This window comes from Prionailurus viverrinus, unplaced genomic scaffold (genome assembly GCF_022837055.1).
Source record: "Prionailurus viverrinus isolate Anna unplaced genomic scaffold, UM_Priviv_1.0 scaffold_35, whole genome shotgun sequence".
Classification (NCBI taxonomy): Eukaryota; Metazoa; Chordata; class Mammalia; order Carnivora; family Felidae; genus Prionailurus; species Prionailurus viverrinus.
In genome coordinates this window covers 5224544-5285491 of record NW_025927605.1, presented here as the reverse complement: position 1 = coordinate 5285491, position 60948 = coordinate 5224544, and the positions used below count along the sequence as shown (strand labels likewise).

The 60948-nt window shown below is 47.4% G+C and overlaps 3 protein-coding genes across 9 annotated transcripts in view; 1 reads left to right on the top strand and 2 right to left on the bottom strand.

Annotated features, from left to right (window-relative positions):
• Nucleotides 1-1170: 1170 nt before the first annotated feature.
• Nucleotides 1171-13886, bottom strand: STAC2 (SH3 and cysteine rich domain 2). 3 transcript variants are annotated; one of them, XM_047846094.1, is made up of 11 exons: nt 13423-13886; nt 6645-6951; nt 6204-6301; nt 5932-6022; nt 5203-5315; nt 5041-5113; nt 4887-4948; nt 4302-4399; nt 3865-3916; nt 3379-3516; nt 1171-2772 (listed from the first exon to the last, which is right to left on the bottom strand). In XM_047846094.1, exons 1-11 carry the CDS (start codon nt 13510-13512, stop codon nt 2668-2670), a joined length of 1227 nt encoding a protein of 408 aa, XP_047702050.1. In that variant the 5' UTR covers nt 13513-13886; the 3' UTR covers nt 1171-2667. The 3 variants fall into 3 exon arrangements, with proteins under 3 accessions (XP_047702050.1, XP_047702052.1, XP_047702051.1); XM_047846096.1 differs by having other exon boundaries at nt 1171-2071; XM_047846095.1 differs by having other exon boundaries at nt 6207-6301.
• Nucleotides 13887-24783: 10897 nt separating this feature from the next.
• On the top strand, nt 24784-33766 carry LOC125158552 (transcription factor CP2-like protein 1). Its single transcript, XM_047845798.1, has 14 exons — nt 24784-25069; nt 25205-25278; nt 26039-26144; nt 26253-26359; nt 28890-29042; nt 29267-29377; nt 29861-29958; nt 30175-30229; nt 30506-30599; nt 30995-31085; nt 31544-31626; nt 32273-32418; nt 32558-32609; nt 33204-33766. Exons 1-14 carry the CDS (start codon nt 24784-24786, stop codon nt 33239-33241), a joined length of 1494 nt encoding a protein of 497 aa, XP_047701754.1. The 3' UTR covers nt 33242-33766.
• Nucleotides 33767-38683: 4917 nt separating this feature from the next.
• The window catches only part of FBXL20 (F-box and leucine rich repeat protein 20), a 101397-nt gene continuing 79132 nt past the window's right edge, over nt 38684-60948 (bottom strand). For 4 of the 5 annotated variants that reach the window (XM_047845403.1, XM_047845406.1, XM_047845404.1 and 1 more), the window contains 10 exons: nt 56958-57053; nt 54863-54989; nt 53529-53603; nt 50723-50853; nt 49050-49069; nt 48668-48720; nt 47688-47732; nt 46051-46107; nt 44886-45098; nt 38684-42903 (listed from right to left, as the gene is read on the bottom strand). In XM_047845403.1, coding sequence (XP_047701359.1) covers nt 42796-42903; nt 44886-45098; nt 46051-46107; nt 47688-47732; nt 48668-48720; nt 49050-49069; nt 50723-50853; nt 53529-53603; nt 54863-54989; nt 56958-57053 — 925 coding nt within the window. In that variant the 3' untranslated portion in view covers nt 38684-42795. Of the gene's footprint in view, nt 42904-44885; nt 45099-46050; nt 46108-47687; nt 47733-48667; nt 48729-49049; nt 49070-50722; nt 50854-53528; nt 53604-54862; nt 54990-56957; nt 57054-60948 lie in introns of all 5 variants that reach the window. The other variant, XM_047845405.1, reaches the window with a different exon arrangement.

The following is a 60948-nucleotide window of genomic DNA, read 5'->3' as shown; positions in this document are numbered from 1 at the left end:
TATGACCTTGAGTATGCCACCTAATATCCCTGGGCCTCAGTTTCTTCATCTGTGAAAAGGGGAGACCACCACTTTCCTCACTGGGTCACTGAAAGGATTAAATAAAATTCCTGGCATGGTTCTCCAAGCACGGCAGGTGCCACTTTACGTGAGGTCCCCTCTCTTTAAGCCACTGGCCTGGGTTTGTGACGCTTGTTTTCATTCCCCCCCATCAGAGGTCTTAGAAAGAGGAGGTCATCCTCCTCTGGCTCACCCGCGGAGCTCTAGGACCTTCCCTGGGTGAAAGGGCCCAAAGAAAGCTCAACGTCTGGTCCCACCTGGCCTACCTTGCTTTGGGGGGGGGGGCGGGGAAGGGGGGCTGGGAGGCAGAACCGGTGGGTGCCTGTCAGAAGGGGCAGCCCCCACCCCCTGCATTCTGGCGGCACTGGCGGCATTGCCCTGGCACCCCCGCAGCCCGCCTCTCCCTCCCTCTGCGCTCCCCTCTGCCTATAAATAGCACAGGACGTGCCTGCCTTGGCGATGACGCGGCCAGGCGGGCGGAGGGGAAAGAGGCAGCTCTGCCGAGAGCAGGTGGGCGGCGGGCACCGCTGCGGGAGGGGCGCCTCTGCCGGCCCCCTTCGTGCCAGGCTCTCGATGACGGGCATGATTGAGTCATCTCAAGGCCCCACTGTCGGCGACTGTTCCCGCCGCCAGCCTTTCTGCCTGGGGCTTGGGGGGCGCGAGGCTGACCTCGGGTGGTCTCGGAGGGCACCGCTGGGTCGCTGGGGCGGCAGAAACGGTCCTAATGCACACGGTTGAGTGCCCGCTCCGCCCCCCTGGGGACACGGGTGCGCATCCAGCCTGAAAGTGACCGCAGCCCCACCCTCTCCCCTTCCAGCTTCCCGCAACACCCCCCACCCCACCCACCCCCACCCCCACCCTGCCGCCCTGTTTTCTTCTCAAGCTCCCCCCCAGATCCCCCATCTCAGGCTGGGGAGGTGGGAGGGAGTGGGGAGGTATGGGGACCCCTGCAACATCTGGGCCAGCTCCAGCGCCCCACCTGTCAGAGAGCCACAAATTCCTCCACCTCCAGGCTTGTCTTCTTTTGGAATCTCCAGCCCCCGCCCCACTCCTTGGACCTTTGCTTCCTCTCTCCCCAGCAGATACACAGAGCAGACAGGTTGGGACAAGAAACATTTATTTAGGGGCCTGGGGGCTCAGCAGTGCCCCAGCCGACCCATCATGCAGCCTTATGTACAGTGGGCATTGGGCCCGCCCCTGGGATATTGCTGAGGGGGGCCCCATGGCAGCAAACAGGGCAGTGTGGCTTGAACCCCCCTCCAAGGGGGAGAAGTGGAGCAGGGGCCAGTGGGTAGGAGAATGTGTCCCTTCCACTGTATGGGAGGGTGTGACTGTGCCCAGGACGGGGACTGGCATTGGCTGGCACGATCAAGGGCACAAGAGGAGGCTCTGAGCTTGGGGGGAGAGGGAGGTTGGCACCAGAGAAAAGCAACCTGAAAGGGAGGGGTCCTCTTCATGAGTGCCAACCCACCAACAGGGTGCCTACCCCCTTCCTTTCCTGGTGGCCAAACACAATGATTTGCTGCCCTGACTATGTCCCACTCCCTCTTCCTCCCAGAACTCTGTGTCCAGGACAAGGGCACAGATACAGCCAGAAGAGGGACCCCTGCACTGAAGGTGGGGTCGCAGTGTTTCCTACAAAGCCCAGAGAAAGGGAGTGAGGAAGGGCCATCTGCAAGTCAGTCCTGAGGGCTGGGCTCCTGGGGGGGTGGCCTTGTGAGGCCTGGGACAGGAACTAGGAAATACTGACTCCCTGGGGCTGGTTGGCCATGGGGGACCAGGGAACTTGCAGAGTCCTGACAGTGAAATGGGGACTTGTTTTTTGTTCTCAGTCGGTTTCTGTTCATGTCCTTCTTGAGTGTCCTTTTCCAGTGGACAAGGGTACGATGAGGCTGTTCTATTCTACTTGAGGAGACAGTCTCTGGTTTGCAGCGCTATCCCCGGAACTCGGCCCTCCCCTCCTCTGTCCGCCCAGGTTTCAAGTAATAGGAGAGATTTCCGCAGAACTTTCCTGAGGAGTGATGGAGTGACAGAGGTGGGGACACCAGGAGGTGGACTCAGGATCCTCCTGCAGCCCCGGATCCCCTCCCAACCCAGGGCAGAGAGCTGAGGGATTTGGGAAGTCACCTTCCCAAGGTCCCACTTCCAAAGCGGCAGCCGCAGGGTCACACACACATAGACCCAAGCAGAGGCTCTGTGGGGAGGGGGGAATGGTGCCGGGCATGCAAAGGTGGTGTGGACATGAGAAGGCTCTCTGGACAAAGCAGCGAGAAAATTCCTCAGGAATGCCCCCCTCCCCAGGGCCGCACTCAGCATGGCAACTGGGGGTGTCTGGGCACTGGCTGGACCCACCTGGAACTTCCTCATTCCCTCCCACTTTCTCCTCCTTCCTCACCCCCGAGTCCCAGAGCAGCAACTCCCTCAGGGCACCCTGGGACCCAAGAAACAAAACCTTCCTCTGTGCAGAGGGCTCCCAAGCCATGGGGGGGTGGCTCCTAGGAGAGAGGCAGAGGGAGGAAGAGTGTGGGCAGATGCCCGTTCCTCTCCAGGGCCAGAAGCAAGGGCCAGGCTCGGGCAGGGGTGGCATCTGGGTTCTCTTGGCTCCTCTCAGATCTCGGTCAGGGCGTCGGCTGGCACCAGGCCCCGCTTCTTGCCGCTGCTGACGCGGATGAAGCCGTCAGCATCCTTGCTCCTGCCCACACCCACACAGATCTGAGTGGGAGAGACACGGAGCTGAGTCCTGGCACCTGCCTACAGCCCTGGCCCCGAGTCCGGCTGATGGCTCCCAGGGGGCCACCCCAGGGAATGATGGGACCAGGATCAGATGTGGTTGGAGACATCAGCTGGGGTGATGGGAGCAGATCCCATGAGGGCACTGGACACGGCAGCAAGACCAGAACATCAGCAGACACTGAGCAGCACTTTGGGGCTGGCCTGAGCTCCATCTCCCGCCCCCCCCCCCCCGCCCTGGCAGAACTCCCATTTCACAGAGGGGGGAAGGGGAGGAAAAGGGCTTGCTGGGGGTTATGCAACAAGACTGAGGTATAGCCAGCATTCAAACCCAAGCCTCTAGACTCCTAATCCAGTGCTCTTTCCCTCCCCCAAGCTGTCTCTAACCACATTCAGCCCCCTGCCTGTGTCGGTCACCAGCCCGGATTCCCAGCAGGGTCTGACAGGAGGCCCCGCGGTCACACCTTTCTAACCTGCCTTCCCTCCTGCTGCCAGGCTGCAGTGTCCTCCTCCAGGGCAGTCGCCTGTGCCCCCACCGCCTCTCTCCCATGTCCACCTCTCCAGCCACTGCAGAGCCCAGGCACTCACCTGGTTCTCCTTGAGGCTCATGTACCCCTGTTCCTTGTTCCCGGAGAAGGGTTGGCAGCTGCGCCAGACGTTCTCTCCTGGCCTTACACGCTGCACAAAATTGGCTGGGAAGAAGCCAACCCGGTCGCCAATCTTCCCCTGGGGATGAGGCTGGCAATGAGCACCAGAGCCCCCCGCCCCACATTGATGCAACTCAGAGCCAAAGCCATCAAACTCCAGATCCTGCGCCCTCTGTATCCAGAGCCCCCAGTAGGGTGGCTTCTGGACTGCGATGGGCATGAGGTGGGTAGGGGGACAAGGCTGAGGCGGGGAGGGTCAAGGTGAGAGCAAGTCCCAAGTGTTGGTCCTATGGGCTTGGCTAGGGCACGTGGTGGGAGGAGGGGTGGTCTTTGGGCCCGGAGAGAAGGTGGGGCAGTGCCAGTTGAAGTGGTGGAAAAGGGTCAGGTGCCTACCGGGGTGTCTCTCCTCCCCACCCTGCCAAGTCACCTTCCACCAGTCCTCGTTAGAGTCATCCACCAGCAGGATCCGGTCCCCAGGCCTGGGAGGACAGAGCTGGGGTCGCAAATGGACAGGAGGGACCTGCCTTTTCTGCATCTTAACCATCTTGGGTCCCCCAGGTCCCCAGCATGCCCCCCCTCCACAGCGGGGGGAGGATTCTTGACGCCCTCGGAGGACACTGTGACCACAGGTACAGCAGACTCTCTCTAAGACAGAGCCCGGGCGGGGCAGAAGATATGACATCAGCACCAGTCCCTTTTGGACTCTGGGCAGTCTAGCTCTTCTTTGGGCTCAGCTGCCTCAAGCATGCCAGGAGAAGGTTCCCGAAGGTCCCCCTCACACTCATGTTCCAAGGTCTGGGAGCAGAGCCCTGAGGTTGGAGCCAGGTGGCTGTCCAGGGGGGCCGGACCACAATGAGGACTTACTGCAAAGCCAGGTCATTGTTCTCTTGGGGCAGAAACTTGTAGAGAGCGACATAGGAGTACATGGGCCCCACATCCTTCCGCAGAGGGGGTTTTGCGGGCTGTGGAAAAGTCTGGATCAGTGACGGGAGGGGGACACAATCCTCGCTCCACCCACCGTTCACTTGCCCTGACCTTACCCTCTCTGGGGGGGTGGGGAGAGGTTGGCTAGGAGGTGGGACACAGTGCACCTGGGTCAATGACAGGGAGAGGTCAGACTCTCCTACCTTCTGTGTTCACCCTTGGGGGACTGGACCAAGGATGGAGAAGGGGAACACTCCTCTGCCTGCTGCACCCTGGAACTGCCCACTTGTGGGGAGTGGGCCCAGGAGTGGGCACGATAGCCATTGGCTCCGCGGTGGGAGGGCAAATACCCCCTGCCTTCCTTGCCTCCTCACCCTGGCACTGTCCATCCCCATAGGCTGAGGACAAATGATGGAGCGGTGATACTCCCACTCACCATGCTCTTGCCCACCTATGCATCAATGACACGAAGGGACATCCCCTTCCAATCTGGCCTACGAGGGCTCAGCACCAGCATCACCTCACCTGCTGTCCAGGGCTCTTCTCCTCTGGTCCTGACCCTTCGCTCTCGGCCGGGGCTGTGAACACTAGAGATGCCAGGGCAGGGCCAGGGCGTCAGGCAGCAGGGAGTGGCCTGCACTGTGTTCCATTCCCGCCTCTGGCTCCCACCTCTACTCACCACTGTCGCCAGGGCCCTCCTCTGAGCTGCGGATGCTGCCTTCCCCATCCTCGGTCAGCTCATCCCGCTCACTCTGGGGCCAAATGGGGGGAGGGCTCAGTCCCCGGACCCTCAGCCTCAGAGACTCCTGCCCCCCAGGCGCTCCTCTGGTGCCTGACATACCAGGCTCTGCGTGGGGGACTCAGAGGTACTGCTGAAGCTGGAGCGGTTCATCAGTGCCAAGGAGGTGCCATAGCGCAGCGTCTCGTAGACAGGGTCTACCTTCCCGCTGGCCCCTGCCAAGGAGCCACCCTAAGGCTGGGCACCCAGCTGCCAGCCTTGCTCTGCCCTGAAGCCCCGGATCACTTTCACTCTCTCGGCCCCAGCCAAGATGTCCTTCCTTTAACCACCTGCCCCATCCCTCCCCCAGGCCCCTCTCTGCCCACACCAGTCTTCCCCAGATCCTCTTGGACTAACTCCCCAGCCTTCATATCTCTGGACACCTTCCCTATCCTTGCAGATGAGGACAGCGCCTACCTTATCCTCTATTCCCTATCCTTCTCGGTTCAGGCCTTTGTGCAAATGGTGATTAATGGATGATTTGTGTGATTATTTCATGCCTAGCTCCCTTACTAGACCATGAACTCCACCTTCTTCAGTGCTGTGTCCCCATGTCTAGCACAGTGCCTGGCACTTAGTAAGTGTTGATAAAATGCCTGTTGAAGGATGAATGAATGAATGGATGGATGAATGAATGAATGCATGAATGAACCCTACATTCGGGACAAGGGCATTCAGAGAAGGGAAGTGCCAAGAACCAGAAGAGCCATGCAACTCAGGTGCCCATCTGAGGAACGTGTGGGTTTCTCACCACACTACGGTGGGATCAGGGGCAATGGGGGGGACACTCACCAGTGGGTGGGGACTCTCTGCTTGTGACACAGGCTGGGGGTGGTTCATGCACCAGGAGGGGGGAGCTGAAGTTTCGACGGAAGGAGGAGGACTAAGGCAAGAGGGGGCAGAGAGAGGGCATGGGGATGTCACAGCCCACCGAGAGCTTGGCCTTCCCCAAGCCCAAGGACTACTCCACAGGAGGAACCCGCCTGGAGGGGGGCGCTCATTCCCCCACATGCCAGTCCTGGGGAGCACTCACAGCCAGCCAGCCCTGCATGGTCCCCACTCACCACCTTGCCTGGGCATTGCTGGTGGGAGATCTCCTCGGAGCACCAGAGGTGGACGCTGACTTTGCACGTCTTACACCGCAAACCCTGCTTGGAGTTTCCTGGGAAGAATTTGGCGTCAACAAGAGGGATTCGGCAAAGGAGGAGGCATCCGAGGGCAAGGAGCAAAGAGGGCAGGTTAGGCCATGGGACAGAGGAGGGGGGGTTGGGCATCCTCATGTCCGCCTCGGGGTCTAGTGCTTACCCCTCATACAGTCAAGGCACCGAAGCCTGAGTTGTTAGTACCCACGGCGACACTGGACACCCACCCACCCCCCAAAATTGCTCATTTGTCCACCCAGCGTGAGGGGCACAGTTAGGACTGTGGGCCCAACATCAGACGGTTCCCTAGGAACACTCCCCACACCCACCCTGGCCCCTCTCCTTGACAGGCCAGGCACCTACCCACAATGATCTGGTGGCATAGCTCACAAGGGCTGGCTCTCTTGAAGACGTGTTCCTGGAAGCTGTGCAGCCTTACTGGTTTGAGTGGTGCCAGGGGCCGTGGGATTGGGCAAGGGGAGGGGGCCGGGGTAGGGAAGCTCCCGTCTGTAGATGCCAGTGGTGGGGAGGGAGGGGGCAGCGGGGTCGGGGGCGTCAACAGCACCTCAGTGGGGCACTTGAGCTCAGAGCCTGAGCGAAGGAAGAAGTTCTCCACACTCTTACTTCGGAGGATGGTCTTGAGGGAAAGTGAGCGCTTGAACCGCTGGAGCTGAAAGGGGAAGCAGGGGTGGGGGTGGGGGGTTATAAGTGGAAGCCAGAGGGGGCCAGGTCTGGGCCAGGATGTCTCCTTGGTCAGTGGCAGCCTGAGGCTGAGGGCCAGAGGTGAGATGAAGTACTGAGAGGCTGCCACGTTCCAGAAGGTGGTCACACTCCCGGATGCCCACGGGAGCCCGGTGGGTAACCTCCGTGAGCCAAGGGGTTCTGGCTGGGCCCGCAAGATTGGAGTGGTGAGGGTGGAAGGGGGACTGGCCGGTCAGAGAGCAGCTGCTGGTGCGCTCCAGACAACGTAGGCCTGTCCTCGGGGCCAGCCCAGCAGTGCCAGGTTTTCCACTTTTTCAAAAGAAATCTAGACTCTTATGTGAATTTGGATGGAAACAAATTCAAGAGGTTTTATTTCCTTTTTTTTTTTTTCATTGCAGAAATGGTAGTGTGCTATGTTTCCTAGCCTTGCTTTTCTCACTTAACAGTAAATCTTGGAAATCATTCCATACCAATACATAAAGACTTTCATCATTCATGTTTATGGCTACGCAGGATTTCATTGCATGGGTGTACCATTTACTCGAGTTAAAAAGAATAATACTTTGGGGGTGCCTGGGTGGCTCAGTTGATTGGGTGTGGGACTTTTGATTTTGGCTCGGGTTATGATCCCAGGGTCATGGGATTGAGCCTGCTTAAGATTCTCTCACTCCCCAGGTGCCTGGGTGGCTCAGTCGGTTAAGCGTCTGACTTTGGCTCAGGTCATGATCTCGTGAGTTTGAGCCCCACACCAGGAGCTCACTTCAGATTCTTTTTCCTCTTCTCTCTCTGCCCCTCCCCACTCTCTCTCTCAAAATAAATAAAAACAAAAACTTAAAAACAATAGTAACACTTTGGGGGCTGAACAAAACATGACAGGTCCCCAGTTTTCCATGTGTTCTTGAGAGTGGCGGAGTGGTCATCCTGGACCCTCATCCTCAAGGCTGATTCTTCCTCCAAAATATCTCTCCGGCGCATATAATCCCCTCATCACCTCCACAACCCTGCCCTAGTTCAGGTCCGGAACCCCTTGCCTCCACCCTGCCCATCTCCCCCTGCTCTCCATACACCTGCCAGGGAGGTGATCCCTGACCTTGCTAAAAACTTTTCATGGCTCTTCAGGACACAGTCAAGGCCCTTGCCCCAATCATGAGACTCTGCAAGTTGGACAAGCTTTCCCTTCCAACCCATGCCTTCCACCTGCAGCCCAGACATGGGGATTCTTGAACTCAACCATGTTTTATTCCTCCAAGCTTTTGCTGTGTTTGCCCTCTTCTCTGCCTTATCCAGTGAGTACCCTCTTTATCCTTCGGGGTTTCCAGTGACTGTTCCTCCTTTGGGAAGATGTCTCTTCTCCAGGAATTCCATTTAGTATAACCACTCCCACTCCGGGGCCCATTGCACCTAGTACTGACTTCCATTATAAATCCAATCTGGTTTACGTGGTGGTCATTTACTTCTTATCCCCCCACCCCCTCCAGGAGACTGGAGCCCCTGGAGGGCAGGAACAGTTGCTTTAACATCCTCCCGGCCCCCCACAACACACACACAGCCTCAGGACATAGTAGGTGCTCAGTGAATATTTGTTGACTGAATGATGACCCAGTGGCTGGAATCCTACGTGCAGCCCATGTTCTGGAGCACGGAGTCAATTCTGCAGTGAGGCCAGGGTTACTTCCACTGCTCACCCCAGCATACCCTTCTTGAGTCTGCCCAGAGTAAAGTCTGGAAACATCTCTAGCCAGATCCTGGAACCTCTTCCTTCCTATCGATAGCCCCCTTACCCCTGCCCACATATTCCCATCAGTGATAGATAAAAGGGGCCAGTGGCCTGGCTTCAGGCAGGGAGACTTGGCCAGGGTTCCCAACTGGCACATCAAGCGGCCTGTGTGGCCCTAGGGAGGCCAGCAGGCAGCAAGACATAGGGAGAAGCAGAGAGGGACACATTTAAGGGTGTCTGTCTGGCTCAGTCAGTAGAACATGTGACTCAGGGTTGTGAGTTCAAGCCCCACAGCGGGCATGGGGTCTACTTAAAAGAGAGAGAGATTTGGGCATGAGGCAGGCCCCAGTGTGCCAGCTGGGAGGCCAGAGCCTTCAGGTGTCTGGCAGGCTGAGTTCCCCAGCTCTTTCCAAATTCAGCTTCCTGGATAGCACTGTGGGCTTCTTTGTGTGTCTAAGAGAAGCAGGGCCCCAGGCCTCAGATACCTGGGTGTTAGGGCAGAAGTGGAGGGCCAGAGGGACAATTAATTAGAACACAAATGTATTCTGTGAGCCAGTGTGGCGTCGGAGGCTCTCACAGGCCCTCACGATTCTGCCCAGGGGCCAGAGCATAGAGCACAAGAGGTCTCTGGGAGGATGTGCTGGAGGTGAGTGCAAAGCTAAACCGACCACCTGAAGGCAGGTCACTTCACTTCCACTCTTGGGCCTCAGTTTCCCCACATCCAAGAGAAAGGAGTCAGGACTAGATGCTCTCTAAGCAACACAAGGCTCTGGGTCCAAAAAGCAAAAACCTAAACTTAATGATATGATGAGGGGCTATCATGTCAGAATACTGGAATTGAGGTAGCACTTCATAAGCAGCACCTCATTAATCCTGGCATTACCACCCCCGAGACACTGATAATCGCTGTCCCACTTTGCAGACGAACTCATAGGCACATAGGAGTTAAATCATCCACCCATAGCGAGTCCTCAGCTGGTAAGTGGCAGAAACAGAACTTGAACCAGTGGCTTTGGCTGTTAAGTCCAAATGACCAGAAGGGCCCCGCTGCTCTGGGCTCTGCCGTGGCCCTCACCCCTGCCTCTCAGCTATGCCATAGGCATGGCCACCAGGTCAATCATGAAATTTAGGGTTGGAAGGAACCTGAAAGACTGGCCATCTAGAGTGGTCCCCAGCCCACACTATCATCTCACAATGCCTTGGCCATGTCACTTCTGAGTGGTTGTCTGACTCTGTTGGTCACCTCCTGTGGCAGGAAGCACACCCTCTCTTGCGCCAGTCATGCCATCTTTGGGCAGCTGCAATCCATGGAAAGTGCTTCCCTATATAGAGCTGAAACCTGCCTCCCTGAGATCTTTGCCTATCAGCTCTGCTCCTCCCTTGGCTCCCGAAAGGGCTACTCCCCTCTTCTACATATCAGTCCTTCAAATATTTGAAGACATCAGTCATGTTCCCCCCTCCCAAAGCTGTTGTTTCCATAGTAATCGCCACAGGATGAGATTTTAAGCCGCCTTACTCTCCAGCCTGTGCCCTTTCCTGGTCTTCCCTTGGCCCCAGTGCCAAGAGCTACCTCTCTGCAGGGTACCAGAGGTCTCTGGAACAGAATGTTCCCCAGCACTGGGGCAGCCCCAGTTCTGCTCACTGACTCCCTGGATCAGCTGTGGGTTCCAGATCCCAGGAGGGCAGAGAAGCAGGAAGGAACAACATACTACCTGGAGTGGCTGGCAGATGTCAAGGGTTGTGGCCGAAGAGCAGGATGGGGGCACCTCTTCCAAATAGCTTGATGCCTGTCCACTCAGAGACATCTAGTTTGAGTGCCCAAACCTCATTTTGGCTCAGTCTGGCCAGGCACTCCTGGTTCCCAGAGAGGACTTTTTCCTATCTCCCATCAGCTATCTTTTTGGTGCCCCCAGTGTCCCAGGAACCATTCCCTGGCATGGGGAGAAGTTGCCATGTACCCTGGCAAGCTGGCCCCCCTGAATGCTATTCCCTCCTGATGATGCACCAGGAGCCTGTCTGGCTTAGAGCCTGGACCACCAGGCCTGTTCTTCTGAATCCCCTCCCAGAGGCTGGGTTTGGCCAGCCTGCCTCCTCCCCACCTCCCCACATACTGGATGGTCCCTTCTATTCCTCAACTCCCCACAGCATCTCCTTACTTCCCTCCAGCTCCTGAAAGGGCACTAGGCAGCTGGCAGTGGGTGGTGGCGGATGTGGCACAAGCTGACTCAGATGGCAATGTTGGCATGGCAGGGTCTTCCCAGGGATGGCACTAAAGGGGGTGATGGAACCACCCAGCGGTAGGATGGCATGGGGACCCAGAGATGGCAATGGTGACACTAGGAGGGTCACGGAGTAGCTTGAATACAGGGATACGAGCCAACCTTAGGGTGGGAAGGAGACTGGGCTTGGGCTGGCAAGATATGCCCAGGAGACCCCAAGCACTGACGAATAAGCCTGGAATGCTGGCTTCACTGCCTAATGGGCAGTGTTGTACCTGCTTCAAGCTGAGTTGGGTGGGCCACAACCCTCTTCCTTCCCCCTCCCCAAGCCCTATAGTCTGGAGACCAAAGCTTCTTAGGGACAGGTTGAGGTGGGGGGAGCTAAAAGGGCTGGAGGGGCCCTGAATTCTCTCCCTGCCCACTTCTACCCTCCTGAATACCCCCACCCAGATGGGCAGCCCGGCCTGTATTGTTATATCAGTCCTTCGCAGGGGTGAGATTTAGGGGAGGGGGGGAAAGGGACAGGGCAAGGTGTGCAATTCCCGTCCCCTCTTGCTCTTGGGATCTCCATGGTTCAGATTCAGAGGTGATAGCACTGGATGGTCCTTGGGCCGGGAGGAGGGAGGTACAGACCTGCCGGGCCCTGACCTCCCCCTGCCCACAGGGCTGAGCTTGCAGCCTGTGGGTTTGCTGAGGCAGCAAGGCCCAGGCTCCTGCCTGCCTTCAGAGAGCTCTTAAGGAGGGGGGCGGGCAGCCAGGCCTCCTGTGGGAAGCAAGGCAGGGCCTGGGAGGCCCATACCCTTAGGAAGCAAGCAAGGGAATTGTGTATGTCCGTCTTGAGTGACTAGAAGGCAACTGAGAAGGCCAGGGATATTGGAACTCAGGATGGGGCTCAGCTCCCTGGACCCTCTGGGTTTTGTTTTTTTGTTTTTTTAAAGCTGTCACAAATGTTACAAACAATATCCTCCCACTCCCAACACCTCATTCCTTTCCTAGTACAGACCTGGGTCTCTGAGAGGCAGTTAACTCTGTGGTCTGAGAGACCACAGTCTCATTCTCAGGAGGGGGCAGAAGAAGGTCAAGGTGGGATCTGAAGACTTTGACATGGAGACCCAGTGGGTCCCTCTGGTTTAAAGGTGGAATGCTACCTGGGGTATCTCAGCCAGGCCCTACCCTGCCCCTACTCATCTACCCCTGGTCATTTTCTTAATGACCTTGACCTTGAATTAACCTCGTACCCTGAAGGGTGGCCTAGACAGAATTAGGAGCAAGATAGACATTGGAAAGAGCTCTTGACACCGAAGGAGCCAAAGACCCCACCCATTTTTGGTCTTTAGTGGCCCCCCTCCTCATCTGGACAACAGGAGCAGGTGGGAACAAAACACCAGGGTGCAGAGGAGAGGGAAGGAGGCTTTGGCCTGAAGGCTGGGGAGGGGGCAGAGAGCACCCTTGACACAGCCTCTTTTTCTCTCCCCATCCCCAGTCCGCTCAACTCATGTTGCTCCCCCGCAGAACTTCTTGCGGGTCAGTGTGAGCACCTAGAACTTGGAGAGGAAGCAGACAGATTAGAGGTGGGGGTTAAATCTAAGTGGTGGCCTCCCCCAATCCCTTCAGCGCCAGGAGTCTGGGCTCCGCCTGCCTTCACTGGGGAATAATTTATTCATTGTGACTCCCGCAGGAGTAACAATCATACATAATTAGGGTTAATTATGACATTCATTAATTACGATGACTTCTCTTTTTGCTTCCACCCACCCTCTCCCCGGCGCCCCGTCCGGCTCCGGGGGTGGGGGGTGGGGCTGCCTGCCCTTCTGCTCTGGAGCCGCAACAACAGTCCCCCGGTCCCCGCCCGCGATGGCCAGCGCTGCGGCAGCCCCCAGCGCGCACTCGGAAGCTACGCACCTCGGGCCGTGGCCTCACATCCCGGAGCCTAACCTGGTTGGGAGGGGGGAATGCAGGACTGCAGTGGGTCCGAAAGAGACAACCGGAGAGACTCAGAGATAAACATACAGAGAAAGCGGGAAAGACACCAAGACCGACAAACAGGTTGTAGAGGCATTTTCAGAGAGACACAGGCAAAGACAGAGGGACAGACTGAGCTACAGACATATAGACCTGCGGGCGCGAGAGGGGTGCGCCTCGCACGCACACACCGGCGCGTACACCGGCCCATACCCGCTACACACCGCTACACGTTCCCGCCGCCTTCGCTGCGACGATTCCCTCCAACAAAGCCGAGTTACAACCTCCCGGGAGGGTCTCGGCAGCGCGTCCGCTCATCACGCGCGCAAGGGCGTGTCGTGCTTGTGTGATGTGGGCTCCTTGCGGCCCCTCGTCGCGAACCCCCTCGCCCCGGTCGTCGCGCAGAGCCTTCGGCATTACACGGGTCCCACTCCCGTGACCCCCGGGCCATCCGAGCCCACGGTGGTGACCGCGTCGGGAAGAGGGCGCCGGGGCTGGGGGGCGCACCGGGCAGGGGTCCAGGCCTCTTCTCCTGAGTTACCTTGGTCTCCTGGAGGGCAGAGACGGTCCCCGGGGGGGTGCGGGTGGCCGCGTCATCCGGTTCGTTCTCCTTCTCGCTCATTTCGGTCATGGTTGGGGTAGAGAGGAAGAGGGGGTGCCAAGACCCGACGGCAGGCCCCCTGGGGGCAGGTGGCAGGTGGCAGACGTCTCCCTGGGACCCTCAAGCCCTTTTCCAGACACTGCCCCCCAGTGAACCCCAGGAAAAATCCGCCCCAGGAAAAAAGCGACCCCCCACTCCCGGGAGCGGGTGGAGAAAGTTCCCGGGTTGGCCGGTGAAGAGGGGTAATTACGGGGAGCCGCTGGAGCCGGACGACCCCGGGAAGGAGGACCGAGGGTCTGCAGAGGATGCTGCTCGGAGCGAGGGGAGGAGGGAAGTGGGGACGCGGGGATGTGCTGAGGGAGGGAGCGGAGGAGCAGTCCGTGTCCGGCCGGCTCCGCCGTCCTCTGCGCCCGCCCCCCATCCCTCTCCCCCTCCCCCCGCCGGCCCCAGCCCGGCACCCGGAGGCCCCTCCGCCCAGTCCTCGCCTTCCAACTTTGATTTAGGAGGTCGCCTGGTCCCTCCCCCTTCCCTCCTAAGCTCCCCCGCGCCGCTATGCAAATCAGGTTCTCAGCTATTGGCTGCCGTGGTGGCCAGGAGCGTGAGATGGGCGGAGCCTGGGGGGGGCTCGACAAGATGGGGAGGAGCCTGAGGGGTAAAGAAGTGGGGAGGAAGTGGTTTTACACTAAAAGACCCGGAATGGGGGGCGTGACAAAGTGGAGGAAAGATTTGGCAGATCACATTCGAGTCTGGGCGGGATTGAGGGAAACAGAAAAAAGGTTGGATCTGCAGGATAGCGGAGAGTGAGATCGAAGTTAGGACCCTCTGATAGCGAAGTAGTGGACAAATATGGACCCTTCTGCCTCATTAACTGGATGTCTCTGCGAGGGAGACTCCCAATATGCACACCCCTGGACTATGAGGTAGGGGTTCTTTAAGAGAGAAGGGACAATTTAGCATCATGTGTCAAAGGCCAGGCCTGACAATCCCTCCTTTGTGGTTTGGAAAGCAGGACAACCACATTCCTTTCCGTGCTTCCTGTTTGGACTTCAGCAGAGAAGGGGGCTTCAGTCCCCACACCTAAGGTCCCCAAACCTTTCCAAGACACATCCTCCCTCCTAAAGATCCTGCCACAAATGGAGTTAGATCAGGGTGTGGGAAGAAGGGGTAGGGAAGAGGGTTCTTACTCTCCAGGTTGTTCCCTGTCCACTTGGCCTAAAGGTATCTCTTTAATGCTTGTTGCTTGCCTGCCATTTTCCTAGTCCTCCTCCCTCACCTCCAGCCCTCTTTCTTCCTGGCCCTTCTGGCCCTGACCAAATCTCCTGGCCTGTCCAAAGAAAGGGAGGTAGTTTGGGGACTGAAGGACTCCTTCCTTAGGTGTGGGTGGAGGAACTTCTGGATCAAAGTCTCCCTCCTCCAGGGGCTCCTCTGCTGTGGGTGATGAGATTGGAGGGGAAGGTGGCACTTGAGAGGGTCTTGCCTTTATGCCAGCCCTGGAGAACAGAGGCTGAGCCCTGTGTCCTCCTTCCTGCCAGCCCCTGCACACAGCCATTCATTCATGCAATCTCTGCCCTCCCAAGAGTGAGCTCACCATTGGGGCACTGCTCAGGTTACCGTGTCCAGGAATAGAGATTTATTTGCCAGTGGCAGAAGTAGGACAAGGGCAGAAGTGAGGGTTGGTGGTTGTGGGGGCTTAGTTCCCTCCCCCTCCAGGCCCACCCACTGCAGCGGCAGACTGACTCTGAGTACAGCCTTCGTGAAAGGAGCTTCAAAAGATCCTGGCCTCAGCCCTCAAGCCAGTCTCCCCAAAGGCCTGTTCACTAACCAGCCTTCCCTCAATCCCTTCTGAAGTGAGGGCTACCATCTTCCCTCCTGCCCAGCCCAGATTAGCCCAACACCCCTACCTGGGCAACTCAGACTTAGGGAGGCTTGAAGCACCCTGAGATAGGATCATCGGGCCCTCAGTCTGTCCTGGGCTGGAACAAACAGGGGCCTCTTCTGTACTGAAGACCTCTCGAGGGGAGGTATCCGTGTTTCCCCACCAACAGCAGAGGTTCTGAGTTCCTTAGACTCTAATACCTAGATGATCACTAATTAACCGTGTAACCTTGGGTAGGCAGCTAAACCTTTTAGAGCCTTGATTTCTTCTTCAGCGAAATAGAGATAGTGCCTACCTCACTGTCAGAGTGAATGAGACAGTTCCCCTCAGCCCAGGGAAGACAGGCAAGGAAAGTTATTTTCTTCTTTTCCTCCTTTCTTCTGAGAGATTGGTCCCTTCCCAGTGCTTTTGCTGTTAGTTCATGGAGGAACCAACTCCGAAGGAAAGTCTGACTAGACAGAGGGAAGAATTTCCAGGGGTATCAGTGCTACCAGCGACCCAGGAAAGCTAGGGAAGTCTGTAGGCCCTGGGTCCCATCTGGTGTAGGCATCAGAAGCCCGAGGTGGGGCAAATGTGGAGGAGGCAGGGGGCTGGATCCCATGACCTCTGGATGTCCTTTCTGGCCTGCGGCCTTCGTGTTTCAGAGCAGTCTTTCATGAACTAAGTCTGAGTCATTGTTTCAGTGCTGACAACTCCCTCTGCAGTGACTGGGGACAGAGCAGGAGTAACAAGGCTAGCTTCTGGAGAAGAAGGAACATTGTCCCATCTCAGAGTCAGAGGGGCAGCTATGAGGAGTGGGCAGAGCAAGGGGCAAGGTGCTATCGGAGGGTAAGCAGCAGTCACACACAGAGGGAAGGCTCCCTAGGCCAGAAGTCATAAGAGAACTATCGGGAGGGAGCCTCTTAATAGGAGAGCTCCATGAGTAAAAGTGGGTGCGAGGCTCTTGGGAGCCTGAGGACAGAGGGATGGACCAGATGACTCCAAACTGCATGCAGCTAGTGTTCAGCACACTAAGAAAAGCTGGTTCTCAGGGCACCTGGGTGGCCCAGCATCTGACTTTGGCTCAGGGCATGATCTTGCAGTTCTTGACTTCAAGCCCCGCATGGGCTCACTACTGTCCGTGTGAAACCTGCTTCGGAGCCTCTGTCCCGCCCCCCCTTCCCCTTCCCCATTGCTCTCTCTCTTAAAAATAAATAAAAACATTTAAAAATAATTTTTAAAAAAGCTGAAAGAAAGAAAGAAAGAAAGAAAGAAAGAAAGAAAGGGCTGGTTCTCATCCTGGTCTGCCCTTTTCTTCCTGTTCTGTGACCTTGAGCAAAGACCTTTCCATCTCTGGAGGGACTTCGGTTTCTTTCTTTTTAAATTGGCAGAATTGGAATAGTTTAGGTTGAAATGGAGACCTGGATTAGAATAGGGGCAATAATTGTATATATCTCTTAGTGTACTTTTGAGGGTTAAATGAGTTAACATACAGGGGCGCCTGGGTGGCTCAGTTGGTTGGGTGTCTGTGGCTCAGGTCATGATCTCGTGGTTTGTGAGTTCGAGTCCCACGTCGGGCTCTGTGCTGACGGCTCAGAGCCTGGAGCCTGCTTCAGATTCTGTGTCTCCCTCTGCCCTACCCCTGTTCACGCTCTGACTCTCTCTGTCTTTCAATAATAAATAAATAAATAAATAAATAAATAAATAAACATACATAAAGAGCTGGACAGAGTAAGGGCACAAAAAATAGTTTTTATCTATCAATCTACCTATTTATTTATTTAGGGATACTTGACCTCGAGCCTACAGGTGAGCTTCAGGGAGTTCATGAATGCCTTGAAGCTGTGTAAAATGTTGGTGGATCAGCATTCTCTGGGGGACAGTCTAGAGCTTTCATCTTCTCCTCAGAGAATCTAAAATCCCCAAAAGGTTAAGAACCATTGGCCTGAATGGCCCCCAGGGCCCCTCCACTTTAAGCAGTTTGAGATTCTCTGATGGGAGGGATTGCTTCTCCTTCCGTAAGGAATGACCTATTTTCTGCCATGAATACCTTCAGTTCAAGCCCCTCCCTGCTGTGGCATCTGCCCTTATGAGTGGCCAAGGACAGCCCAAGCTGAAAACATGAGTGGCTGGTCTTTTTCTCCAGCTTTAGAATTGGAGCTCCTAGGGTGGGGAGTCTGTCATGGTTGAGGTCAAGTCTGGTTCTCACTTCCCAGCCGAGGAGAGGAAGAGGGCCCAGCCCAGTGGGCCTGGGGACAAGAAGAACACAGTGAGAGGGCCTGCCTCGCCCAGTCTCCCCTACCTCCCCCTGCTGGCCCACTGGGGCCCCAGAGGCAGATACCGCTCTAATGAGCTAAGGTCCATGGCAGGCATCAGTAATAACGATTTTATGGAAATCTAGAAGGCTCTTACGCAAGTGCCTGACACACTTCCCGGCTGTGGCATCTGGGACAGCCAGGTCCCCAGGGGCTGGAGGAGAGCCCTTCCACCCCCTGCTGCCACCAACCCCTGGAGCTCGGGACACTGGCATAAAGCCTCCCTCCCACTGCCTGTGGCACTGTCCCTAACACATTCTGGGTGAGCTGTTCTCTCTGTGCCCCAGGCTCCCTGGAGGGGAACAGCATGGACTCTGGTGTGTGCAATCCCTCCTCCCCTCCCCAGCCAAGCTGAGGCTGTCCGGAAGACCTGTTTGGGTTATTTCCCTCTGCTCTATGAAGGAAACCTCTCATTCCTGAAAGATGTCCTCTTCTATTCTGTTTCTTTTCTCCTTGAGGCTCAGGACATAAGGCTGACAGTAGTCACGGGGCCAGAAGTCATAGCCGCTTGCTTCACCTCTCCCCGGGCCCTGTGCCAGTTTGCCACCCCCGCCCCACTTCCCATGCCTCTGATAGTGTCCTAAAGCCACTGCTTTCTTTCTCTAGTCCATTCCCCCTACCCACCCACGAAGCATGTGTTACCACGGTAACAGCAATATCATCACTTTGGGGTGAGCAAGGGGGTGGAACTCAGTGGACTGGTAGAGGGGGTGCTGTTAGGGGGTAGAAATTTGGAGGGATGAACACTCAAGGGCCCCCAAATTCTTAAGGAGGATCTTTTGCTGGAGAGTGGCCCTGGCCATGGACTGGGGCGGGTGGTTACCGAGACCTGGTGGAAAAGAGGGAGGATGAAGTCTGGAAGCAGCTGGATCCAGGTGTTAGAGGTGAGGGCGATTCCTGCTGACTATGCTGGAGAAGCATGAGGGGGACAATGCCAAGGGGAAGTTGAAGCAGGGACAGTGGAGTCTGCTTTTAACTCCTCCCTTGGGGTCCGGCTGCTTAGCTCATCCTAGGGAGAGGCATTCCTACTGGGAGAGGCTGGAAACTGCACAGAAAACAACACTGGGTGTCCTTCAGGGAGGGGCGTCTCGGTGGCGTCTCTGAGGGTCTACATTTGATACATCTAAATCATGAGGTCCTACTAGATGCCTCCAGTGGCTCTGGGCACCAGGGGCGCCTGATCCTTGCACCCAAGGCCTTCTGGTACATCCTGACCCAGAGAGCACAATAATGCAAAAGTTTCTCTGAGCTGACTTGGGGTACAGAGCCGCAAGCTGAGTTGATAGAGGCCATGAAGCGGACCCGCAGGCAGAAGGCCCAGGGTATTCCAGCAGAGGGAACAGCCTGGGCAAAGGCAGAGAGGGGTGGAACAGAACAGCCTGTCATGGACACGGCAGGTAAGCAATGGAAAGAGGTGAGAAGGAAAGGCAGATGAAAGACGGAGGGCCCTGAGTGCTGAGCCTGGAAGCTGGGTCTTCCACCAAAAGTAGCTTCTCAAACTCGCTCACTGGAGCCCCGCTGAGCAATCCAGCAGTGCCCTGGAGGCATGGGGGTGGGGGAAGGAGAGGAGGCAAAGCGGGTTCGGTCAGAACTTGAAAGGAATTTAGATACATGGCTCTATATTAAATGTTTCTGCAAGCCTTGCATTTGACTCCAAGAGTATTCATGTTGGTTTTCCTGCCAGAAAAACTGATTTGAAGCACTAACCATTACGTGCCATCGGTGCCCTGGAAGATGGACCGAGGGGTTTCCATAGCCCCGCTTGAGAATGGCGCTGAGAGCAGCGGAGGCTGGAGGCCATGGGGGTTCTCTGCTGAGCAGTAGTGGAGTCATTTCTATGTCTTAGGGAGAACGCTCCGGCTCCCAAAGGCAGCAACATGGAAACAGGGAGCTGGAGTAGTGAGCTTTTGGGGTCTTCTGGCCAAAAGGTTCACTATGGGGATGGACAGGACGCATTCCTGTGTCTTGGCCTGGGTGGGTGACAGGTGTGCAGGACAGTGAGGTGACTCAAGTTCCAGCCCATTCCTTCCTAGACTTGGACAACTTGCATGCCTGTGTCTCCTAGTGTGTAAGTGGGAATCGTCAACCTCATGGGCGGTTGTGGTGGGTAGTGGGGCGGGGTCCCCTCCCCCTGGATCATACAAACCTAAAACTGCTTGCCTTGCCTGCAATGCCTTTCCTCCCTGCTACAGCTCATCCCAAAGGAATTCCCAGGTCAAACAGGACCCCTATCATAGGCAAACTGTCCGAGACCACAAATCCTGCTTACTGCATCATTAGCACACACACACACACACACACACACACACACCCCTCTATTAAAACCACAGCAGCCCAGCTACTGTCATTCATATTATTCATCCTCAGGGCTCACAGCCCAGGAGTGGAATGGAAAATATTTTGTCCCCATCTTGCATCTGGAAAGCCAGAGCTCAGAAAAGCCCTAGGTCTCTGACATCACTGGAATCAGACCCAGGAACCTGGGTCTGATACTTCTTTGGGAATTGTTGAATGAATGAATGAATGAATGAATAAGGAACACTTCCCCCATCAGCCCTTTTCCCTTGGGGGAGTGGTAGACCTCATTCCTTAGCTCTCTAGGTTGGAATGTTGCCTGGAGATTAATTTTAAAATTCCATAACATATTTATCAGGCAGAGTGGGGGCATATACAGTGATTAAGAGCAGGGACTGTGACCCAGATGGCCTAGGTTCAAACCCTGGCTCTATCTTCTCTTAGCTGCGTGACTTGACCTAGCTACTTAACCTCTTTGAGCCTCAGTATCTCCATCTGTATAATGGGGGGAAGGTGATAATAGAATAATAGAAAAAAACAGCGTCAACATTAGACGATAGATCGGTTGAAAAGCACTCTAGTTGTATGAGCACGGAAGAACTATTTATTAAATAAACAGACCCTCTTCACTTACAAATGCTTCATAAATAAACTCATATGATGTGGGATACATACCCGGGATATATGGAGAAAGATACATCTACATTTAGTAAGGACTTAATTATTATCTCATTCAGTTTGTACTCTAGCCCTATGGGGCAGAGGCTCTCATCATCCCCTTTTCATAATTACAGAATGAGACTCAGAAAGGTTGCTAATTGCCCAAAGCCATACGGCTATGCTTGAACTCAGAGTCGATCTCGAGATACAAACTCTTAACCCCAACGCTGGTGCACCTCTCTTAGTCTCTACCCTCAAGGGGCTTCCACTCTGATGGGAAAACAGACATTGGACAAAGTACACAAAAGAGTGAACAGCACGTCAGATGACTGCTGTAACGGATTTGATGAAGGGCGGACACAGGACATGGAGAACATAAGCACCAACTGGCTGGGCTGCAAGAAAGCTAAAAAGCAGGCAGTATGTTTGAAGTGGGAACAGAGAGTACTTTTCCAAGGGGAGACTTTCTGGGTGGTTCAGAGGGACTAGGGACAAAGGATTGGGTGCTTAGAGCCATGCCTGTGTGCTAACTCTAGGGGGCGCTGTTTGGTGCAGAGCAACGCACCCAGAGGAGGCAGAGACTGGTTGGGAGGTGAGGCCACCTCCTGGGTGGGGCATTTGTGTGCACAGGCACGCAGACCACACAGGGATTGCCATGTTCCTTTTTTAAAATCCTTTTGCCAGCAACTCAGGACCCAGAACTTTTGACCACCAATGTGGGGGGTGGGGGGAGCAGGGGACGCCTGAGCCCTGGATAGGGCAGGATTCCACCCACCTAGGTACCCTGCCCGAGGTCCCACACAACCTAGTGTGAGGGAGGGAGAGAGAGATAGAGCCTCTTACCTTGTAGGCACTCGATAATATTTTGTTGAATGAATGAATGAATGAATAAGGAACACTTCTCCCAGCCCCTCTTTCTTTGAGGGAGGGGTGGACCTCATTCTCCAATTCTCTAGGTTGGAATGTTGCCTGGGGATAGAAAACAAAACAGAACAAAACATTTTGGTCAGAGGAGAAGGACACTGAATTGTTATTTTTCAGCAATTTTTACAGATAAAAAGTTGCTGCCTTGGTTTAGGGAACCCAAGGGGTATTATTAGGATTGGGTTAGGCCATGGCCTAGAAAATGACAGAGTATTTGGGGTGGGGGTGGGGGGAATCAATTAAAAAAAATCTCACCCAAAAATTGCCCCTGAAATTATCTGTATGTGGGGAAGTTTCGGGGCCAGTTATGTCTGTACCTCCCAGGACTGGGCTTTGGTGGGGACCCTGAGGGTGGCAGATACGACCACCCCAATGGGGACTCATGAGGATTAAACCCTGGAATAACATTCAGCTGCGTAGAATTTCTTTCAGTCCTCACTACCACACTGAATGGGAGGGAGCACTTGTCAGTATTTTATGAAGGAGGAAAGGGGGTTTAGGAAGGTAAAGTACCGACAGTGCCCTGGGCAGGGCCTGAGACTCTTCTGAGAGTAGGACCAGAAGTTTCTCAAGGCCTCTCTGGGCCTGAGGATGGACTATTCAGACCCCGTGCTGTGCTGGCTGAGGGGGCACAGGGAGAGTGAGGTGGGGGCTGTGACTGGCCAGGCTCCATCGTCCCCAAGCCCAGCTCTTTTCCTTAGAGGGAGAGCCAAGGAAAACCAGGAACAGGCCCAACACCATCTGGATGGGGACAGAGTACAGAGACGCTGAGATGGGTGGAAGCAGTAGCCAAGAGAGCTGGGGAGAGGCAGCCTCAGGGGGGAAGGGGAAGGATACAGACAGCTTTGGAGGTGGAGGCTGAGTGGTAGGGAACTGGGTTCTGGGATTGGAGTCCCACTCCCCTTACCAGCTCCTCACGGTGTCCTGGAAAGGGGCCTACACCAGCCTCTACCTTCTCTGCCTCCGCCCCGATAACAAGCCTCCACCCACCTGCTCTTGTCCTCTGCCCTCCCCTCACCATCACTCCTGCGCCCTGATCTGCTCAGGCCAGGGCCAAGCCCTGCTGGGTCCCCTCCCATCCCCCTTCCCCTGGCCTTCCTGGAAACCTGCTCTGTCCAGCCTTGGAGGGTTTCCTGGGGGCCTTCTGGCCTTGAACTCAACTTTGGGCAATGGGTGGGTTCTCAAAGTCTTGGCGATCTTGTCATGGGGATCTTGGGGACTCAGGCTTCTTTGGTCTCTACTGGCAGGAATGTCCCCCCCCCCCTCCTTTTCCTCTCCACTTCCATTTTTGTCTGGCTTCATGGGAGGAGAAAGCATATATGGAGATGCCCTGCCTGGTGTTGGAGGGGGTACTCTTTGGTTTTCTCTCTCTCTCAGGTAGGCCCCCCAGAATCACAAAACCTGGATAGCTAGGGTCACATGAGGTCAGACCACATCTTTAGAGGGTTGTCTCTGCTCTTTGCAAAGCCCTCATCTGTTTATACCAAACACAGTAGTGGGGGGTGGGCCCAGGGACCTGTGTACAGTGACAACAGGGACTGAGTGTGGGGAAGGAAACTGTCCCCCAGGCAGACCTTATTTGTCTATAAACACAGTCCACCCCATGCCCCCGGGGCAGAGGGGGGGGCAAAGCCACCAGCCTGACTGGGACTCCTCTCCTTCTACTGCCCTGGGAGGGGGCCCAGACACACACCCCTGCCTCCCCACATATGGGCTCTCCCTTCTAGCACCACTGAATTGTTTCCACAGCAAGCTGGACTATGTTCTGTAAACTGCAGTCCCCTAGTCAGGCAGCCCCCAGCGAAAGGACAGGTGTCCTGCCATCACTGCACCTGTGTGTGTGTGTGTGTGTGTGTGTGTGTGTGTGTGTTAGGGGGCAAGTGGGGGAGAAGGGAGAGGCCGATGGGGATAAAGGCCTTTTGTAGGTCCATGAGATGCTCTGTATCTGCTTCTCCTGTCCCCTCCAGTGGTCAGACTCCTCTCACAGGGTCATGTGAAAGGTCCAGGCCCACGAGTCTCCAGGATTCTACATGTTTTAAGGATCTAGGACCAATCTTGAAGCCCGAGGGTGCCCCTCGTTGCCCCCTAGACTCTTGGGGAACAGTGGGGAGTGGATGTCCATCCCTGAGACTTTGTTTTGCTGCACCACCATATCCCCTTTGAGTTAATGATTGGTGGGGAGCCCTGGGCACACCGTTTCTTGATTCCCCCCAGCTTGGGCTGCCTGAAAGGTCCCATGTTTCCTAGAGCCCTGGGTGCTCGGCCAATAAGAGGCTCCCAGCCTTGCCCCACCCTTTCGTGGGTTTGCTTGTGTGTATAAAGGTGGATAGTCCAGTGGGTCCCGCCCAGCCCAGTGCCGAAGTCTCTGTCACACAGCTGGCTCTGCTCCCTTTCCAAGATGCTATTTTGGCACAACCAGCCAGAGCACCTGTGGCCCAGTCCTGGGGAACTGTACCCCGGGCCTCCAAGTGGTTTACTCAGGTAAGGGCCTGAACCCCTCCCCGCAGATTCCAAGGAAGGGCCTGGTCTGAGTTGCAATGGGCAGGTAGGGCCATCTGTTTGAAGACAAGGGGGGTGGGCTTCCTGTTCTTGGGCTCCTTTGGGGGTGGAAAAGTGGATCCTGGGACACCTGGTGTTTAGTGGATCCTAGGACATCTCAAAACACCCTGACCACCCACCCTCTCGGGGCACTTTTGTTGGGCATTTACTTGGTATCAGACAAGCCCTGAGACTGCAAACAAGTAAGTGATGGCAGATTTTTTTTTTTTTAACATCAGAGTGCGAGCAGGGCAAGAGCAGAGAGAGAGAAAGAGAGAGAGGGAATCCCAAGCAGGTCCTGCCAGCACAAAGCCTGACTCGGGGCTTAATCCCATGAGCCTCGAGATCATGACCTGAGCTGAAATCAAGAGCCTGATGCTTAGCCGAATGAGCCACGCAGGCGCCCTGAGGGAAGATTTTTGTAGATGTTTGGTAGTATCTGAAATGTGCACCTTAGGGGCACCTGGGTGGCTCAGTCGGTTAAGCGTCCGACTTCGGCTCAGGTCATGATCTCGCGGTCCGTGAGTTTGAGCCCCGCGTCGGGCTCTGTGCTGACAGCTCAGAGCCTGGAGCCTGTTTTGGATTCTGTGTCTCCCTCTCTCTCTGACCCCCCCCATTCATGCTGTCTCTCCCTGTCTCAAAAATAAATAGACGTTAAAAAAAAAATTGAAATGTGCACCTTAAAGGAGATTTCCCAGGAGCCAGAGGAGTTGAATGGGGGACTCTCAGGCCCTGGCTGCTGCTGGGGTGCCTTGGCTCTCTGGAGGATATGGCAGGCAGAGTCAAAGCCCCATAGGGGAAGGGATGGACAGGGCGGAAAGCCAGAGGTGCTCTCCTCTCCCTGGCAGGGAGTCCCTGCCCTTGCCCTACCTGAAGCAGGAAGAGCTGCACAACATCCCCAGCTCGGAGCCTCCCTGCCCCACCTTCCAGTATGTGCTCTGTGCAGCCACCTCGCCGGCAGTGAAGCAGCAGGAGGAGACCCTCACCTACCTGAACCAGGGTATGCTGGGCCTGGGGAAGGAAAGGGCTTAGTGGGGCAGCAAGCTCTGGAGGCCGAGCCCAGTGCGGGATGGGAATGGCAGGCACCATCTCTGCCCGCAGAGTGGGGCTCGCACATCCCCTTGATCTCTCCCAGGCCAGTCCTATGAGGTGCAGATGCTCTGCAACCCCAAGCTGGGTGATACTACCCAGTGGGCCCGACTGTTGAAGGTAGGTGCATTCCCCTCCAGAACTGGCAAGGGTTGGGTATGACTGTCCATCTGGGCAGGAAGCCAATGTCATCACGGTGATGTCACTGTCAAGCAGAACCCTCTCAAGTCCACCTTTTAATTTTACTTTCACAGCAGCACATTGGTGGGCAGGTGTTGTTCAGGAAGGAGGCACAGAGAGGTTAAGTATTTTCTCAAGGACACAAAGTAGCAGATCCGGGATTTAGAAATACATTTACATAGCATTATTCACATGCATGAGTCCTTCTGTCCAAAAAAAAAAAAAAAAAAAAGTATATATTTAGCCCCAATTCATTGCCAGAAACTGTTCTATGAGCTAGAGATTCAACAGTAAAGAGGCAGATGTAGTTCCCTTCCTCAGGGGGCTTGCATTCTACTGAGACAGGCATGTTAATTACACAAATTATATGCAATTACACATTCATTTCCCAGTTGCAAATTGAAAAGTGCTGCAAGAAAAGAAACAGAGTGACTAAGAGTGGGAAGGGAGTAACTCACCCATTTCACAGATAAGGAAACTGAGGCTCAGGGTCTCTAGGTTACTCCCCCAGTTTCACAGCTTGAGAGTGACAGGTGGGCATCTGGACACAGACCTGGTGATCTCAGTGCTTGTGGGCCCTGAGGCTGGGAAGCAAGATGGGGGCGAGGGTGGGATGGTTGGCCTACGCCCGCTGTGGGAACTGGTTCCCGAATGCCCAAGCACCCTCTGACTCGTGAGCCCTGCCTTCCTGTGCTCACAGAGTGTGGTGCGTGTGGTTTTCCATGACCGGCGCCTGCAGTACACGGAGCAGCAACAGCTGGATGGGTGGAGGTGGAGCCGGCCAGGGGACCGCATCTTGGACATCGGTGAATGGGGAGGGACGGGGGAGCCTTCAGGGCCGCTTTCCGGCTTGGAAGGCTTTGTGGATGGGGACGGCTGAGGCTTGCTCCTTGCTCGCCATCCTGTGCCTGCAGATGTGCCACTGTCCGTGGGGGTGATAGAGCCCCAAGTGCTGCCCTCACAGCTCAACATGGTGGAATTTCATTGGGACCCAACCAAGAGGACCTCCCTCTTCCTGCAGGTGAGTCTGGAGGTCAGATGGGAGTGGCAGCAGCTCAGGTGGGAAAGGAAGGTGAGTTTGGGGGTGAAGGAACACGAATAGACCACTTCCGGAAAGCACCTGGAGGATAAAATATGGCTGAATGTTTATTGACTCTCCACAGGGAAACACTTGTTAAAGCTGAAAGCAATGGAAGAAGCTACAGAACTCAGGATAGAAGTTAGCTTCATAAAAAGTCATTGGTCTGCAATACATAGGGAAAATTAAAAGGAGACATTAAGTGGGAAAAACAGTTGCCATAAATTACATATAATGTGTTGGAGCCACAATATATAAAAAGTTCTCGTATATCAACAAGAAAACATAGATGAAAGTTCAACAGAAAAACGGGCAAAGGGTACAAGCAGACAATTTATACAAGGATACAAATTGCCAATAAATGTAGACAGTGCAACCTCAGAAAATGCTAATTAGGGACACCTGGGTGGGTCAGTCAGTTAAGCATCTGACTGTTGATTTCGGCTCAGGTCATGATCTCATCGTTTCTGGGATGGAGCCCCGTGTTGGGCTCTGTGCTGGCAGCACAGAGCCTGCTTGGGATTCTCTCTCTCCACATCTCTCTGCCCCTCTCCCACTCACGTGTGCATGCACGCTCTCTCTCTCAAAATAAATAAACTTTAAAAAATTATATAAAAAAGAAAATTCTAATTAAAATGTGTGTGCATATATATATATACATATATATGTATGTATATATATATATATATATATGTATATATATATGACTGGCAAAGACTTAATTAGTGCACTCATTCTGTGGGTAGAGTGGCACTTGGGCAAAATTTATTAAATTTTATGTTTTATGTTTCTACTCTTTTACCCAGTCGTTCCATTTCAAAAAGTTATCCTATAGCAGCGTTCAATAAGTACACAAAGATATATTGACCAGCTCTTCATAGAACCACTTGTTCTCATATGAAAATATTTTAATTGCCCATGGGAAGATAATTGCTTTTTTTTTTGGAAGAGGATTGATTTTTACATAAGTTTTAGGGAAGACTTACAAGGGAAATTATGTAGCCAGTAAATGATGTCTAATAACAAGAGAAACTGCTTTCCTAGAAGGAAAGAGACAGAAGACAAACTTGTATTTAAAGTTTGAATTCCATTTTACAAAAATAAAAACATGTATGTGTATACACAAGTTATGTTTCTTTTTCCCTTTTTCTTGCCCAGAGAAGACAGAGGAAGAAACAATCCTTGAATGTTAACAGTCTGTCTTGGGGGGGGGGGGGGGGCTGTATTCTTCTTTACCCGGCTTCAGCATTCTCTATATTTCCTTGAATAGATTTCCCTTTATAATCTAACAATATTGTCAAAAGTCACCCGTATGTCACTTTTTTGAGTGCTCGCTATGGTCTAAGCACCTGGACTGGGAAGTCAGGCAGATGTGGCACAATTTCACTTCCACCACTCCTTCATGTGACCTTGCTCAGGTCACATGATCTCTGGGAGGCTTCGTTTCCCTACCTGTAAAGTTGGACCCTTTAACTGTTCTTTGCAGGATTGTGGGAGGGCTATAGTGGGCAGTGGGGGTGAACAGAGGGGAAGACCCCGCTTGCCCTTGGAATCCTGGGACCAGGCAGAACACAGAGGCTGCAGGCTGCGTGCGGTGGAAGCCAGGAAGGCTTCCTGGAGTAGGCTGTTAGATTTAGCAGATAAAATACAGGACACTCAGTTAAACTTGAATTTCGGATAAAGAACTTTTTAGTAGAAGAATGTCCCATGAAATATTTGGGACATATTTACGCTAAAAAAAATTTACCTGTTGTTCATCTGAAATTCAAATTTAACTGGGCATCTGTATTTTATTTTTTTTTAAATTTTTTTTTTCAATGTTTTTTATTTTATTATTGGGACAGAGAGAGACAGAGCATGAACGGGGAAGGGGCAGAGAGAGAGGGAGACACAGAATCGGAAACAGGCTCCAGGCTCTGAGCCACCAGCCCAGAGCCTGACGCGGGGCTCGAACTCCCAGACTGTGAGATCGTGACCTGGCTGAAGTCAGACGCTTAACCGACTGCGCCACCCAGGCGCCCCTGGGCATCTGTATTTTAACTGGCAACTCTACCCTGGAATGGGACCTGTTGGCTTATATGTGAGCGGGCAGAGCTTTCCAGGTAAAAGATTCTAAGAAGAACCATGCAAGTGTGTTGGCGTCATGATTAGGCTGGCTAGGTGAGGCAGTGTGTTCATTGATGGGTGAGAGAGAGCAGCCATGCAGAAAGGCTTGACTTGATTCTTTAAGGTGCGCCAACATGAGGGTGAGGAACTTTGCTTCTCAACCCATAACCATGGGGAGCTACCGAAGGATTTTGAACAAGGGAAAGAACCTAATAAAGTTATGCTGTCAGAAACAAACTCTGGTTGGGGATGGCAAGTTGCTGTAAGAGGCTGACAGGTGACAGGCAGGTAACAAGTGTTAGGTGAGCTTTCTTGAACTGGGTGGGACTTGTGATCACCCTGCTTTCTCTTTGCTTCTTCGCCTCAGGTTCACTGCATCAGCACCGAGTTCACTCCTCGGAAAAAAGGTGGAGAGAAAGGTGTCCCCTTCCGCCTCCAGATTGACACTTTCAAGCCCAGTGACAAGGAGCTGCCGCCTGAGCACCTGCACTCAGCTGGCTGCCTCATCAAGGTGTTCAAGGTACAGGCAGTTCCTGCCCCCTCTCTTTCAGGACCATCACCCTGCCTGGCTGGCTGTGTAGATGCCAGTCCTGCTTTGCTGCGTCCCCTCAGCCCGCAGTTCCCTTCTCTGTACAACAGAGGGATGGGGCTTGATCTCTTTCTTAGAGCCCCATCCGCAACGGGGAAGTGGGCGGGTAAAGGGGTGGGGGGCTGCTCTGCGCTTCCCTGGTCACTCTCCTGTAGCCCAAAGGAGCTGACCGGAAGCTGAAAACAGACCGGGAGAAGATTGAGAAACAGCCCCTTCACGAGAGAGACAAGTATCAGGCTGCCAGTGAGACCACGGTCTTCCTGGAGGTGTGTGCCTTGGTGGTGGGGGCAGGAGCGCGGGTTTAGAGGAAGGATCCTCATTGGACACATGGGGAAATTGAGGCCCCAGGGCTGTGGCTGCTCCAGGATCATCACATCCCCCAGTGATTCCACCTGTTACCTTCAAGGACACGCTGCACCGTCTGTTCAAGACCCAGGCGCTTAACTTCTTCCAGGCTGCTTCTGCACCCACCATTGCCCCACCCCGCTTCTGCCCCCCTCTGCCCAGAGCACTTCCCTTCCTGCTGCTGCTCCTGGAAGCCTCCCCCACCTTCCCCAGCCAGACCGCCAGGCTGGTTTACGCTCTTGCTTTGAGCGGAATTTGGTCTACTTGTCAGGGACTCCTAGAGCAGGGACCAAGTCTGGCCCCAGGCAGGCCCCTTGTCAGCTCTCAATCGGCGAGAGGTGAGGGAACAGCCACCAATGCCCTCGGAATGTCTGGGCTGAACCTTGCTGCTTGTTTGCCCACAGTGTTCACCGTGGCCAGATCCCAGTGCAGGGCCCCACCCACCTCTCAGCCCTCTTGCCCTCACCTCTCCCCACGCCTGCAAGCTCCTGTCCACGGAGAGGTGAGGCGGGATGGGCGCCTCTCAGCCCTTTGGGGTCAGCGTGAAGAGAAGGGCTCCTCAGCCCGGGCATCCGGGGAGGGGCAGGACTGAGGGCGCAGCTGAGGGGAAGAGGCTCAGCTCTGTGCCCTTTGGGTAACACCAGCAAGCTCTGCACGCCAGGGAAGGGTGGGTGGGGCTGGAGACCGGCTGCACTGCTGTCTCTCTGCTCCCCCACAGGCTCTGCTCCTCCCCACCGTTCGCCTTGGACACCTTGGGGGGCAGTCCCGCTGAGGTGCGTTTTCCCTTTCCAGTCCCCCAACCTCTATCTCAAACCCTTCTCAGGGCTTTATCACACTCTCCAGAATAGGGTGGCTCTGCCCCCTGGTGGACAGAGGTTGTATGGCCACAGATGGCAAAATTTCCCCATAGGACTGGGTACTTGCCACTCACAGGATGAGCCTAGGCTCTCAGACTTGGGGCCCCCAAGGGCAAGGGCTGTTTCTCCTACCCCTTGCTCTCAAGTCCATGGGTCCATGGTGGTACCTGGACTGCCCTCTTTATGCCTCAGGATCTGAGCCCTGGAGCCTCCATCCTAGAGACACAGCAGTGGTTGCACCGGCACCGGTTCTCCAGCTACTGCCGGATGCTGGCCAACTTCACTGGTGAGGCTGGCATCTGGCAGGGACCGTACCTGTGGGGGACTGAGGGCAGAACACTCAGGCAGGAAGCCTGGCTATGGTCCTGGCTTGCTGTGTGTTCTTCAGCTAACTTTTAGTTGGGACTAAGAGTTGCCAGGCACTATGCCTGCTAGGCTCTCTTCTCATGTATTATCCCGTATAATTTATATACTACCCATAAGTAGATGGCTCGGAGAGGTTAAACAACTTGCCCAAAGACACACAGCTAACAAGCAAGTGGCAAAACGGGGATTTGAATCCAAGTTTGACCTCCATGTCTGGACATAATAGGGTTATTTGTAGACTAATGTTGGACTGTGTCCCTTGCCATCCTCGATCCTGGGACTCTTCCCCAAATCTGGCCCTGTCTGATTCTGCAGGCACTGATCTGCTGAAGCTTACCCGCCGGGACCTTATCCAGATATGTGGGGCTGCCGATGGGATCCGCCTTTTCAATACTCTTAGAGCCAGGTGCTGGGCACGGCCAACCAGGATCTCTTTCCCTCTGTAGTGGCATTTACCAAGTTCAGCTTGTGGTTGTGTCTCATGGAATGTTCAAGCTGGAAGGTACCTTAAAGACCACTTAGTCCCACACACTCGTTTTACAGAGGAAGAAACTCAGGCCCAAGGACAGTGACCTACCTCTGTGACCTACCAGTCACAGAGCCAGACTGGCAGGGATGGGCTAAAGTTAGGCTCCTAGGATCTCCTTTTTCTGTAGCCATCCCATTTGCGTCACTCAGTTTCTGAGGACAGAGATGGATTTTTCTCATCTTCTCTCCTCTCAGAGTTCAGCATTCATTAAATGCTTAAGAAACGCTTGGTGATCTCCCTCCCTGGAGACCTGAGAGGAGGCGGGGTCCCTCCCAGGGAGGGGGCTGTTACTTTAGGTATGAAGTGCTGATACATACACTGTTTTCTTGGCCCAGGCCCATCCGTCACCGGCTGACTTTATATGTGGCTCAGGAGGCCTCTAGGCAAGAGAATGAGGTTCCTAAGAACCCTGACTCGGGTGAGTTCTGGCCTCTCTCTAGAAGGCAAGAAATTCAGGTGTGGCTGCATGAAACCTCTTCTGGCCTGGGGAGAGGGTGATGCTTCATCATTCCTGGGACCCAAGATGCCCTCCTTGGCATTCCCATCTTCCATGACCAGATTAATCCTCTCCTTCCACGATGTCTCCTGGGTTTATTTTTCCATGTTCTAATCCCCAACCCCATCTGATTTTGTCATTGTTAGTATGTGGGATTAGATTATAACCTTGTTATTGTATTTGGGTTTCATTCATATGTAGGTGTCCCTCCCCCTTAGACACACACAGAGAGTGCCAGCAGGGTAAGGGTATAGGAGACACAGAATCCGAAGCAGGCTCTAGGCTGAGCTGTCAGCAGAGCCTGATTCGGAGCTGGAACCCACGAACCATGAGATCATGACCTGAGCCAAAGTCAGACGCTCAACCGACTAAGCCACCCAGATGCCCCCCCTCCTTTTTATAGTGAGGGCCCCCCTCAGTCTGAGGCTTTCCCAAAGCTGAGAAATAAGCGATTTATAAGCCTTTTTCTTTCCTTCTTTATGCCTTCCTGCCCCCGCCCCCCTCCCCATGAGACTGTCACTACCTCAGACCCCAACTGATGCCTGCCTTGTGCTGCCCACACCCCCAGGCTTTTATCAAGAGATCTCTCTAGATGAACTCAGTGTTGTAGAGCTGAAGGGGAAACTGGCTGAGCTCTTGGCCCTCCCAGCCAATCAGATCCACCGCCTTTTCCACCAGGGCCCTGGGGGCATCCTCATTCTCCTTGGTGACCAGGTAAAGTAGCTTGTGGTTTTCCCCCAGGCCCCAGGGCCTTGATCACTCTTCCACCTCAGGCCGTTTCCCTGTCCCTACCCTGGCTTATTCTGTTTGGCTCTAAGGACAGAATTGTCATAGTGACCCTTCTCCCTTGTAGGTGGTTCGGAATCTTAAGGATGAGTCATACTTTGTGGCTGTGGTGAAAAAAGGTAGGAGTTTTAGGGAGAGAAGAGTGTGTCTGTCAGGCTCTAGAAAGGGTAAGATTGTGTTTGTATTGTTTCCTAAATTAGATTAAAAGATTCCTTGAAGGTGAATGTAAGCTGGGGATGGGGTATGGTGTGTGCTGTGTCCCAATCAACTGGTAAGCATCTGAATGCCACCTTTGTGTCAAAGAGACAGATTCATGTAGCTACAAGACAACTGTTTACTGCTCAGGAAAAAACAGGACTGGTGGATAAATGCATTTTCACAAGGGAAAAATGTCCCAGTTTCTATGTCAGGGAATTTATTAAAGGGGAAGGTAAGGCCCCTCCCTCTTCTGCCCCCCCCCATCTTATAAGGCAGAAGGTGCTTGCCGGACATTACCTGGTGCAGAGCACCTCTGACCAGCTGGCTTCTGGTTATTCAGATGCCTGCCCTCTATCCCTCCTACACTAAAGAGGGAGGGAAGCTTGCTCAAGAGGTAGATTCCAGTTGGGGCAGGAAGAACACTTGGGTGTGACAGAGAACTGCAGGCTGCTTGGTTTTGGAGAAGTGGTGGTTGGCTTGCCTCATTCCAGAGGTGCCCTTTTTGCTGCTTTCAGTGCAGAATCCAGATGGCTACTACCTGGTGCTGACCTAGGCCCAGGGACATCCCAATGCAAGAGTTGGAGACTGATGCCAGCCTGGTTCTCTAGACCCCCGTGTTCACCAGAGGTCTTGTTCAAATCCTCAGCTGCTTCACCAGGCTCCAGGTGAAGCATCGTGTACTACTGCTAGACAGGAGGTGAGCAGCACCCAGGCTCACATCTCTTCCTGCTCAGCAGCAGTTGTTGGAACCTGGGCACAGCCTCCCAAGCTCAGCTCAGCTGGCCAAGCCTGTGAGGCACGTAACTTGCCAATAAGGTGCTTTTGCCCCAAGCAGAGCTGCCTGAACACAGGTACATCGATCCATGCTCATTTAAAATTGTATTCACCATTTCCTTTTCTTAAAATTAAAAGTTAATTTAAAGGTATGTATCTTTAATGCTTGTTCAATTTTCTTGGTGTTTTGGTCCTCTTCCTAAAGTATAGAGCTGGGTAAGGTATGGAGTCGGAGACAGAGGAATAAATAAATGTCTGGACTTTTTTTTCCCCTCTCCCAACTGCTTTGCCCAAAAACTAAACACTAAAGCCTCCAAAACACCATTCATTTAACTATCAAATCACTATGCTTATTTAAAACGTCTGGAGATTTAAAAGTTTTAGAGATTTGGGAAATACTATAATTATTTAACATTGAGGCTGTGGGGCTTTATCCTTATTTTTCTTTAAAAAATGTAGTTGGATTTAATCTTAATCTTTTAATTTTTAGGTCTTAAGAAATCTCTCCCCTTCCTATGCATATTTTTCAAAATTAAAATTTTAATTTTGCATTTCACTTTTAGGATTAAAATTGACCTGAAACTTATTTTTTTTTTTTTTGTATCTCTTTTTCCATGTAGAAAACCAATTTTATTTAAAAGTGCTTTTAAGAAAAGTGGCTCAGTTGGTTAAGCAGCTGACTCTTGATTTCGGCCCAGGTCATGATCTCATGGATCATGGGTTTGAGCCCTGTGTCGGGCTCTGTGCTGACAGCATGGAGCTTCCTTGGGATCCTCTGTCTTTGCCCCTCCTTGCTCTTGCTCTCTCTCGAAATAAATAAATGAACTTAAAAGACAGGAATTAAAAAAAAAAAAAGATAATGGCAGGGGCTGGTGGGGAGAGGGGGGCGGGGGGCGCCTGGCTGGCTCAGTCAGTAGTGTGTGCAACTCTTGATCTTGGGGTTGTAAATTCAAGCCCCACAATGGGTTGTAGAGATTACTTAAGAACATAAAACCTTAAAGTAATAATGGGCTGTATCTTATTCTTTTTTTTCATTCTCTTCCCTCAAAATATTATTAAAAATCTCAAACACTGTGTGGGGCACTTGGGTGGCTCAGTTGGTTAAGTGGCCGACTTTGGCTCAGGTCAGGATCTCACCGTTAGTGTGCTCGAGCCCTGCGTCTACCTCTGAGCTGACAGCTCGGAGCCCGCTTTGGATTCTGTGTCCCCCTCTCTCTCTGCCCCTCCCCTGCTCGCATGCTCTTTCTCTCTCAAAAATAAATAAGCATTAAAAAAAAAATCTAAAACATTGTAAAGAGAAAACCCATATGCAGAGACTGGAAGACAGGCCAAAGTGCCCTCTTAAAAATATCTGCTTAATTACTTATTGATCATTTACCTCAGTTATCACTGATCACGTGGGGCCTAGAATTCCACAGAGCTCCCCAAAGGTGTTTCATGCAGGGTAGATACCTTGAGATTGAAATTCTGATTGCTGGTTTCGCTCCATTGCTTAACTCCACCAGGATAGGGGACCCCTTTGCAATAACATTTGTTTTTGTTTTTTAAATTTTATTTATTTTTGAGAGAGAGAGAGCGCGTGAGTGGGGGAGGTGCACACAGAGGGGGTGGGCAGAGGATCCAAAGGGGCTCCATGCTGACAGCAGAGAGTTAAACTCACAAACCGTGAGATCACGACCTGTGCCAAAGTTGGACACCCAACTGACTGAGCCACCCAGGCGCCCCCACTGTATTAACCTTTGTGTATCTGTCCCTCAACCTAGGAGCCTCTAGCATTGACTAGATACTGAAGTATTTGTTGACATGAAGGGAATAAAAGCAGGTTAACAAGTATTTACTGTGTGTCATTATCTCTTTAATCTTCACACTCTATAAAGTAGGTGCTGTTATCCCACTTTTCGAAAGAAGAACTGAGACAGAAAGGTCAACTGGCAGAGGTCATTCGGGTGAAAGGCAATATAACTTGAGCTTGTTTGTTTAACCATGGTACTACCGTACCATCATTCTGTCTTTGTCAAGGGAAGGGCAATGCCCTGCACAGATAGAGGCCTCAGGTTGAATTACTGCTGTCAAAGGAGTTAAAACAAAGCTTTTTAGAAACTGATTTATATTACGTCTTCTGTTTTTCTTAGAGACAAGGAGTTCAGGGTATTAAATAAGGGCTATTAAAAAGGTATTAAGGCTATTAAATAATTACTAAAGACTATTAAAGAGTATTAAAAAATATATCTACAAGGATGCCAAAAAGATGCCCCATCATTCAGCCTCAGGAGCCTTTGTAGTTCTAGGGTTCAAGAAGAATCGTAGCTCCAAGACAGGCTATTTCCGCAGCAAAATGAAAAGTCTTCACAGCTTATTTCCTTTAATTACATCATAAAACAAAATTAGAACATACAGGAAACAATAATAGTTACATAACAATTTACTTTATATATTTATATATAAAAAAACATTTTTCTTTTAGTCCAAAGATTTTAAAGCAAAAGGAATCCTTACTGCCACCTCGGATTTTATTTTAAATAACCCTCCCTCCCCCCATCCTCAAGCGCCAAAAGTACTGGGTGCAAACAGTCACTTGGACAGCTAATGGAACCTGGTGTTAAGTCACCAAGTAGGGAACTGTGTCAGACGCACTGGGGCAGGCCCGGTGGAGAAACCAGCAGCAGCTCCTGGGTAGGCCGAATGGCTGCCCGAGGCTTAGGCCACAGCAATGTTTGGGATCAGATCCTGCCAGTCAACCATCCTCTGCCTTTTGTCCCCTCAGAGAGAGGTTTCAGAGGGGGTTATAGTGTAGGGATGGAACAGCCTGGTTTGAAGGTAAAAATTTCTCCCGCAGCACCATTTACCCACCCATCTCTGTCCTCAGGCAGAGTCTGACAGGCAGGGATAGTCCTCACAGCTCTCTGAGCTCTGCACAGGTCTGTGCTCTCAGGGTCACCGGGAGGTGGGCAAGGGTGAGGAGAGCAGCTGGGAAATGCCTGAGGCAGGTTACCTGGAAACAATTCCTGGTAGGAAAAAGGAGGTGGCCAGGGTGGGAGGCAGCTGAAGGTTTAGTCTAAAACTTGGAGAAAGGCAAAATGCAGAAGGCCTTTCTCCCCCTCCAGTAACCCTTGAGCCTGGGCAGTCACAGATCCTCAGGGGCCAGCTCTGAGAGCTGCAGCACGGTAAGAAAACACACTAGTAGCTTCTGCTGAGCCCCACCCCACAGATCTTGTGCATGTTAGAGGTTAGCATGTAGTTTGGGGGTAAGGTGAGGAGGGGAGTAAGAGAAGAAATCTCAGACTCGCCTCTTCCTGCACTTATTAGAAATTAACAGTCATCAGAGAAGCACAGGTAAGAAATTATTCTTAAGGGAAGGAAAAAACATGTAAACCCAGAAAAGTAGCAGCAAAGGTTTCACTTATTACAGATCTATTATATAGCACTAGGAAAGAAAGTCATTCACGTCTTTGGGGGTGGGGCAGGTAAAGTAATTAATCAAACCATGCCAGTTAGAGACTCCTTCTCAAGTTAAGATTTTCTAAGACTTTCGGTTGTCGTTCGCTAGTGCCAGGGGAAAAAAGAAAAACAAAACAGTGACTTCAGGGGCTGAGAAGGGTTAGGCGAAGGTAAGAAACACGTGTGTGAGCAGCAGTGCGATACAGATTTGAATTAGTAAAAGTAAGTAGTAAGCAACAGTGACAAGTGAAACTTTGTGGGGCAAAGTTTTCTTCTTCCACTTTAATAAAATACACGTAACTTCAAAGATTTCCCTGCGTTCCTGGGGTATGCGTGTGAACACCTTTCTTCTCCCATCTCTTCTTAGGGTGGGGATTCTCAATTACTGGCTACCCACTCTCACCACGGTGAAAACCATGCCCAGAAGCACTGGAGGTTCTTTCAGGGATGCCAATCCCCATCTGGAGGACTCTGGTTAGGTGCGTGGAAAACAGAAGCCCTCCTTGCCAGTAAGAAGGGCATGGAGTTCATTGAATGGAGAGGAAAGTAAATCTACTCACATGTGTGAGGCAGGATAGATGCTTGTACCTGAAGCAAAGTGCCCCAGTTCCAGACCTGAATGAGTCTTATCTACCATTTTCCCACCCTAGTTCTTCAAAACAAGAAACTTTTTGAAAAACATAGAAAATAGAGTCAGTTGATAGTTTTGGTTGTTCATGGTTCTTTTTCCTAAAAGGGCAGTGAAACATCTTGGCTGAGGAAGCACAGAGACAACATTTTTGAACCAAACTCCACTAAGGGCTTATTCAAAAAAACATAAGGCAGAGATGGAATAAACACATTACAGAATTTCTCTTAATATCCTACATGTGAGGTTGTCCAACAAATTTTTTTCTGCTGAAAATTAAGTGTAACTCTGTTGGGCTCCAAAGATTTACTCAGACTCAGGTGAGAGGTTCTTACTGACTTTCCTAAGAAGGGTCAAAGCCTTCAGAGATGGAGAGCTGACGTCCTAAGAATAAAAATGGACAAACAGGTAGACTTGCCTTGTGAGGGGAGCTGCAGAAGCTCTTCATGCAGAAAACTCACTTGCCTCAAATGGTAGTTCCTGGCAGGGAGAGTTTGTATGAAGTGAGAGGGCAAACTTAGAGCGGCATGTTCTTTGCTGGAGAACCAGATGTTAAGTTAGGGCACCTGAATACAGCAGGTACAGACAGATGTTATTCCCAAATTACCTGGGTTAATTATACCCTACTGATATGGTCTTACATAGTTTTCTCTATCTTCCAATATTACAATTAAAATTTAGGATAGAAATAAAGCTGAGGAAAGGCTTAGATTCCATATTTCCCCTCATCCTCCTATTGCTTTGAGAATCTTTGGTTCAAGATCATTGTAAGGGGGAGGGTTGCCTCCAGACCTCCAACCAAATATCCTTCACCTCTTCTCAAACAAGACTCCACTAACTCACACTGCCTGGGTTTGAGGTGATTAAAGATCCTAGAACTGGTGGGCAGACAGGAAGGCAATCTCTTAAAAAACTGTTCCATAAGCTCAAAGCATACCACTGAAAGAATCCGTCAGCCAGGATGCGCAATGGGGCTAGAAACCTAATCTTAAACCATGCACACAAGGAGGGAAAGGCAGAACAGACCCATTTCCTTTAAACCCCTCCTCTCTCACTGATAGCAATATGCAGTTTGAAACTTTCAGCACAATAAACATTAAATGGCCAAGGGTCAACCATGATCTACAAGTGTTCCTCTTCTCCAAAACCACAGTCACCCAAGGATATGCTGCCCACACAGGCAGGCAGGAAGTCCCCTCTTCCTTCCAATGCTACTCTCACACTTCCCTACAATTTCATACCTGGACAAGTTCCACTGCACACCTTGTTTAGTGCCCCCCACCCCCACCCCACCAGGGCATTAGTGGGCTATCAAACTGGTAACAATGTATTTTACAAGACAATTAGGAGAAATAAAAGAACTTGACTGCTATAGTATTATAGCTGTATTGAACAGTTCAAATGGTTTGGAGAGCCCCAAATAAAGCATCATAAAAATATTTGCCAGGTTTCCCTCTAAAATATGTGATATAAGGAATATGTAAAATTTCTGACTTATAGGTCTGCTAAATCAACGTAATGAATGTGGAAATTTACAAAGACCATTTAAGAAATACTTTTACATCCACTAAAGAGCAGACTAGGAGGAGACAACATTTTTTACAAAGAGCACCAATGTGCTTTCGTATTCCAAATATTAGGGGAAAAAAAGATGAAGCCAGATCTCCTTAATTCCTCATATCCAACAGCTTGATTTCAAATTTGGTGAGCAAATGTCCGAGACAACCCAGTGAAAAATGGCCTCAGGCACACGACAGTTACTGAATTCAAAGCTGCCCAGGAGACTTTGCCTAGATCAGGACAAGGACCCAAAGAGGAAGCTAGACTGGAGACAACTGAGGCTAAATCAGCAGCGTTGTTGGGAATGAGATGGAGGCTTTAAATAGAAGGATGGGTATCAGAAGAAAATGGGAGAAGTCAAAGCAAAAAAAAAAAAAAAAAAAAAAAAGGCTGGAATCAGGCAGACAGGAAGTCCCTTCTTGACGGAGCCAATGTAGAGGCTATAAAAGATATTGATGTAGCAAATAATGCTGGAAAAAGGGGGGAAAGGCTGCTTTAAAAAGAGATGATCTGGATGTTTAATAATGTTAATAATGTTCTCCACACAGACAATGATTAATTCCTCCTGGCTACCTGCAGGTTTATGCAATAGCTTTGAGGGTACCTTCTGACTTATCCCAAATCTCTACATTCACTCTGAATTTTTTTTCATCATAGAAAGCATAAAGTTCAGGGACTTGGGAGTCAGATAAATGGACCAATAAGCTGTTCCTAGGGAGAGGTTTTCCTATACCTCTGAAGCCTTACTAAATTTTCAAAAGTGTCCCTGATATTGAGACAGGAAGCACTATGTTCAGATGGCAGAACCGTTTCCACTTATCCAAAACTTACCATGTTCTGGATTCTCAAAGTCCTGGTACATTTCATCAGCTGGTATAGGTTGCAGACTGGCATAAAAAATATATTTCCTCCCAACCTTGATGGGCCTGAAGTTTTCTTGGAAAGGAACAAGGCCTGACCACATACAAGCCAGTGCTGCACACTCCTTTTTCCTCTCACTTGATTGTTCTTGGCCCAGACGGGTAGGGATCACCCATGCAAGTCCCCAGGGACTTGCACGTGGGTACACTTTTTGGGTTGAGAAACAGCATTTCCAAGCTGTTCATGTTTTGGTGAATAGGGTGTTTTAAACTTATGTACTTTTTAAGTAAAGAGGTATTAATAGTCTCAACTAGTGGGCACTTTAAATCCATACTCACTAATCAATCAGTGTTTTACGGTCAATTTGTTCAGGCAATACAAAAAAACAAACAAACCATAATATGTTCGAGCAGATGGTCTCTAAATATTTTCCTTTTTACTTTTGTTTTGAATGAGTGACCTGGGGATCTGAATATTATTAACCATATCTGGAAGTGTGTGTGCATATGTGTGTATTTGTATGGATGGAGCATAACAATGAGTCTCATTTTAAAAAGTATATTCCTATGTTGACTACACTCAAATAAAAAAAAAATTTCAAGTATATTCCTCATATGATAATTTGAAAAGAAGATAAAGGGAAGGGGAAATGAAGAAATCTGAGCCTTTAAAAGGGCATAACAAAGTAGGATTTAAATAAATTTAACATGCAGGAGCGTCTGGATGGCTCAGTTGGTTAAGCGTCGGACTCTTGATTTTGGCTCAGGACATGATCTCATGATTCATGAGACTGAGCCCAGGGTGAGGCTCTGTGCTGACAGCACAGAACCTGCTTGGGATTCTCTCTCTGCCTCTCCCAAAATAAATAAATAGACATTAAAAAAATTTTTAAATAAAATAAATTTAACATGCAAGATAATGGTGAATCATACAGATTTCTAGGACCCTTTCATCTGATTGCTTTTGGAGAAAGAAGTTCTACTTTATTCTTACATATGCTGGTAGAGCCAGCACCTGAAGCATTACAACAAGACTTATAACAGTCTAGGTCATGCAGAAGATGATCTAAGATCATGGCAGACTGCGCGATAATGTCCTAAAAGACCCCCCCACCAAAAAAAAGTCCTATTAAAAAAAATCACACAAGATGTTCAACCTTGGGGTTTAGAAATCTACTTCTCATACTTGAGAAACTCATCTTATTTCCCTCATCCTTTATGATTTTTTGAGGGGGAGGAAGGAAGAAGAAAGGAAGCCTCTTCTTTGAGTCATGGACACTGATTACCTGCCTTCGGCTCTGGTGACTATGCTGGGCAGAGACACTGAACCCCCTACTTCCTCTCAATGTTTTCTTTCTCCTGCCCCAAAGCCTTCACCTGGTTACCCCCCTATTTCATTCACAGGAAGTCTGGAGCACAAGAGAGATATGGTTGACAGGTTTTGAAGTGGTTCTGGCGCCAACATTTGAAATACACCACCAACACTGACATATAGTTGACCAGCTATTCTAGGGTCATTCTTGTGTCCCTGATAGGCTGAAATGGGGGGGGTGGGGAGAGAAACTGACCAGCTAGACTGCACAGCAACTGTAGCAGCATTCGTACTAAAGCAAACAACTTCACAGACACAAATCAGGGATGATACCACTCACACCTCGATTTCAGTGAACATATGACATGTCTGAGTGTGGGTAGGGGGGCCTTCAGGCTCAATTTTGGGATTCACCATTCCATTCTTTACTAATAATGCATTTCTCTCTCCTTATTAAGTTAGTGGAGTTTGATGGAAGGAAAAATGTGCAGGGGGATATTGGGTATATCATGCGTATTATTATATATCACAAGGTATAACAGAAACCAAAAGGCAAAGTTTGTTTTCGTCAAAATAGTTTTAGCTCAATTTCTTCTCATAACATTTCTTATTTTTGTTATAGTTTCTCTTCAGGTTGGCAAAGATTCAGGCAGGGTCCCCTAATGGTAAAATTTAGAATTAAAAAAATATTTATTGATACTGTCTTTTTAAAAAATGTTTGGTAACCCCAACTAATCATCCAAAATGCACACTGTAAACACAACAGCAAAAGAGTAACAATTGAGTGTGAGTAAGCAGACTATGAACAGGTGACAGACTGAGCAAGAGTGCAGGAGGGAGCAACAAAGAACGAAAGACAGGTGCACAAGTGTGCTACCGAGAGTGACAATTTGAGTGAGTAAGCACATTTGGACCACAGCGATTTCAGCGCAACCATTTAGGAAACCTCTGGGCCAAATACTTAAACACAGGAGGAGGAATGGATGAGCCTTCTTTGTGAGCATGCTCAGCATGTTGGCATGGGAACAAGGAAGCAGAGAAGCTCTGTAGTCATCTCACGATGGATGGCTATCATTTATAGGATGCAAAGAAATTTTCTTTCTGGTCCCTGGATATAACATATACTGTTTCTCTATGCTTTCCTTGACCCTGGAGGACTGCAGTTGCTGTTCCAAAATCACCAAAGAAACCCCTTAACAAAATGAAGAAACTGCAATAGCAATAACACTGGGTTTGCTGGAATGCCCCCTTCCCTCTACCTTGCCTATGATTTTCTTCTTGGCATGTCCAACAGGAATGGTTAAGGTTCACCAATCCACTTGATAAAGCCGGCATGGGCTTCAGTCCCCTGGTCACAGAACTAGAAGGTGGGGGTGAGGATGGGTGTGCATGTTATGTGTGCCTCAGGGATCTGGACGCTGCCCTCACTTTGTAACCCTTGCCCAGAACACTGGGGTTGCTTCCACTGGAGACTCCATTGTAACTCTAGAAGTGTCATTAAATACTCAGTTCACCAAGGTTGACCACCTCCATTGTCATAGGATGATGCAGCATCTGCAGAATCGCTGTCTGCTGCCCCCTACTGACGGGGGTGGAGTGACAGGTGCGAAGTAGGCGTGGACTTTAATATTGGGCAAATGGGTCTGAAACAAGACAGAAACATTACTAAGAGAGAGGGCTTAAACAGAAGGAGCAATGTTGCTTTTCAGAAAAAACGTTGAGGGGCTGAGTGAACATGAAAGCAAGGCAGAGGCTAAGTACCAGTCGGTCAGGATGTTGAGAGGCCTGGGTTCCGCTTTGTAGTATCCCATGTTATTCTAAATGACTAAACAGCTCACATAACCTTGGTACCCGTTTCCATAATAGTAAAACTGGGGAAAAACTTCATACTAATCTCTTAACCTGTCCCAAAGGGATTCCTACTTGGATTCCCAAAGTTGAAAGCAACTATATAAGCTTAAAATAATTTTTTTCTGGGGCGCCTGGGTGGCTTAGACGGTTAAGCGTCAGACTTCGGCTCAGGTCATGATCTTGTGGTTTGTGAGTTCTAGCCCCATGTCAGCCTATGTGCTGACAGTTCAGAGCCTGGCGCCTGCTTCTGATTCTGTGTCTCCCTCACTCTCTCTGCCCCTCCCTTACTCATACTCCATCTCTGTCTCTCAAAAATAAACATTAAAAAAATTTTTTTAAATAATTTTTTCTAAGTCATTGGAAGTTGATGGATGTTTCTTCTGATAAAACCTCACTATCCTCTTTTAACAAAACACTTCCAGTTTTTACTACATAAATAATTTCTGAATTGCTGCCATGTTCAAGATACTGTGCTAGTTAACATAAGAGGGATACAAAGATGGTCAACATGGAGATCCTGCTCCTAAGGAACTTAACAGTCTAGACATAAATAGCTAAATTAGGGGCGCCTGGGTGGCGCAGTCGGTTAAGCGTCCGACTTCAGCCAGGTCACGATCTCGCGGTCCGTGAGTTCGAGCTCTGCATCAGGCTCTGGGCTGATGGCTCAGAGCCTGGAGCCTGTTTCCGATTCTGTGTCTCCCTCTCTCTCTGCCCCTCCCCCTTTCATGCTCTGTCTCTCTCTGTCCCCAAAATAAATAAACGTTGAAAAAAAAAATAGCTAAATTAAAGTACAAAAATGCTAAATGATGATTTGAAGAATAGACAAAAAAAGTATTGAGAACTCAGAGATGGAAGAGATTTTGGACAGCCAGGCAGGTCTAGGAACCCTACTGTAGGGAGGCCATAAAAGAGGCTCTGGTTGGTCTGTGGCTCTCTCCTTGTGGTGTAGAAGGAATATGGCTGCCAAGGCCTCCCCATTGCGGTTATGCTCTCAGTCCTCTAGGTCTGAAGGGAGAGGAGGAACTAAGGCCAACTGGATTTCAAGATGAGGTTTGGTCTCCTTTATGTACTCAGATGCCATATGGCCAACATGGATGTTTTTAGACATTGGCTGTAAGGGCCTAACTAAGCACAGTGCCCTTCCCACAGCAGGTGTGAAACAGATGTTTCAATAAATGTCTGTTGAGCTGAATAATCTAACATATAGATTCATCCAGCCTTTTATAACCTCCTTGTTAGCAACTTGTCTTCCAGTCATTTGGCTATGCATGGGTCTCTTTATTATGGAGGATGGGGCTAAAAGAAAAGGTGAAAAAAAAAAACCTCTTAAATCCACTTGTCTTAAAAAATAAGAACACCAGAAAAAGGGTTTGATGTGAAAGAAAAATACAAATTAAATTCTTAAATCCCATCTAACTGAATATTTTATGTTATTCCTTTCTTTCCTGACTGTGGCACGTGTTTTTGACTCTGTATGTTATTGAGCCCTGGACATTATTGGAGAAACTATGCTGGGAGGAGACCTACTTTTTTATCCCTCAGTGGCTATTTTCCTACTAAATTTCCATCTAGAACAACAGGTAAAAACTATCTATCCTTGCATTTGCTATCCATTTTTTCCTCTTTGCTAAATGTCCAAGTAAATATAAAAATCACAGAAATCTAAATCTAGAACAAAAACAGAAAAGGAAATAAAGGAGGAAAAAAAAAAAGAAACAAAAGAAGGAAAGGGTGCGGAGAGCACTAGAGCTGGAGAGTGTGCAGCCATCTTTACCCTGAGTCTCTTGATCCCAGCCCGTGTGATTTGCTGGCAGTCATAGAGTTCTATCCGCTCAAGGCTGTGACAACTCTTCAAGTGCTCCAGGGAAGCATCTGTGATTAGTGGGCAGTTGTCCAGTTCAATCACCTCCAGCTGGTCATGGGCGCAGGCTCCATTCCCCAGGTGACGAATTCCATCATCTGTGATCAGCTCACAGTGAGACAGACTCTGCAGCCAAATAGAGCAAGGAAGGTCACTGAAACATCTCATGGTGTTTTTCTAGCCATTGGCCTGTGCACAGTCGGGAAGGAAACCTTCTGGGTTGGATTTTGATGTATATGGAGCCATCACTAGATCCATGTGGTAAAATGAGAGCAAACTAGAGCTGCTGGGGTTCTGCTTTTCACAATCAATGACTGACATTTCTATGTGTGATTCTAAATACACTGTGTGAGTGCATGCAACGACTGTGAAATAGTTCATAAACAAAATAACATACGCACCCCCATACACAAATGAACACTTTTCTACAGAGGCAAAGGGGCCTCAAGCTTTTCTTGAATAAAATTTTCTGGAATTTGGACTAAACACTGAATATCTGATACAGGGGAATGCCCAAGCAGCTAATTAACTGAAGATGATTCGTACACCTGTTAGGTGTGGTCATCTCTTCACATAAGTCTCTTTACCAGTTTTCCTTAAATTCCTGGTTCCTCCATGTGAAACTCAGAACCCCTTATCCCAATTTTGGATAGTAATATGGCACTAAGTACACACAAAAATGAGCCTGGACACAAACTAGTCAAGCAGAATGCTTTCCCACAGTATTACTGGAAACAGTAGCACAGAACACCCCTAGTAAAGCCTTGATTGGTTCTGTTTTATACGACCTATTAGTCTCAAGTGAAGCAAATTGAATTTGGGGCCATTTTGTCCCCTGGATCTCTGAAATTCAGCCATCATTCAGGCTGAAGTATAATTCACGTGGGAGGCAGATTTCATACTCTTCATGTCACTTTTCAATCTCTAAGTACTGATAACATAATCCTTTGGTCCTCTGTAAGTTGGAAATTTGGAGAAATATGCTTTCCCACAATGGTAGCCAGACACCAAGAGTAAAGTAAGAGTTGGGTTTTGATTGAATCCAATGAACACAAAACTTTCGAAAAGTCAAACTCACCAATACTTGAAGTCGAGGACAGTGTATAGAAAGTTGGATTAATGTGCTATCTGTTATCTGAAAGAAACACAGAAGTTTATTATAGGTATAATTCCAAAAAAGCCTCATGGCTGTACCTCATTCTTGAGTACCCTTGTATTCTAGACTGATACCCGCCCCCCCCCCCCCCGGGCTTTTTTAAAGTAGGCTCCATGCCTAATGTGGGGCTTGAACTTGTGACCCTGAGATTAAGAGTCGCATGCTCTACTGACTGAGCCAGCCAGGTGCCCCTAGACTGATATCCTGATATTAATCATCAAATAACAGAACCTAAGGTTGAAATCCCATCAGCTACCTGAACCTGTTCTTTGAGAATCTATCCAGGCAGGTTTGAACACATCTAGTCATCTCTAATTTTCATCTTTGACTATTCAAATAGTCTATTGAAAATCCTTTGTCTCTGAAATGAATGAAAATCTGTCCCCTTGTAGTTTCTATCCATTGGACTTTGTTCTACCTCCTTAGAACAACCACAAAAAAGAATCAGAAGACACTGCTCCATAAAAAAATTTAATGTGGGAATATCCTCAAATTTTTAAGAATATATATTTGGCTTGTATTTTGTAAGTCATGCCATTAACTCTGAATTGATAAACTGGGTGTCAGGTATTTTCCCAAAGGTGGCAGAAGGGGGCTGCGGGACTCTGGGTTAGCTATGAACATTCAAGAAGCAGAACTCTTGAAGGAAGAACAATCTTTTATAGTTATCTAAGGCTGGAAAGTAAATTAGTGCTTCTTTTCAAACGTCCCTCCAACTCTGAAGTGATGATGATGATGATAACATACAGAGCTTCACAGGGGTTAAGAAATGGTGGGGGGTGAAAGGTTGGGGAGGGCAGGCATGTGCACATCACTCAGAAGGAGCAACACTGGGGAGGACACATGGGACACTCAGGCAAGTGCAAAAGATAGATGGATGTGAACAAGTTTTAGTTTAGTAAGAATAGCTGCTAAGTAGTGTCTGGATAACAAGTATTTTAGAAAAAACTGACTTCTATAATTACTGGAGTCTCTTTCCTTTATTTTTACTATAAAAAAATTTATTACTCTATCTTCTTTTTAGGAGTAGGAGTGCCCCTTCAAAATTTCTCCCCAATCAATTAATAATCTCAAAGCTTTAAAAACTGGTAATAAAAGAAATTGTTTGTAAGGCAGTATCTGGTCAGTCTGTCTGCCCAATGGGTAGAGTCAGATTTCCAGGGCTAATGATGTAAGGGCTCCAGGGTCTCATTAAGCTTTTTAAAAAAAAAAAAAAAAAAGGCAGTGCTATATTGCCAATGTGATGGGAGCTTTAATTATTTACTAGAATTACAACCCTGTAGTTCTAAGGAAACATTTTAACATCTTTATGGCCTGAATACTTGGGTCTTCTTTCTTTCCACTGGTAACTATATTGATGGCATGTATTTTTCTAGTTCTTTACCACATATACCACAGTACCTCTGCCTGGTATGCCTAGAGGACACCACAATAAATGGAGAGTCAGCAATGCTGCAGGCACTCCATGACATTAGGGTAAGGAACTGAAAGTTCTGCTGTGCACATATTATGTAAGTTTCTATCATACTGCATTTCTGAGTAAAAATCCACATTCTTACCTGAACACACTCTTCCAGGTCCATCTTTTCGAGCTCATGGCAATTCTACAAAATATAAAACCAAACATTATAGCTCAAACATTTAAAACATGGGAAAATTTAAGGCCAGAAGTCGTATTAAATACACCGACAAAATCTTAACTTTCAGAGTTATTCCTATAACAACCTCCTATAACTCAGAGGTGTCATTCTAATGACACTTTCTGCCTTATTCCATTAATTACACATTTTAAAAGGCCTCGATCACAGTGAAATTTCTTAATTATTCTACATTTAAAGTATCTAACACCTTACAAGTCCACGGGAATAAATTCCCTGAATATTAATACCAAGCTAGTACAGAGCCTTCTAACCATAAATAATTTGATGAAAATTATTTTCTTTGGAAGACTGAAAGGTAAGCTTTATGTCCCGATTTAGTTATCCCATATGTTGCCCCCGACCAATTAATGTTCCATCAATCTGCCTGAAAGCAAAGGTCCTTCCCCATGTTCCATTATACTGGTTAAAGACAATATAATTTTAAATGCTATTATTATACATACAGTGATTTATAAACCATTCCAAGGATTAACATATTCGGGAGAACACAAAAAATCTTAAGCCACCTCCATTTAAAATTGGGCTTATCCATTTCTTTCAACAACACTCTCACCCACCAGTCGCATACCAAGTAACCAAGAATTTCTTTCATGAAGCATGAGAAAGTCCCTGCTTAGTTTACCATCTAATGAAAATGTGACAAATCAAGTCTCATGAAGGAGCATCATGTCCTCCAACGCACGTCTGTATTTCCAGAGCAGTTTGTATTCCACAGGCCTATAGCTGCAGCATGAGAATGCTCAGGAACACCAGCCACAGAGAAGTTCCCTCACATCCCACACCCTCAATTCTGCTGCCTTTCTTCTTTCCCCTCATTGTTCACTCCTCTGAAAGAAAAATCCCAAACCAAACCTACAGAACCTGGAGAAAATACTTACCCTAGCCAGAGTGGTAAAGCCTACGTCTGTTAATTGAGAACACCTTGCCACTTCTAATATTCTGTTATAAAAAAAAAAAAAAAAAAAAAAAAAAAAGTGAAAGTCAAGCCCTTGTTCCCTGAAAACTGGGTTTATTAAAAACAGCAAGAATTTAAGAAAACAACCTCCTATTCCCTAGGCACTGCATACTATAGTGACATTAACAGCTAAGCAAGTCTGTATACAGATCTTGCCACTCATTTTCATGGAGTCATCATAAAGTGGTCCTGTAAATACCACAATTCAGGGTGATGCAATCAGAAGAATATAATAGAAGCTTGTAGTTAATGCCAAAATGCATGAAAAACGCATTTAAAAGCCTTCTTGATGGCATACTGCTTACCCCCAGAGGGCAGCCTGCTCCTAGAAAACAAAGGAAATGGAGATAAATACTCTGTTTCAATTAATCTGTTGCTCAAGTAAATTATTCTCTTTCCCTATTTTACATGTAGGTTCACTCAGATTTAAATAGCTTTTAAAAATTCTATGAAGGGACTGGTTAATTACAGGCCTGTACCAAGTATGAAATTCCATACTTATGAAAAAATACCCTTAAGCTTCTTGCCTCCTCCCACAGGCTCCCGGGGAGGCCCAGAGGAGGGGGAAACTGAGCTGGCAGACAACTCTCCTACTCAGGAACTGCTAAACACCAACCTAAATGCCAACCACAGGACTGGGGAATCAAAAGTAGCTCCTTTCTGTGAAAACTTTGGTGGTGTCTGTGTGACCGTACCAAAGAATATTTTTATGTCTGCTTACAAATTACTTACTACATAAGTTGAAACAAATAAAGCCACAGTATAAGAAATCATTATCAAAAATCAATAAGAAATGAATGCTATATATATCTAATGGGAAAACATGATCTGACTGAACTTTTGATTATCATATTTGAGAGCTTTTCTATTCGAACAATAAAATAAGCCATGAAGTAATAAGGAGCTGAACAGTCCTCTCTTCAAATGAGAAAAAGGTAAAGTGTAAGATTTTTAGGGAGAAGTTTGGCTACCTCCTTAGCTCCAGGCCTCTGACATTATTAATTCTGACCAAGTCTATGATCTATCAAGGAATTTTGATAATCTAGGCAAATTTTCTTTCAATAATGATGGTCAGGCTCCTGGCCAGGTGACTACAAAAAGCTTTAATGAAGTTATATTGGTTTACAATGATTATTATATGTAAGACAAGAGGTTTTCTGGGTTCTGGAGCCAGGCTGCCTGGGTTTGAATCTTGCTCTTGAACTCACTAGCTGTGAGACCTTGAACAGGTTATCTGACCTCTCTGGGCTTCAGTTTTCTCATCTATATTATGGAGACAGTAACAGTGCTAATATGGTATTCTGTGGATTAAACGAATTAATATTTGTAAATCCCTTACAACAATGGTCAACATGTCTAACATATAAGTAAAATAAAAGTTTTGTTTTAAAAACAAAACAGGTATATGGGGATAATCCCTATTTATTATGAAACAGTGTGTTGTGGGCTTTTACAAAATCAATATGGGTTTGAAATCATGTGTATGCTAACAGCATTCTTAGTAAATATTCAGCCAATCCTATATTTTGGCAGAAAGGAGGAACCATAGAGAAATAAGCTTTGCTCTAAAAGATCTTGAGCACAAAGGAAGTTTTCCTGTAGGGCTTTTTTAAAAAATACTTTCTTCTATGTACCGGGCATCATTACCACAATACAAATAACCACAGGGGTAGGCCTTTAAAAACTTTCTTTAGAAATGAATTATATGAAAGTTTAATAAGACAAGTAATGAAATAAAATGTTTTTTTTTTTTTTTTTCTAGTGTAGATAGCAAGAAGTAGGAAATGGGGACTATTACCCTTTGGTTTAGGCCAATTACATGTAATCGAATGAGGTACAAAGCAAGTAGCTGGGCATCTAAAAGGGTAGCCTTGTAGTATCTACCTTAAAAATCTCAAAGTTCCAAAGAAATAAATTTGGGTGAAGAAGGCCTTTGTTCCTTTCCCATGATTTTTTGAGCTAAACAAGAAATGTTTACCTAAGCCGTGGACAGTTCTGACCTAGAGCATTCAGGATGGCATCTGTGATGTTGGAGCAGCCGGAGGCACAGAGGGACTGTAACTTATGGCACCCTCTGCATATAGTAATGAGACCTTCATCTGTGATTTGCTAAAAAAATAAATAAATAAATAAATAAATAAGAGCAAAAAAATCCCATAGATATTAGTTATTTAGCAGAAGAAAAGGAAAAAAATGTTACCTCTGAAAATAAGCACCAAAAAGAAATAAAATAGAGCTTAATATTAATTAGGTAGTAGACCTAAAAGAAAATGAATACGTTTTGTTTCTCCTTCTCAGTTCCTTTTGATTTAGTTTGTGAGAGAATCTGTGCTCATTTTTTTCATTTTAGTTTATTTTAAGTAGGCTCCATGCCCAACGTGGGGCTTGAACTCACGACCCCGCGATCAAGACTTATATGCTCTACTGACTGAGCCAGCTAGGTGCCCCAGTGCTCATTTTTGGTGTAAAAGGAGGAAGCTATAATGGGATTCTTGTAACCTAACGGGATTGGGAACAGCATGAGGTACATCGTGGGGTAGATTCAATTACATGACTTTAAAACCTAGGAAACAGGCAAGCACAGCAGTATAAATGTATTTATAAGTTCAAAATTGACACTGATACTAAGTTACTGAAAAAATAAAACAACCTATGGATGACAGTTGCAACTTCATATCAACCACAGATCCATTTATTTATGTATTCATTTTAGTTGTATAATATAAAGAATATACTCATTTATGGAGATAAACAGCTGTGATCAACCAAATGTAATTTTGTGTGTTTTAAATTATTCTAAAATAAAAAGGACACAGCAAGATGTTACACTAAAAAAAAAAAAAAAAGATGCCATATATAAACATCTTAACATGTAGGATATGATTAGCACTTCAATTTGTCCTGTTAGTTTCACAAATTTTGTATAAGCCTCAGAATAAAGCTCTCCTGTCATCTCTGTTCAGTCAGTGTCCTTAGGTTGCCAGGACAACTGAAAAAAAAAATCAAGCTTTAAATATTCACTGCTTAAATCAGTATATTCTCAATATTGCATAATTGAAACAAGATACAGATAAAAAATGGATGCTAAGGCAGATATAAGATTTATCTTGAGGATAAATTAATGAAGATCAACACATGTGGAAGTAACTTTCATACAAGTGTGATGTATGTTATTACTAAACAAGGATAATTGAAGTGTAAAGGGGAAACAGCAATCGATAAACATGCATATTTACCAGGCCAATGAGAACTTGTGTCATATAATATTAGGAAAGTTTTATAGGGCTGTGCTGCCTTTTCCTTCTTAATGTTTTAAAATCTATAAGGGGTTACTGAGGAAGAAAGTTGAGGAAAGTCATATGTACCAATACTTCAAATTTTAGAAAGAATAGAATTTACTAAACTTTTATGTTTTCAAATTAGTCCAGAAAAAGAGAATGGCTCAAGAATGTACTTTGGTCACTTCAACAGTTTTGGGCAGACACATGAAGTCTTAGGAATGAGAATCATTTCATCACATTCTACGGAAGGGATGACTTATGCCCTAAGACCTGGGTGAAGGGAAAGAGTAAAATAAACTGATGACAGAACTGGTTCTTTACGCTTACCACCTGCACTTTCTGTCTGCTGAAAGGATAAAGGAAGTGAAACTAAAACAGCAAATGGTAGGTAGGGTATGTATTTATATGGTTGTGTGAATGTGTGTGTAACATATATCCACACAAATATCTATGGAGTGTATCTCTGTGTATCTGTGTGTACAGAATCTGAAGATGCCTAAGAACAGTTTCTTCCTATCACTGTAAGGTGATGGTTTCATGTTTACAACAGTTGTATAAGCTCTTCCTGTCAGGCCAAATATTTTCGTTTCATAAATGAAATTAGGCAAATTCTATAGTAACTATGACAGTCAGAATTAAAAGGAAGGGGTGATCAGAATTAAAAGGAATGTCATTCCTTTAACTCAGTCTTCAGGAGCCTCCTGAGCAGATCATTATCAGAACCATCCCTTAAGGGCTTGAAAGGGGAGGTTGCTTCACTTGCACAAAATATGGCCCTTTATGTGTCACCTTTAAACTAAACAACCACTATGCTCTCAAGTTTCAGGTAATCAAACAAGAGAAGGGTATGAGAAGAAGTTTTAGCAAAAACAAGGAAAGCCCTCATCAACTCTTTTTCATTGCAACGAGAGGCTCTCATTCCAAGGCAACACATATATGTAATTTTCCAGGCAAGAGAGAAAGGCTAAATATGTACTGTCAATGTTGTAGGAACCTGAGTGGTTTCAGCAAATTCTCTGAGCAAAATGCAGGGGAGTTTGGGGATAGACACAAAAAAAGCTGATAGTCTAAACAAGCCAAATGTGAACTACGAATACTACTTGGAAATTAAAAATTTAAAGAGTACATTTTGCTTGTCATCTGTTTGGATCAGTGGTTCCCAATAGTTATGACCCAATGATAGATGTTAATTGATCTAACTGCAGTTAATTTACCAAAAATATTTTAAGTACTGAAGTTTGTGAATAATTCACTTTGAAAAGAAAAAAAGAAAAGGGGTGGAGTTACAGTTCGCTTATTTGGAAGTCTGCAAGAGCTACCTTCTATATTATCTCTGTTAAAACCCTCAGGAGTGACTATTGTTAAACATGCAAAGAATCATCTGTGTGTTTACAGTGTCCCCAGGATTGAAGTAGAATAACCACTGGTCTTGATGACTAAAGCTCTTACAATATTACTGATATGAATTACTAATACAAAAGAATTGTGGGAAGGACTGCTTACTAAACAAGTCTGCAAGTTCAAAGTCACCAGTTCAGGACAGTGTGCACCTATGTACTTGAGAGCTTCGTCTTCTAGCTAGAAAGATTAAAAAGAGAAAATATGATTACTAACATTATTTCAAGGGATAAAGATTTAGGAATGTATACATTCATTAATACATTCTAAATACAGCCAACCAAATTTCAAAGAACAATGAATCAGAAACAATGACCTGTGATCACAGAAAGGTGGACTTCATATCATTAGTATGGTTATCAGTATTTTTCATCAGTTCCAACCACATCAAATTCATATGATCACCAAATCAAGGAAAAGATAAAATAAACACTGCCTAATGTTTATGGATTTTTCTTCTGATAAATTAAATATGCCTCACAGCATTTTGTTCAGGGATTATGAAGCTAAAATAATTTTCACACTTCTATGCTTCCTATATAAAGTTTTTTAAAAACAAACTTTTTGGGAGCAGGAGCTGAGAAAGGAATCCGGTTTATCTGCTGCTGGAAGATCAGTGCCATGTGTACAGTGCTGAGAACAGATGGCAAGTAATTGATTATAATGTATAATGGTGCATTCCAATCAATATTTTCCAGGATTCCATAAATAACCAGAAGCTCAAGCTGTTGTTTTAAGGCAGTCTCCCTTTCAAAGCGCTGTTTCAAACAATGGAACTCGTCCCATCATGGTCAAAGAGTAAGGGCACTTTTAACGGCATCCAAGGTATGGTTTCAGTAAGCATTAGTAAAATAATTTCTTAAGAGCCTAGCCCTACTTTGTCAATCACTTCTAAACTCACTTTTGATTATTTCCTTCCAGACACTGCCATGTCAATTCCTTATTTTTTTTTCCACAGTAAAATATGAAGATAGCAAAAATTTTTAATGACAAAATATGTTGGGATTTGTAATGTGACTGGCAGGAAGTAAACATCAACACTATAAAATGTAGGTTCTGTATATTTGGCACATTTAACCTGGTAGTCAAACAACCAGCGAAATTGCTAACTAAGCTGGCTTCCTTGCCTCTCCAGTTTAAGGTCTCAGACAATGGCAACATGGCAAGTTTCCTTTTCAGATTAAGTTGCAAGAGACCCTTCTTGCCTGAGGTGGATGTGTGGTGTGATTTTTTCTCCTCATCTTGCCTCCCCTCATAAATTTCTTTGGTCAGATGTTAATTCTTAGGTTTTTTTACTCTAAGGAAAACATTTTAGTATTTGGTAAGTATGTATCTTTGGCCAATAATATACAACTACATGTTCCTCAAGCCAATATCTTTGGACTGCCTACAAAGTCCATGGTTCTTCTAACATTCACAAGCACTACATGGAGTATTACCTGTGTGCAGCCTTTTAAGAATAAGGCCTTGAGACCCCCACAGCCTCTCACTAGTGCTTGGATGCCATCCTTGGTTACTTGGTCACACCAGGAAATGTTTAATTGCTCCAACAGTGGACATCCCTCACTTAGGACAAAACAAAATGAAACAAACATATGACTAAACCCAATTCCAAAGGTACCAAAGTCTCATTTTATTGGCTATTTAGTCAGGGAATGGCTACAGTCCCATGTTCTCCCCTAAGAATATATTTACTTAACATAGATTTAGAATATAGTCAACCAACAACAACAACAACAACAACAACAACAACAAAAACAACAAAGCATATTTATCAACACTTGTGGTGTTCACGTGGGACTATATCACTACAGGGGCTCTCTTAAATCCAGCTAAACTAGTAAGCACAAAGCACAATATTGTTTTTCAGATATGTTAGACTGTTATGGAGGTTTATCCTTTCCAAACATATTCTTTTTGCACTTATCACATCTTTAAAAGATCTGGAAAGTAAATGGGAATTAAGTGACCTGTTCAAGTTAACAGAGTAATTAGTGAAGAGTTTAGATTCAGATTCTTTATCAAATAATTCTATTACTTATCAGAGTAATAATGAGGATATTTACATTTTTATGTAAAAAATACAAAAGATCTATAAATTTTCCTTATCTGTGAAGTATCTGGAGTACTGCTTCCACAGGCTGAATTTAGGATATGTTGTGTTCGATCTCTGCCTTATATCAAATATTAGTTTCGTCTTTCATTTCTCACTTGAACTATGGAAGAATCTCAACTTCTAGGACATTCTTAGGAAAATACTGCTTTAATTGTTTTATAAAACGAAGGCAGAGGATCTTGGTTCAAGTTCATTCTTCAGCATTAAATAGTGTGACTTCAGGCAAGTCACTTTAGGAAACCGGCCTGAACTCCTCTTAATCTAAGATCAGCCATAGCCCCTCCTATGTTCTCCTCAAATGGATGCACTCACTTCTATAACAGAACTTATCATACTGTTTATTTTTTCTCCCACTAGGCTCTGAGCAGCTTAAGGGCAGCAACGATACCTTATTTACTTACATCTTATGGTTAAATCACAGTACCTGGCATTAAAAAATGTTTTAAGACTTTCTTAACTATAAAGTGTGTGTCCTATCTGCCCCACAAGGTTTTGAAATAAATGAAATCATTTATGTGAAAATATTTTGTAAACTGTAAGTGTTGTTATATTATCCTATTTATCATTCTACATGGCAAATGGCTTTAAATGCATATATTCAATATTCATAAGGAAAACTCTAGAGGAAGTCATATTTTTAGATTACTTACACTCAACTAAATCTACATTTCTTTTAATAGCTTAATTTTTACTATTCATGAACATAACCAATACATGGGGCTATAATTATTTATAAAAGGCTGATAAAAAAGTAAAGTTACAAAGAGAATGAGCATTTCACCTTCTTTTTAAGGTACATTTTCTGTAACGTACTTTAAAAATACATTAACATTAAAACAAAACTTATCAAACGCTTACTGTATGCCAGAAACTCTGCTAAGCGCTTTATATATATTAGGTTGAACTATATGAGGCCGTCATTTTTATAAGACAAAAGTTGTTAAATACTGGCAACTTTTACACGATTTGGCCTAATACTATCAAATAATAATAATACTGTTTAATCCTAACAGCACTATGAGATAGAAAGGAACAACTCAGGAGGGTTATATTTGTTTGAAGTACTTAGTTAATCACCTGGCTCCAGAGTGCTGCTTTAATCACTAAGCCACTAAGCTATAATGATATGTGGCATTTGGGGGGGGGGGGGGGGGGGGCGGGAATCAAGCCCTCATAAAAATCAAATCATTCATGTAGAAGTTGTGCCAGTCTGTTCAGAAATCCTAGTTACCTCTAGTCATTTCACCTGGATGTGTCCTGTAATTTGGGCAAGTGATAAAACAAAAAATCTATTCTGAACTATAGTACATATCCATAAAACATAGTTTCCTTCAATTCCAATTTAATTCAGTTATTTGAAATAAAAAAATAAGTATATTTGTTCTGATTATTGGACATTCTTGGTAGAAGACATTTACCTCAGAGCTTTAAGAGACATGTTTGTTATTGATGTACAGGAAGCCAAGTCAAGGTGCCTGAGTTTGGAACAGAACTTGCTAAGGCTAGTACATGTACTGAAAAATGGAAAAAGGAGAAAATAATGAATAAATAGGAACGCATCTTTAGTAAATCATGCACGATTCTCATAAACATGTGTCTGTACATAAGAACTATAAAATTTCCATACCCCAAATAAAAGCAGCTGTAAATCCTGGGCTCTTTCATGCTGAGGAAGAGGCAGGTGCCATTCGCAAAGAAGAAAGGCTGTGCTGTGTATGAGCGTTTGCATGAGGGGATCATGGTGCTTGATTCTCATTTGGAAATGTTTAACAGCAAACTACTCTGTGCTGATAAGAGACCTATATGCATTTGGCAAATACAGAAATACCAGAAAGCTAGCTAGTACTTGCCAGCAAGTGGTGCAACATGAAGACTGAAAGCTCTGTCTCTGCTCTTTCACTTAAATCTCTGCTTAAGATAACCTTTTACATGGCAGTATGAAATGGTTGGATTTTTGCAACTGTAAAGGACCAGTATTGGGCTCAAACAAGCTAAGTTATGTAATATTATTACCTACTTGCCTTTATGTTTTTTTGAAAAAGTAATCTCTTCCCTCAATGTGGGGCTTGACCTCATGACCCTCAGATCAAGAGTCACATGTTCTACTGACTGACCAGCCAGGTGCCCCTTTATAAATTTCTTCCCCCCCCCGCTTTATGAATTTCTTAAAGGCTCTTTTTCCACAGTAGTCAAGTTCTCAGTTTAATTTTTCTAACTTCTTATGGAAAATTTCAAATATACACAAGAGTGAATACAGAATGCACTTGTACCATTGTTAAGCTTTGACATTTATTAACATTCTACTATTTCTATTTCATCTATTTTCCTCTGCTTTTTGTTTCAGTATTTTAAAGCAAATCCCAGGGGCGCCTGGGTGGCTCAGTCGGTTAAGCAGTCCGACTTCGGCTCAGGTCATGATCTCATGGTCTGTGAGTTCGAGCCCCGCATCGGGCTCTGTGCTGACAGCTCAGAGACTGGAACCTGTTTCAGATTCTGTGTCTCCCTCTCTCTTTGACCCTTCCCTGTTCATGCTGTCTCTCTCTGTCTCAAAAATAAATAAACGTTAAAAAAAAAATTTAAAAATTAAAGCAAATCCCAGACTATTTCACCTGTAAATATTTCAGGACATCTTTCTAACGGATAATGACTTTAATTCCTTAATATCTGATAACCTGACTGTCCAAGTTTCCCTAATTGTCTTATAAATGCCTTCGTCAACGTGACCTGTTCAAATTAGGACCCAAATAAGAGTTGTACATTCTATTTGGCAGATATGTGTCTTAGGTCTTTGTATGGACCTGTGTTTCCATTTTTTCTGGGTAGATGCCTAGGATTAGCATTGCTAGGTCCTACACTATGTTTATGTTTGACTTTTTAAGAAACCACCACACTATTTTCCAAAGTGGCTGTACTATTTTACATTTCTACCAGCAATGCATGAATGCCCCAGTTTCTCCACATCTTTGCCAATACCTGGCACTCTCTTTTTCATTATAGTCATGTTAGGGGGTATGGATTGTAATCCCACTGTGGTTTTATTGTGCAACAAACACCCTTTCCTGTGCTTATTAGCCATTCATCTCTTTCCTTGGTGAAAATCTACCCAAATGTTTAGCCCAATCTTTAACGGGATTGCCTTATTATTGATTGTAAGAGTTCTCTGTATACTTTTAATACAGGTGTTTAATTTCTTTCAGTAATGTTTTGCTGTTTTCAAGCACTTCTTTTAGAATTATGTTATCTGTGAATAAACACGGTTTACTTCTTTCCTGTCAGTTTTCTTTCCTTCCTTCCTTCCTTCCTTCCTCTCTCTTTCTTTTCTTTCCTTCTCTCTCTCTCTCTCTCTCTCTCTCTTTCTTTCTTTCTTGTTCTCCCAAGCTTACTGCATTGGCTAGAATCTCCAACAGAATGTTGGCAGAAATGGTGACATGGAACATCTTTACCTTGGTCTTGACCTTAGGGTAAAGTCTTTCATCATTACGTATGATGTTAGCAGCAGGTTGTTCATAGATGGTTTTGATCAGATTGAGTAAACTCCCTTCTATTTCTAGTTTGTTGAGAATTTTTTTATCACAAATAGGTGTTGCATTTGCCATGTATTTTTTTTCTGTATCCGATGATGTATTAATTATCTACTATTACTTAACAAATTACTCCCCAAACTGAGCAGCTTAAAACAACATTTATTATCGCATGGTTTTTGTGGGTCAGGAATACAGGCACAGGCAGCTTTAGCAGGGTGCCTCTGACTCAGGATGTCTCACAGGCTGCAATTAAGGTCTTGGTCACAGTTGCATTCATCTCAAAGGTTAACTGGGTGCAAATTCCCTTCCAAGCTTATTTTAGGTGGCTGTTGGCAGACCTCAGCAGATCCAATTCCAAGCTCACTCATTTGGTTTTTGATAGGTTTCAGGTCCTTGCTGGCTGCTGGCCACACCTTAAGTTCCTTGCTACATGGACCTCTCCACAGAGCTACTCACAACAGGGCAGGCTGCTTCCTCCAGAGCCACAGCCCTGAGAGAAAGCAGAGCAAGACAGAATCACAGTCTTTGGTACTTAACCTCCAAAGTGACATCCAATCTCTTTTGCAGTATTCTATTGTTAGAAATGAGTCACTAGGTCCAGTCCACGTTCATGGGGAAAGATTACATAAGGGTGTGAGTACTAGGAGTCAGGGGTTATTTGGGGGCCATTTTAGAGGCCACCACACACTGAGATGATCATGTAGTTCCTGTCCTTTATTCCAAGGGGCAGTAAATCTCACCAGCTGCCTGTTTTTATATGGCTCACAAGTCAAGAATGGTTTTGATATTTTCAAAGGGTTGAAAAAAAATTTTTAAAGATCTTGTGACATGTGAAACTTGCATGAAATTCAAATCTCATTGTACAGAAATAAAGCTTTATTGGAGCACACTTATGCTTAATTGTTTATGTATACTCTATGGCTGCCTTTGTAAAACATATTGGCAGGGTTGGGTGCTGTGACAGAGACTGTATGGCCAATGAAGCCCTAAAAATATTTCCTTATCTGGCCCTGTTCAGAAAGTCTACTGACCTCTACTTTATTCTACTAATTATTATGAGATATTATATTTAATTGATTTTCAGATATTAAGCCACACTTGTATTTCTGGGGTAAATCCTGCTTGGTTATGATTCCAAATCCTTTCTTATGTTGCTAGATTTAGTTTGCTAAAATTCTGTCAAGTATTTTTGTGGCTCTGTTTCTGAGAAAGAACAATTAGTAGATTTCCTTTTATTGTGATGTCTTTGGTATCAGAAAAATACTGGCCTCATAAAATGAGTTATGAAATATTTCCTATTTCATTTTATGAATCAGTTTGAAAACTGCTATTATTTCTTCTGTAAATATTTTTTAATGTTTATTTTTTTAAATTTATTTTGGGGGGTGGAGGAAGGAGAAGGAGAGAAGGAGAGAGGGAGAGAGAATCCCAAGCAGTCTCCACGATTAGCATGGAACCCAACGTGGGGCTAGATCTCACCACTGTGAGACCATGACCTAAGCCGAAATCAAGAATCAGATGCTTAACCAAATGAGCCATCCAGGTGCCCCTCTTCTTTAAATATTTGATGGAATTCACCAGTGAAGACATCTGGGCCTGGGCTTTTCTTTATGGGATTCTTTTCAATTATTCACTGAACTTACTTGTTACTGATCTATTCAGATTGTCTTAATCTGTCTTTTGGGTAAAATATTTAGTGCTCTCCTTGATAATCTAGGTCTTCTCTTTTATTTTCTTCGTCTGAGTCTGTCAATTTGGGGTTTTTTTTCCCCCCAAGAAACCAGCTTTTGGTTTCAGTACTGTTTTTGTTTCCTATTTTGTTGATATCTCATCTAATTTTTTAAAAAGTAATCTCTGTACTCAACGTGAGGCTTGAACTCACCAC

What these genes read in the sequence shown, in the direction of transcription:
- LOC125158552 (XM_047845798.1), top strand. Translation starts at nt 24,784, where the DNA reads ATGGGGGACTCTCAGGCCCTGGCTGCTGCTGGGGTGCCTTGGCTCTCT. An exon ending in AGTGGGCCCGACTGTTGAAG is followed by an intron (nt 25,279 to 26,038) that starts GTAGGTGCATTC and finishes CTGTGCTCACAG; the next exon opens with AGTGTGGTGCGTGTGGTTTT. An exon ending in GGACCTCCCTCTTCCTGCAG is followed by an intron (nt 26,360 to 28,889) that starts GTGAGTCTGGAG and finishes TCTTCGCCTCAG; the next exon opens with GTTCACTGCATCAGCACCGA.
- STAC2 (XM_047846094.1), bottom strand. Translation starts at nt 13,512, where the DNA reads ATGACCGAAATGAGCGAGAAGGAGAACGAACCGGATGACGCGGCCACC. An exon ending in GGAGGGCCCTGGCGACAGTG is followed by an intron (nt 4,949 to 5,040) that starts GTGAGTAGAGGT and finishes TGGCATCTCTAG; the next exon opens with TGTTCACAGCCCCGGCCGAG. An exon ending in AACAATGACCTGGCTTTGCA is followed by an intron (nt 3,917 to 4,301) that starts GTAAGTCCTCAT and finishes CTGTCCTCCCAG; the next exon opens with GCCTGGGGACCGGATCCTGC.